This window comes from Salvelinus alpinus, chromosome 7 (genome assembly GCF_045679555.1).
Source record: "Salvelinus alpinus chromosome 7, SLU_Salpinus.1, whole genome shotgun sequence".
Taxonomy (NCBI): Eukaryota; Metazoa; Chordata; class Actinopteri; order Salmoniformes; family Salmonidae; genus Salvelinus; species Salvelinus alpinus.
In genome coordinates, this window is record NC_092092.1 from 64,577,129 (window position 1) to 64,649,217 (window position 72,089).

Below are 72,089 nucleotides of genomic sequence, written 5' to 3' on the forward strand. Positions count from 1 at the left end.
TGTGCATGGAGGCATTGTCATACTGAAACAGGAAAGGGCCTTCCCCAAACTGTTGCCCCAAAGTTGGAAGTACAGAATCATCTAGAATGCCATTGTATGCTGTAGCATTAAGATGTATCTTCACTGTAACTAAGGGGCCCAAACCATGAAAAACAGCACCAGACCATTATTCCTCCTCCACCAAACTTTACAATTGGCACTATGCATTGGGGCAGGTAGCATTCTCCTGGCATCCGCCAAACCCAGATTAGTCCGTTGGTCTGCCAGATGATGAAGCGTGATTCATTGCACATGGTGATCTTAGGCTTGTGTGTGTGGCTGCTCGGCCATGGAAATCCATTTCATGAAGCGCCTGACGAAAAGTTATTGTGGAGATGTTGTTTCCAGGCAGTTTGGAACTCGGTAGTGAGTGTTGCAACCGAGGACAGATGATTTTTTAAAAGCTACAGCACTTGGCAAATTTGACCAACTGACTTGTTGGAAAGGTGGTATCCTATGACGGTGCCACGTTGAAAGTCACTGAGATCTTCAGTGAGGCCATTCTACTGCCAATGTTTGTCTATGGAGATTGCATGGCGAGATTGCATGGCTGTCAGCAACGGGTGTTTCTGATTTTAAGGGGTGTCCACATAGTTTTGTACGTATAGTGTATGTGGCCCAGCCCTGACAAACAGAGAGAGTGAAAACAAGGCTTACTACTCACAGTGGGATTTTACAGCCACAAACAGACACAGGTTCATGTTTGATGAAGGAGACTAGCAGCCTAAATGTAGTCTGAAAGTACTACACCCCATGTAGCCTCCCTCCTGCTCCCCAACAGCACAAACACAGCCTGTGGCTCTCTCTACAAGATGGATGACACCACAGAGTTTATCAAGGGCCACCTTTATTATATAACATCATGAATATGCATTGCATTTATTTTCTATAGTGGGTTCTCATGGAAGGCCCCAAAAGTCTAACCCTTTACATACATTCTGGGTATGAATTGGACAAACTTGTAATAGTCTAGACAGTGCTATCACTATATTGCTATGGCCATGAGACGTTGGGAGGACATGGGCAGCTGAGGAAGAAGGAGGGTCAAACCCCCTGCAGCTAGTCGGCCTTGATTGCTTGCGATCATGATGTAATCAAATCAGGCTTAAGGCTCTTAATGGACGCTTTGTCGGGTGTGTGGGAGTCTCCTGCATTCCCTCTTCTGACTAACAGGAGACTGGGCAGCCTACCTGACTAACAGGCGACTGGGCAGCCTACCTGACTGACAGGAGACTGGGCAGCCTGCCTGACTGACAGGAGACTGGGCAGCCTGCCTGACTGACAGGAGACAGGACAGCCTACCTGACTGACAGGAGACTGGGCAGCCTACCTGACTGACAGGAGACTGGGCAGCCTACCTGACTGACAGGAGACTGGACAGCCTACCTGACTGACAGGAGACTGGGCAGCCTACCTGACTGACAGGAGACTGGGCAGCCTACCTGACTGACAGGAGACTGGGCAGCCTACCTGACTGACAGGAGACTGGGCAGCCTTCCTTCCTACCAGCCTACCTGACTGACAGGAGACTGGGCAGCCTACCTGACTGACAGGAGACTGGGCAGCCTACCTGACTGACAGGAGACTGGGCAGCCTACCTGACTGACAGGAGACAGGACAGCCTACCTACCTGACCGACAGGAATCAGGACAGCCTACCTACCTGACCGACAGGAAACAGGACAGTCTACCTACCTGACCGACAGGAGACAGGACAGCCTACCTACCTGACCGACAGGAGACAGGACAGCCTACCTACCTGACCGACAGGAAACAGGACAGTCTACCTACCTGACTGACAGGAGACAGGACAGCCTACCTACCTGACCGACAGGAGACAGGACAGCCTACCTACCTGACCGACAGGAAACAGGACATCCTACCTACCTGACTGACAGGAGACTGGGCAGCCTTCCTACCTGACTGACAGGAGACAGGACAGCCTTCCTTCCTACCAGCCTACCTGACTGACAGGAGACTGGGCAGCCTACCTGACTGACAGGAGACTGGACAGCCTACCTGACTGACAGGAGACTGGACAGCCTACCTGACTGACAGGAGACTGGACAGCCTACCTGACTGACAGGAGACAGGACAGCCTACCTGACTGACAGGAGACTGGGCAGCCTACCTGACTGACAGGAGACTGGGCAGCCTACCTGACTGACAGGAGACTGGACATTCTACCTGACTGACAGGAGACTGGGCAGCCTACCTGACTGACAGGAGACTGGGCAGCCTACCTGACTGACAGGAGACTGGGCAGCCTACCTGACTGACAGGAGACTGGGCAGCCTACCTGACTGACAGGAGACTGGGCAGCAAACTTGACTGACAGGAGAGCTTACCTGATTGACAGGAGACCGGGCAGGAGATAGGACAGCCTACCTACCTGACCGACAGGAAACAGGACAGCCTACCTACCTGACCGACAGGAAACAGGACAGTCTACCTACCTGACTGACAGGAGACAGGACAGCCTACCTACCTGACCGACAGGAGACAGGACAGCCTACCTACCTGACCGACAGGAAACAGGACATCCTACCTACCTGACTGACAGGAGACTGGGCAGCCTTCCTACCTGACTGACAGGAGACAGGACAGCCTTCCTTCCTACCAGCCTACCTGACTGACAGGAGACTGGGCAGCCTACCTGACTGACAGGAGACTGGACAGCCTACCTGACTGACAGGAGACTGGACAGCCTACCTGACTGACAGGAGACTGGGCAGCCTACCTGACTGACAGGAGACTGGGCAGTCTACCTGACTGACAGGAGACTGGGCAGCCTACCTGACTGACAGGAGACTGGGCAGCCTACCTGACTGACAGGAGACTGGGCAGCCTACCTGACTGACAGGAGACTGGGCAGCAAACTTGACTGACAGGAGAGCTTACCTGATTGACAGGAGACCGGGCAGGAGATAGGACAGCCTACCTACCTGACCGACAGGAAACAGGACAGCCTACCTACCTGACCGACAGGAAACAGGACAGTCTACCTACCTGACTGACAGGAGACAGGACAGCCTACCTACCTGACCGACAGGAGACAGGACAGCCTACCTACCTGACCGACAGGAAACAGGACATCCTACCTACCTGACTGACAGGAGACTGGGCAGCCTTCCTACCTGACTGACAGGAGACAGGACAGCCTTCCTTCCTACCAGCCTACCTGACTGACAGGAGACTGGGCAGCCTACCTGACTGACAGGAGACTGGACAGCCTACCTGACTGACAGGAGACTGGACAGCCTACCTGACTGACAGGAGACTGGGCAGCCTACCTGACTGACAGGAGACTGGGCAGTCTACCTGACTGACAGGAGACTGGGCAGCCTACCTGACTGACAGGAGACTGGGCAGCCTACCTGACTGACAGGAGACTGGGCAGCCTACCTGACTGACAGGAGACTGGGCAGCAAACTTGACTGACAGGAGAGCTTACCTGATTGACAGGAGACCGGGCAGGAGATAGGACAGCCTACCTACCTGACCGACAGGAATCAGGACAGCCTACCTACCTGACCGACAGGAAACAGGACAGTCTACCTACCTGACCGACAGGAGACAGGACAGCCTACCTACCTGACCGACAGGAGACAGGACAGCCTACCTACCTGACCGACAGGAGACAGGACAGTCTACCTACCTGACTGACAGGAGACAGGACAGCCTACCTACCTGACCGACAGGAGACAGGACAGCCTACCTACCTGACCGACAGGAAACAGGACATCCTACCTACCTGACTGACAGGAGACTGGGCAGCCTTCCTACCTGACTGACAGGAGACAGGACAGCCTTCCTTCCTACCAGCCTACCTGACTGACAGGAGACTGGGCAGCCTACCTGACTGACAGGAGACTGGACAGCCTACCTGACTGACAGGAGACTGGACAGCCTACCTGACTGACAGGAGACTGGACAGCCTACCTGACTGACAGGAGACTGGGCAGCCTACCTGACTGACAGGAGACTGGGCAGCCTACCTGACTGACAGGAGACTGGGCAGCCTACCTGACTGACAGGAGACTGGGCAGCCTACCTGACTGACAGGAGACTGGGCAGCAAACTTGACTGACAGGAGAGCTTACCTGATTGACAGGAGACCGGGCAGGAGATAGGACAGCCTACCTACCTGACCGACAGGAAACAGGACAGTCTACCTACCTGACCGACAGGAAACAGGACAGTCTACCTACCTGACCGACAGGAGACAGGACAGCCTACCTACCTGACCGACAGGAGACAGGACAGCCTACCTACCTGACAGACAGGAAACAGGACAGTCTACCTACCTGACTGACAGGAGACAGGACAGCCTACCTACCTGACCGACAGGAGACAGGACAGCCTACCTACCTGACCGACAGGAAACAGGACATCCTACCTACCTGACTGACAGGAGACTGGGCAGCCTTCCTACCTGACTGACAGGAGACAGGACAGCCTTCCTTCCTACCAGCCTACCTGACTGACAGGAGACTGGGCAGCCTACCTGACTGACAGGAGACTGGACAGCCTACCTGACTGACAGGAGACTGGACAGCCTACCTGACTGACAGGAGACTGGACAGTCTACCTGACTGACAGGAGACTAGCAAGCCTACCTGACTGACAGGAGACTGGGCAGCCTACCTGACTGACAGGAGACTGGGCAGCCTACCTGACTGACAGGAGACTGGGCAGCCTACCTGACTGACAAGATACTGGGCAGCCTACCTGACTGACAAGAGACTGGGCAGCCTACCTGACTGACAAGAGACTGGGCAGCCTACCTGACTGACAGGAGACTGGGCAGCCTACCTAACTGACAGGAGACAGGGCAGCCTACCTAACTGACAGGAGACAGGGCAGCCTACCTAACTGACAGGAGACAGGGCAGCCTACCTGACTGACAAGAGACTGGGCAGTCTACCTGACTGACAGGAGACTGGGCAGCCTACCTAACTGACAGGAGACAGGGCAGCCTACCTAACTGACAGGAGACAGGGCAGCCTACCTAACTGACAGGAGACAGGAGAGCCTTCCTGACTGACAGGAGACAGGAGAGCCTTCCTTTCTGACTAACAGGAGACAGGAGAGCCTACCTGACTGACAGGAAACAGGACAGCCTACCTACCTGACTGACAGGAGACAGGAAAGCCTACCTACCTGACTGACAGGAGACAGGAGAGCCTACCTACCTGACTGACAGGAGACTGGGCAGCCTACCTGACTGACAGGAGACAGGACAGCTTACCTGACTGACAGGAGACAGGACAGCCTACCTGACTGACAGGAGACCGGACAGGAGACAGGAGAGCCTACCTACCTGACTGACAGGAGACTACAACCTGGCCTGTGTGTAGGGAGGAGGGGGGAGGGGGGGGGGGTGACCAAAGTGCACACGCAAGGCGGTAATCCACACAAACCACCGGTCTCCAGAGCGGTCAGTTTGTCCACAGGGAAGACAGCCAGGTCAACTTTAAAATGTCATTGAGATTACACAGACAGCCCATAGTCCATCAGAATGGGATTGTGCTGCTGCTTCACATCTGCTTGATATCGTGTTTCTCTCCATCCTTTTGAAATGACAGAAGAAATAAAAGAGGTGAGATATGGGGGTGTCGTCTGTTGAAGAACAATCATAAATGGTATTCTGATACTCTGATACATGTGCAGTTGCAAACCGTAGTCTGGCTTTTTTAATGGCGGTTTGGAGCACTGGCTTCTTCCTTGCTGAGCGGCCTTTATGTTGATATAGGACTCATTTTGTACCGGTTTCCCCCAGCATCTTCACCAGGTGCTTTGCTGTTGTTCTGGGATTGATTTGCACTTTTCACACCAAAGTACTTTAATCTCTAGGAGACGCATCTCCTTCCTGAACGCATCTCCTTCCTGAGCGGTATGATGGCTGCATGGTCCCATGTTGTTTATACTTGCGTGCTATTGTTTGTACAGATGAATGTGGTACCTTCAGGCGTTTGGAAATTGCTCCCAAGGATGAACCAGACTGTGGAGGTCTACAATTTTCTTTCTGAGGTCTTGGCTGATTTCTTTTGATTTTTCCATGATGTCAAGAAAAGAGGCACTGAGTTTGAAGGTAGGCCTTGAAATACATCCACAGGTACACCTCCAATTGATTCAAATGATGTCAATTAGCCTATCAGAAGCTTCTAAAGCCATGACATTTTTTGGAATTTTCCATGCTGTTTAAAGGCACAGTCAACTTAGTGTATGTAAACTTCTGACCCACTGGAATTGTGGTACAGTGAGTTATAAGTGAAATAATCTGTCTGTAAACAATTTTGGGAAAAATTACTTGTCATGCACAAAGTAGATGTCCTAACTGACTTGCCAATGCTATAGTTTGTTAACAAGAAATGTGTGGAGTGGTTGAAAAACGAGTTTTAAAGACTCCAACCTAAGTGTATGTAAACTTCCGACTTCAACTGTATAAATATGTGGTCCTTAGGTTGTAACCGCGTGCTGTTACTATTATAGTAAGGCATCTATTGATGCAATCCTAAGGACCACAAATGTCCTTCCATATGAAGACTGATGGACTGCGTTACACAAAATAGTTTTTTGATGTTCCTCTCTCTCCAGGAGGGAATTGGAATCCAGTTTAAAGGTTGTCAGACAGTAACACTAACCTTAATTGACAGCAGGCTCCCGGGTCAGGGAGTGAACCAGCACTGTTGTGTCCTCAGTCAACTCTGTACATCGTCCTTGGTTGGCCACTAACTTTTGACTCGTCACATACGCTGCTGCTACTGTTTATTATCTATCCTGTTGCCTAGTCACTTTACCCCTACCTATATGTACATAGCTACCTCAATTACCTTGTACCCCTGCACATGGACTCGGTACTGGCACCCTGTGTATATAGACAAGTTAGTTACTCATTGTGGTTGTATTCCTTGTGTTTTACATTATTTCTATCTTCCTCTGTCTGCGTTGTAGCACGTGGCCCGTAAGTATGCATTTAAATGTTAGTTTACACCTGTTATTTACAAAGCATGTGACACATAACATTTTAATGTGAGAAGCATGAGCACACACACACACACTTTCCAACTAAGGCTGAGCTCACAAGCCAAGCAAGGAAATGTTTTCGGTTCCACCAAATCATGAAGAGGTATTTGGACTTGCTTGGTCTTGTTTACATGCTATTTCACAACAGTGATTGTTAAAAAAGTCTTGTTTACATGCTATTTCACAACAGTGATTGTTAAAAAAGTCTTGTTTACATGCTATTTCACAACGGTGATTGTTAAAAAGGTCTTGTTTACATACTATTTCACAACGGTGATTGTTAAAAAAGTATTGTTTACATGCTATTTCACAACGGTGATTGTTAAAAAAGTCTTGTTTACATACTATTTCACAACGGTGATTGTTAAAAAAGTCTTGTTTACATCAAATCAAATCAAATTTTATTAGTCACATACACATGGTTAGCAGATGTTAATGCGAGTGTAGCGAAATGCTTGTGCTTCTAGTTCCGACAATGCAGTAATAACCAACAGTAATCTAACCTAACAATTCCACACTACTACCTTACACACACACACAAGTGTAAAGGGATAAAGAATATGTACATAAAGATATATGAATGAGTGGTGGTACAGAACGGCATGGCAGATGCAGTAGATGGTATAGAGTACGGTATATACATATGAGATGAGTACTGTAGGGTGATTGTTAAAAAAGTATTGTTTACATGCTATTTCACAACGGTGATTGTTAAAAAAGTCTTGTTTACATGCTATTTCACAACGGTGATTGTTAAAAAAGTCTTGTTTACATGCTATTTCACAACGGTGATTGTTAAAAAAGTCTTGTTTACATGCTATTTCACAACGGTGATTGTTAAAAAAGTCTTGTTTACATGCTATTTCACAACAGTGATTGTTAAAAAGGTCTTGTTTACATGCTATTTCACAACGGTGATTGTTAAAACATGATGAGTGTAGGGTTTACAGCATACAGCTAATACTTGTGTAAATGCAGTCATGGTCATTATAAAAATCCTTACTTTATAGAAAAAATTCACAAGGCATCTGTTATCAGGATTGACAATCAGAACTGTGTTGTTTTGGGTGCTCATGAGCCACCATGTTGACTGTTTACAGTGACAACACTGTTTACACCAGGCAGGCAGCATGGTGCACTGAGGTTGGTGTTAACATGTAAAGCCAGGATTAGGGCCTGAAATTCCTTCATCTGCAAAGGGATTACAGTGCAAGTGGAACAGGTGTTTGTGACATATTCTGCAAGTCAATAAACATACATTCAAAAGAGAACACAGATTCCCCAAAGACCTCAATCGGTTTGAGATGAAGGTACTGAACTCTCCAACGTGTCACTTGTAGTGATAGCTGGGCTAGAGCTAGGACGAATGGGTGCTGGCTGGGACATGACTGGGACGTGGGTGGCTGCAAGAAAGGAAATCCTAAAAAGTCGGTCAGGGCCTTGTGCATTCCTGACCCTCTTGACCTCTGGTGTGACCCCCTCCCTTGGCTCCTGAGTGCTCTGGGTCCTGTCCTAGCTGCTCTGACTTATGATGGTTTTATCACAGTAGTATCACATATGTTTTATTGTTCTGTGGTAGTATTCCCTGGATGTCAGCGCTATTATGGACAACCTTGTACTCCAAGGTAACCTTGACTGAGTGGCTGGCTGGGAGGCAGAGAGGGGCAGCTACAGCTCTCAAATGATCTACAGCATGTTGTTTGTATTGTCTGTTTTCCTAATAGCCGTCGCCATAGCAGACTGAGGCAGCAAGGCAGACTTCGGTCTCCATGGTTCTGTTGTGTGTGTTGTCTGCTCTGCTCTCTGTTAATCTCAACCCACGGTCTCCAATCCACTCCAGTCTCTGCTCTGGGCTTCCTCACAGGCAGTTTCACAAACAAGACAGGGAGTCCATCAACACCAAGCAGCCAAATCACTCCGTTCCCTCTCCCATAGCTAACCACACATACTTACCCTTCTATGATTAAACCATGCCTATTCATGTAAGCCAGCAGACTTTCAGAACTACCTGGAGGGTCATATAACAGATTCTGGAGAGAGAGGAAGGGGGGTAGATGTGTGAAGGTGGATGAGGTGTTCACTGAATCGCAGGGAAGGATCTATGCAAAAGCTGGGTGGGTATATGAGGAAAGGGTCTCTGTGTCCGTGGTGGGGGGGGGGGGTGAATACATTACGTTGCAAGGTGAAGCAGCTTCTCCCTGGTCAGGCCTGAAGCAATTCCATTCCAGAGGGTGCTGGTCTCCATAATTCTGGAGAGAGAATCTTGATTATTGTCCAGTCGTATGGTCCAGTGCTGCAAGGAAAGACCTAGTTAAGATGCAGCTGACCCCGAACAGAGCGGCACGTTTTGCTCTTCGTGGTAATCAGAGGGCTGACATAAATACTATGCATGCCAGTCTCTCTTCGCTAAGAGTTGAGGAGAGACTGACTGCTTCACTTATTTTTTTAAGGACCATTAATGTGTTGGAAATCCCAAATTGTTTGCATAGTTAACTTACACACAGCTGACACACATACACTTATCCCACCAGACATGCCACCAGAGGTCTTTTCACAGTCCCCAAATCCAGAACAAATTCAAAAAAGCGTACAGTATTATATAGAGCCCTTATTGCATGGAACTTCCATCTCATATTGCCCAAATAAACAGCAAACCTGGTTTCAAAACATAGATAAAGCAACAACTCATATGTAGGCTAGATGTGACTTTAAAAAAGTGTCCTTGAGCTGTTCTTGTCTAATGATGTTCTGTATTATGTCATTCTGTATTATGTTTCATGTTTTGTGTGGACCCCAGGAAGAGTAGCTGCAGCTTTTGCAACAGCTAATGAGGATCCTAATAAAATACCAAATACCTCCATTCCAGAGAGGTATGGTCTTCATAACTGTGCCCTCTCCCCTAAGACAAATGACCAATTATTCATTTTACGGCCACAGAGTTGGGGAGAGGATCCATAAAAGATGGCAGCTTTAAGGAATTGGTGGATTGGGGTGAATTGAGCAGAGGAAGGTCAAAAGATTTAGCCGCCGTGTGAAGCGTCTTCTGTGGCATGAGCCAGCTTCACGTGGCATCGATCACAGGTGCGAAATACAGAGGGGTGTGGACATACAGGGTATTCAACTCTTAACCTACGAGGTAAGGAGCATACTGGTTCTATTCTGCCTCAATTAATTACACCCAAATTGGTGTCCGAGGTCTAAATCAGGCCCTGCTTATAGGGGAACAATGAATAAAATCAGTGGAACTGGCTTCGAAGCCCAGAGTGTAGTTGTAAGGCTTCCAGGCCCAGAGTGTAGTTTTAAGGCTTCCAGGCCCAGAGTGTAGTTGTAAGGCTTCCAGGCCCAGAGTGTAGTTGTAAGGCTTCCAGGCCCAGAGTGTAGTTGTAAGGCTTCCAGGCCCAGAGTGTAGTTGTAAGGCTTCCAGGCCCAGAGTGTAGTTTTAAGGCTTCCAGGCCCAGAGTGTAGTTGTAAGGCTTCCAGGCCCAGAGTGTAGTTTTACGGCTTCCAGGCCCAGAGTGTAGTTGTAAGGCTTCCAGGCCCAGAGTGTAGTTGTAAGGCTTCCAGGCCCAGAGTGTAGTTTTAAGGCTTCCAGGCCCAGAGTGTAGTTGTAAGGCTTCCAGGCCCAGAGTGTAGTTGTAAGGCTTCCAGGCCCAGAGTGTAGTTTTAAGGCTTCCAGGCCCAGAGTGTAGTTTTAAGGCTTCCAGGCCCAGAGTGTAGTTGTAAGGCTTCCAGGCCCAGAGTGTAGTTGTAAGGCTTCCAGGCCCAGAGTGTAGTTGTAAGGCTTCCAGGCCCAGAGTGTAGTTTTAAGGCTTCCAGGCCCAGAGTGTAGTTGTAAGGCTTCCAGGCCCAGAGTGTAGTTGTAAGGCACAGGATGTATCCTGAGAAGAGATAGCACATTTGTATTCAGGACACATCCTATTGGCTGAGACGAGGCTTGACTGCTGGTTGTGTCTCGAAGGATCCAATGTGTCATACAAGAAGATCCCTGTGTCTTATCTTCCCTGTATGTTCCCTTCAATACCCAGGTTTCTCATCATTGATCATTCCAACTTCATGAAAAATTAAACAGTACATGGGAAGAATAATATGAGAAACAGGACATAAGCACATACATCTCCCAGTGGTACTGTATATATGTTTAATGTAAACATGTACAACTGCAAAAACATTTCCTACCATAGCAATATAGCATTTCATTTGGCTGTAAGCTATAGTCCATACTGTACAATACAGCAACAAGAGAACATGAGATGATTGACAGTTTAAAGAGCGAGATTAAAATAGTACCAAATCTAATCAAAACAAATATTCGATAGCCCACGGCATCGGCTAAACTTTCACTGCAGCGATTACGAATTTGAACTCCAAGAGTTTGAATAAATGAAACCCTATAGAGCTTAGTGTCATGTAAGTGTTATAAAGTGCCTTATCGGGTTGCCAAAGGGGGACAAGCCATATAGTTTGTGCCAGGTTGGATGACTGGGATGGGCTCCTTTCTAACATCGAACATCGAACATAAACATCCCCCTCCTCCTTCCCCCCTCTGCGTGTCTCTGAGTGCCAAACTATCGCAAGCGCTAAGTCCTGCACCCTTGTGATGACTGTTTACATCCCTGACATTCTAGGCCAGTACTGTTTACAAGAGAGAGTAGGGAGAGGGGGAGAAGGGGAGAGCGCTCTAGAGAGGCGAAGAGAGCTCTAGAGATGGGAAGAGGAGGAGAGAGCACGGAGAGGATGAGAGAGCAGGGAGAGGAGGAGAGAGCTCTAGAGAGTAGGGAGAGGATTAGAGAGCTCTAGAGAGCAGGGAGAGAGCGGTGGAGCTCTAGGGAGTAGGGAGAGGGTTCTAGAGCTTACGTATGGACCGCCTGCCTGGCTGTTTCAAAACACAGTCAGGCTCTTCACATAATTGGAGAGGTAGTGCCGTGTCCTCCCTGTTGAAAAACAAGACAGACCTTGAGCAGCTGCCTGTCCACCATGCGGGTCAAATGCTGGCCAATAGCCATGACAGTCCATGCCTGCATATCGAAGGGTTTAAATAAAAAAAGAGTGGCATCTCAGTGCCACTTTTCGCAGATAGTGAGAGAGAAAGAGAGGAGGCCATGGAGTCAGAGTTAGCCATCATTTTAGAAAAAGTCAGGGGGGAGGGGGTGTTGCCCCTGAGACTGTAGGTTACAGCAGATTGTCTGAACTCTGGGTTAGAACACAGAGTCTATGATCAACATAGTCACCCTACAATTAGACTCCTCACTGAGGCCCAAAGGAAGCCTTCCCCTTTACCCACATATCCCCCTGGCCCTCAAATCTCCACTCTTGCCTGGGCCCCTCCTTCAGTCTGATTGGGCCCCAGACCATTCTGTCCCACTGTCACCACACACAGGGGTCAATGTGATTTCCACTAAGGGAAAGGGCACTGCCCTATACTGCACAGGGCAGATCAACATGTAAACAATCCTTGACTACTCTTTGGTTACAAAATATGTTTGGCCAATTGAAAGCATGGAGTTATAGCACATCAAAGCAATTCCTTTATAAATGTCACTTAAGTGGCCCTGTTGAAGACAGGCTCCTGCCCTATGGGCCGTTGTATCTCCTCTTTCTGCAGCGTGCAGCAGCTTGATGTACAAGTACACTCTCTGGACAGGACGCTAGTCTATTGCAGGCCAAATAACTTCCTTCAAATGCAAAAGGCATAACGAATTAAGTTTCAAGTCAATGTGTAGCAAAATTATGGATTAAATTATATCAAGTTTAAGGGAACCTGGTGAACTGCATCTCTTACAGAATGTCAGTGTGTGTGTCAGTGTTCCATCTCTATTCATGTCTTATTCAGAGGTTCTGGAAACTGAAGGAGAAAGCAATAAACTCTTGATGTTGTGGATTTTTGTGAATTTTTTGCCTAGTCAATCCCCCTGACTAGGAGATCTGCTCAGCTTGACTGCCGTGGCACACTCCCGCTCTGTCCCCCGACTGACTGACACACAGTTAGCCAGTGGACGGTGAGGTGATTGCACCATGTCAGTGGCTCTCTCCCCAGGTCCCAGAGGGGAACATCAGGAGAAAGGGGCTTCCTGGCTGCATGGGGGCAGTGTCATGTGCCTCCCTACCCTGTCTCACCACTACCTTCTAAACCCCAGCCAGATAGACATTGTTATTGTGCAGCCGCTGATCTACATTCTGACAGAAACAACATGGACGCCTTGACAGAAACAACATGGACGCCTTGACAGAAACAACATGGACGCCTTGATTCAGCCCTGCCTGCTAAAATCCCTGGATTACCCTCACAATCAGGAGCCCAATTATCTAAGACAGAGAGTAAAACCAATCTAATTGCTTTCTGTTTACTCCCTTATGGCATTACGCCAGGAGCAGCCCAGAAACACTGTAGAGGTAGGATTGCAGTAGCTGTTATGCGATGTACCACCCAGAAGAGGTAGCTGGAGTAAAACTGCTGTTCCAACAGTGACCAGCGGGGGGAGGCCAAGGGTCCAACAGAAGATCCTATACAGACAGTGGGCTATTTATAGAACCATTGAATGAGAGAACGTTTATTTTTAGAGCTGCGTAGGGTTCTGTCATGCTAGGGTTAGCGGTAGCTGCAGGGAGTCACTGCATCACATCCCTGGTGACAACCCGTCCTTAGCTGAGGCAGTGACGACCACAAACACAGAATACGCCACACGTTTAAATGTCATATGGAGGACGACACGTGTCACTCAGTAGCATCGTTTGGATAAGTACAACATTAAAAGCCCTGACATCCATTTACGTAGTGCTAACATAGTGAAAGCTCTGTTATCATAACTCTCATATAGACCACCACACAGGTATGTGGCCTTTGCATAAATTATATCTAAAATTCAGAAACTGCACCATCTTAGAGCCTAATACAAATCCTGTTCTGAGTCAACATGGTAAAATAGAGGTGACTATCTGAAGAGCTGCATACCCAGCTTGAGTGCTGTATTACCCAGGGCACAGTGACTACTCTGCACCAATCTGCATAACAATGACACTGCTGCACTGACAGAGCCGTGCTCCCTTTCAAACAGCGATTTCTTCCTTCATCTCATCAGAAATGATTATAAAAAGCCTGACGCCCGGTCCTGCTGTGTTAAATCAATGAAATAAATACAATTCAAAAAACATGACATCTATACCTTGACAGGGCTTACAGAGAGGACATTCTCTTTAGATCATATTATGTAGCAGATATTGACAGTAAAAGGAATGATATGACCACACCGGTAAGATATGAACATGTTTAGGTTGTGTGACATCCACCAGAAGATTAACGTCACTGTAACTGTCGACTGAGCTAATAATGAAGAGGCTAAATGTAAAGCCTACAGACATCTGCTGGGTGAGCGCTGGTGTGGTGTGCCCCCTTGTGGCCAGCTGAGAGAAGACAGTTATGTCTGTCTAGACCAGTCAGCCCAGATGCAGCACAGATGCAGCCCAGATGCAGCACCAGGTAATGGACCAATGAGAAGGCCCCGCTAGCTGCAGTACAACAACTGTCTTATTAAAGCCATATCAACCTAATGATGTCATTGCTTTAGTAACACACCGTTGCTGCCATTTCATGTCTGGAATCAAACTAGATCCGCTTCGTCCATTTGAACAAGTTCTCTTATCCACTTTCCTTATTTGATCATGCAATCTAGCATTAAGGTTTGCCGACCTCATTCTTCCTAGAAATCAGAAAACTATTTTGCCTGAGCATAAACTGCATTACTGTCAGCGTCAGTGGCCAAGTCACCTGTTAGTGGTACATCAAAATGGAGTTTATACTTATTTCCATCTGTTTAACTGCCAGCGCCCAGACTACGTAGCGTGTGTGTGTGTGTGTGTGTAAGAGTGAGTGAGTGAGTGAGTGAGTGAGTGAGTGAGTGAGTGAGTGAGTGAGTGAGTGAGTGAGTGAGTGAGTGAGTGAGTGAGTGAGTGAGTGAGTGAGAGAGAGAGGGAGGGAGGGAGGGAGGGAGAGAGAGAGAGAGTGAGAGAGTGAGAGAGTGAGAGTGAGAGTGAGAGAGTGAGAGAGAGAGAGAGAGAGAGAGAGAGAGTGAGTAAGAGAGTGAGAGAGTGATAACTCCAGACAGACAGATAAGCTTGATGGACTGCCTGCTCTCCTCTATCATCATGCTGTGCTGAGGCATTCCTACCTGCCTGTCAGTCAGTCAGTCTCTCCAGGGAAAAAGCAGCATTGCACCCCTGGTTCCTGGTGATGGAAGCGGCCTCCCACTTACATGCTTCTAATAAGAGCTGCAGTTGAGGGCTTGGAGCACTCTACCTGCAAATGCCAGCCTCGCCACTTCACACACAAATCTGTGATTCAATCAACAGCTCACAAACTCTCCTTCTCTCTCGCTCTCTCTCTCTCTCCTGTGGATGTAGGCTTCCCCTGCTAAGATGAGCTGTGTGGCAATGAAGGGTTGAGTGGCAGTGTCTAGCTCAGACCGGCTGGTGGCTGGTTACCCGGGGCAACCCTAGCGGTAGGGGGCGGTGGGCGTCGTGGATGTGGGCATCACTGTCAGGTAGTTGGAGGGCACGTACCCCCTCTGCCCCCGCACCTCCACCAGGCTCCAGTCACAGCTACCCTTCTTGTCGTGGGGTTCCAGGACTCTGATTGGTTCCCCCGCCCTCAGAGAGACCTCGTGACTGCTCCTCGCCATGAAGTCATAGCCTGCGAGCACCTGCAAAGACACCGCAGAGGTCAGAACAGACAGAACAAACAAGGTTTTATTAATGAGCATGATGCCCCAGAGATTGATTGTATTTAGCCTGGTGGCCATTGGAAAACACAGCTCACCTCAGGACAACATAACTAGAGAAACATCAGCAGGGCATGTAGGTGCAGGTTAATGGCTCCGCCATGTGGCCTGTGATGGTATTGGACTACTAATCACCATCAGTCTCCTCCAGGGTTGGGCTCAATTCAGAATTAGTCACACGACACAGGGTGTGGAATTTTTATTTAAACAGAGAGGAAGAGGTGAAGTGAGAGGTTTCACAAAAATAAGCAGAAATAAGCCCCTGAGGAATTTTTGTATGGAGGTGTTGAATGTTATTGCTAATTTGCTACATGTAAGGCTTACTTGATAAAAAATATGTTCAATAATGGTTAGGTTGTTACGAATGCACTTATATAAGTGGACGCACATGGCATTTTGGCAACAAATAGACTACATCAGAGTTGTGACTGTTGTCACAGAGACAGAGGACTCATCACGGCTATAACCTGTTTTAGCATGGACATTGCCGTTGAGGGCTTCCACCATTTTAAAGAAGTCAACTGGGTAGGGATTCATATTGTTGGGAGCAAATCAGCCAATGAAGAAGAATAAAATGTACTACTTTAAAATTGCCCATGCTTTCACATACGCCAAAATGACACCTATACAAAAGGTGAGTCATCCATCTCTATGGCCTGTTGTTCACCTGCCCATCTCCCCTTTATTGGCTAGAATGGTCTTGCCTGATCTTGCTTCTTCCCGCCTGCCTTTCATATTTGAAGACGTGTATTTCCATTGTTAGAGTGGTCACTTGACTATTTTGTCAATATAATAGACAATTGATTTGATTTGAGTTTCAGTGACATGAAATATAATTTAATTCATTGCAATTCAAAGAAATTCCGCTCAGTCATAGAACATGAGTTTCACTGAATCCGACATGTCACACTACCAGATATCAAAGAATATATAACTTTTTTGTCTGAAAAAATAAAGTAAAGGCTTTTTCCACTTGGTAGGTTTGCTCAACCTTATTCATATGAGTAGAAAAGGGCATTAAAAAAAAGGTAATTACGTTACATTTACGCACGCTTAACTCAGGTCAGAATTCCCCCCTTACTCTTTTAACCTTAGTGCTTAGAATAGCTAATTATATTTCTCAACAAACAATGCAATTATATTAGACCCTACCTTATACACTGACTATACCAAACATTAGGAACAACTTACTAATATTGAATTGCACTCCCTTCATAACAGCCTCCATTTGTCGGGGAATGGACTCTACAAGGTGTCGAAAGCATTCCACAGGGATGCTGGCCTATGTGGACTCCAATGCTTCCCACAGTTGTGTCAAGTTGGCTGGATGTCCTTTGGTTGTTGGACCATTCTTGATACACATGGGAAACTGTTGAGCGTGAAAAACCCAGCAGCGTTGCAGTTCTTGACACACAAACCGGTGCACCTGGCATCTACTACCATACCCTGTTCAAAAGGTACTTAAATCATTTGTCTTGCCTATTCCCCCTCTGAATGGCATACATACCCAATCCATGTCTCAATTGTCTCAAGGCTTAAAAATCCTTCGTCTCCTCCCCTTCAGCTAGGCCGTCATTGTAAATAAGAATTTGTTCTTAACTGACTTGCCTAGTTAAATAAAGGTTAAATAAAAAAATAAACATAAAATCTACACTGATTGAAGTGGATTTATCAAGTGACATCAATAAGGGATCATAGCTTCAACTGGATTCCCCTGGTCAGCCTGGCGTGGAAGAGCAGGTTTCCTAATGTTTTGTACACCTAGTGTATATTTGTATAGACTACACCTGTTATAGAATAGAGGCATCTGAATTTCATAGACTTTTACTGAATTCAATTCTGTTCCTTTAATTCAAATTGTAATTCTGTATCTTGTTTACTACTTAAATTCAAATTCAGTAAAAATGTAAAGCATTCAATTGGAATTCTGAATTGAGCTCAACCACGGTCTCCTCTGCTCTGACAGACACATACTTAGCCATGGCAAGGATGTTGGACAGAAAGAACGGACCACCCAAGTTGAAGAATCAAAGCCTTAGCAGGACCTCATGTCACCTGCCTATGATTAGTGATCATACTGTTAGCGGTGCATGAAGAGGGCTGGCTATAAGAGTATGATAGATGCCTCCCAAAGGTCACGAGGAGAATCACTCACTTTAGCAACCAGGAGAGCTGCATTTCAACAGCTCAGCCACACAGACAAACCGAACCCAGATACAATGATGTGCCTTGACACTTCTTCTACGTGTGTGTGTGTGTGTGTGTGTGTGTGTGTGTGTGTGTGTGTGTGTGTGTGTGTGTGTGTGTGTGTGTGTGTGTGTGTGTGTGTGTGTGTGTGTGTGTGTGTGTGTGTGTGTGTGTGTGTGTGTGTGTGTGTGTGTGTGTGTGTGTGTGTGTGTGTGTGTGTGTGTGTGTGTGTGTGTGTGTGTGTGTGTGTGTGTGTGTGTGTGTGAGAGAGAGAGACACTCCAACAATGTATGATGATGTTTGAATAACTAAAACAAATAAATGAATAAAGCACTCAGGAGAAGGTTTGGGGCACTCTGCAGTTCAACCCGGCTGACAAGGGCAAGCAGCTCAGTGTCACTGACCTGGAGGCAGGGAACTGTCATCGACATAGTCCTCACGAGTCGGGGCTGGGGTGTATCAGGGGTGCAGGAGGGTCGCCTGACGTCAGGCGTGCAGGAGTGTCGTCTGACCCCCCCAGCGTGATCCATGGTAGTGATCAGATGAGGGGATGGGGGAGGGTCCATGGTTACCTGGTGGTAACGTACCAGCTTGGAGGAGGGGACGTATCCTCTTGGACCTGGACACAGGGAGATTGATGTGGATGATTGGAAGATGTGAATTCATAAGTAATTATAATCTGATGAGATGTACGGTATATAAACCACGTTGTCCTATAATTAATCAAATCTATTTGGCTTGATAGATCTCACTGGCACAGATCAAAATGGTACCCGTGCAGCAGTAACAGTAAACAACCATTAGATGTCTCCACCTTAACTGGTGGTGAATGAAGCAGCATTATACGCATTATGGTTTGGTATTCACTGCTACATTGACAGAATTAAGGACTGACTTTCCTTTTAGAATGTAAAGCTGTTTGTATTTTAAAGATCAGCCCTTCTAGTGAAAAGGCTAAATGTCTTGGTGGTCTTACCCCCAGCGTCGACCAGCCAGCGTCGTTTGTCCCCCCGTGTGTCCATCTCACTGATGATGGCCACCAGCTCTCCTCTGTTCAGGCTCAGGTCCAGGTCTCTGGTCCCCACCACATGACCCGTCAGCTGGTAGATCTTCCCTGAGCCGTGCTTGTCTGTCAGGACCTTCAGACGCTTCTGAGAGCCAGGGCTGAGAGGCTGGGAGGACAGCGTTGTGGTCATTGCACACCAAATGGAAGAGAAGACAAATAGGGAGGGAGGACCTGAATTCGTTCAATAAGAAATGTCAATTCTTTATTTCCATTGCAAAAATGTGTTAAACATTTTGCTAAGGTGTGCCCTAATGAACACGACTCTGGTAGAGCTATTGGAACTGATAAGGAACCATCAGGAACATAGTAAAGCAATGGCTTTGACAGCTAGTCATTCACCATGTTCATTATCACTGGTGTTCACCTGTTCAGCTTCCAGCCAGGGTGACTTCTAGAGTTTAAATGGCTTCACTATGTCACCTAAGAGTAGCTAATGAAGCGATCCTGTTTCTTTCCAGTACTGTAGAACTGGTACCTGTAAGTAGGAGTCATCTCTAGCCACAGTAGAACTGGTACCTGTAAGTAGGAGTCATCTCTAGCCACAGTAGAACTGGTACCTGTAAGTAGGAGTCATCTCTAGCCACTGTAGAACTGGTACCTGTAAGTAGGAGTCATCTCTAGCCACAGTAGAACTGGTACCTGTAAGTAGGAGTCATCTCTAGCCACAGTAGAACTGGTACCTGTAAGTAGGAGTCATCTCTAGCCACAGTAGAACTGGTACCTGTAAGTAGGAGTCATCTCTAGCCACAGTAGAACTGGTACCTGTAAGTAGGAGTCATCTCTAGCCACAGTAGAACTGGTACCTGTAAGTAGGAGTCATCTCTAGCCACAGTAGAACTGGTACCTGTAAGTAGGAGTAATCTCTAGCCACAGTAGAACTGGTACCTGTAAGTAGGAGTCATCTCTAGCCACAGTAGAACTGGTACCTGTAAGTAGGAGTCATCTCTAGCCACAGTAGAACTGGTACCTGTAAGTAGGAGTCATCTCTAGCCACAGTAGAACTGGTACCTGTAAGTAGGAGTCATCTCTAGCCACAGTAGAACTGGTACCTGTAAGTAGGAGTCATCTCTAGCCACAGTAGAACTGGTACCTGTAAGTAGGAGTCATCTCTAGCCACAGTAGAACTGGTACCTGTAAGTAGGAGTCATCTCTAGCCACAGTAGAACTGGTACCTGTAAGTAGGAGTCATCTCTAGCCACAGATGAGCAGCCCATCCTCCCTAGTGCTGCCATGTATTCCTGTAGACCTGACAGGCTGAGTCTCATTACTATCATATAGCTACATTCTCTGGTAATGTCCCAAATCGCACCCTATTCCCTATATAGTGCACTACCTTTGAGCAGGGCTGGTGAACTATATAGGGAATAGGTTGCTGTGGTTCTGTGAGGCCTACAGCCAGGAGAGCTGCTCCTTAACACCGCAGACAAAGTCCAGCTTATAACATGGGCTGTGAGATGTCTAGATTAGTCTGGAAGATTAAACTACACCATTCCTCTCTCCCCTCCTCCTCCCTCCCCACTCGGCAGCTTCACATTCTCATCAGTTAAAGTAATGAGCAGTGGTGTGGTGATGATAGGAGCCATGAGCTAGCCAGAGTAAAGTTATTGCTGTATTATGACCAAGCAAAATGAATGGTGGTTTCTGTTTCCGACTGGGGGAAAAATGTAATGGAATTTCCAGTATGCCATTTTTGACGAGGGGTTTATTACAGGAAATATAGGTTAATGTTGTGAGTTGTGACATGACGTGTTCTAGTGTGTTGGTTTTCACAAATGGGCTTGTGTTTAGTACCAATATTGTCCCTTCAGGTGACTCAACTTCCTCAGAACCCTCAACAGTTAACACCACAACCCCAAGGCTAGTAGAAATAGCAATCATGATCCAATTCAGGTTATTCCAAACACATAATGCGGCATCAGAACATTGACAGTGAATAAAGTAGGTGTAGTATGAATCATCCTGCTGCTATTTGACAAGTCCTGTGGGGCTGTGGATGTGTACACACACTGTCCCTGGCAATGTTACTCAACAACAAGTCCCATCGCCACCAAACAGATTATAGTGGTGCTCCTGTTGAGACTGACCTGGACAATGGGAGCATTGAGTTGGTCCTTCACATTCCAACACAGGCTCTCCAGCCTCCTCGCACCCTCCAGCACCGAACACTCCGCCCACTCCCAGAATGCATTCGGCTCCAGGGAGCTGCATTCGGCTCCAGGGAGCTGTAAAGAGACATGTTAAACAAAGTAAGATGAGACAAATAGTCAAGTTTAACCTCAGCGACATCTCTGCTTTTTGCTCCCACTAAAATCTGATTCTAAAAGTAGTAACAAATACATAAGCAATCTGCTACTTAACTAATGTAGCCTTTAGGATCATAGAGAAAAATAGGCATTTGTCTGTACCTCCACAATAAACATGCTAGTCATCCCCTCTACTCCAGTACTGTATTATTGTGTACCTGTTGGGTGAAACCCTGGAAGAGCTGCTCCATGTCTGCAGCCAGGTCCTTGTGCAGGCAGCTGAAAGCCCCCAGCATGCCCCAGAGCAGGGTGAGGGCCAGGCCGTTGAACCGGGGCAGCTCGTTGAGGAGCAGGGTGTTGATGGTCTTATAGGTGTTAGCCACCGCCTGCTCATCGTAGCTCAGACTGGGCTTCTCTTCGATCAGCTCGTAGTCCAGCAGCTTGTCCAGACGCTTACTGATCAGGTTACGAGGCCCCGCCAGGAGCTCTCTCAGGGCACAGAGGGGCTTGTGGACCAAAGTCCTCATCCTCTTCTCCTGGAGAGGGAGAGGGGGATGGGGATAGAGGGATGAGTGGGGGAGGGGAGATACAAGTGTGAGGTCCAGACAGCGTAATCTGAAGCCTGAAGGACAGGGCTGACAAGAAGGAAAGTGAATAGGCATAAGTATTTTTCTGATGCCTATTTTTGTAACATAACAACATGGTACTGTAGTTTAACTTACAAATGTAGGAAGTATCCATTGTCTCAGTGCTGTTATGATTTCTTTGTAGCATATAGCAGGCTTCTCACCATCCATGTCAAGATCAAACTCCTCCGGTCGACAGCTAAGAAACCTCTGGAATATAACGATGGAAGGAAAGTTACAACATGAACTAGAATTAGACATGGGGGGAAACGTAAACACAAATCTGTGTGGCAGTGTCAGTAATGCATGGTCTATGAGCGGCAGTGGTGGCTGTGGTTGTTGGCAGTAGGGAGGGACTGCATTCACATATTAGGTGGGGCAGTGAGTAGCAGGCGGAATACTTTAAACTGATTTTCTTACAGTTACATTGCCTCTAAATTGTCAACTGCTCACCGCTGAAGAATAAAAAAAAGTATTTCAGATCAGAGCTGTAGCCATTCTTTAGTGGAAGAGGATGCCAAGCCAGAAGTGAATGCTAAGGGATTGTGCACTAATTATACGTTGAGCGGAAAGCCACACATAAACAAAGTGATTCCAGTGTTGTCATGGTGATCTTACTCTGGTCTGCATGACAAAGGGCTAGGGTCAACAAAAGCTCACCTGTAGATGGTCTAGATATGTCTCCACATTTTCATGTAGCACGGTGATACCATTTTCAAGGAGATAGAAAAATCCCTCCAAGGCATCAAACTCCTCATCTACCAGCTGGAATTGAACAGAGGGAAGTTATTAAAGGGACACTTCGGGATTTTAGCAATGAGTTTTTTTTATTTACTTCCCCAGAGTCAGATGAACTCATGGATATTTTTACATCTCTGTGTCCAGTAGGAAGGAAGTTTGAGGTAGTTTCGGGAACCAATGTTAACTAGCGTTAGCGCGATGACTCAAAGTCTATTGGTATCTGCTAGCATGCTAGTTAGCATTGGCTCTAGAAACTACCTCTAACTTCCTTCATACTGGACACTGAGACGTAAATAGTATCTACATGTGCATCTGACTCTGAGGAAGTAGATCAAGGGCCTCATTGCCAAACTCCCAAAGAAACCCTTTAACAGTAAACTCTATAAATCTGAACAGATATTAAAAGAGGAACGTTCTGGTAGTTCTACCATCCATAGCTAAAAATGACCCAGAGCTTCAGTTTGTGACTTGATGAATAATATGTATAAAAATGTCCGCAAAGGAATACTCATAACCATGTGAGAATCCTCCAGCATAACATGAGTCATTGTGTTCAATGACTCTCTACATACTTTATGTAACAAATGCCCCTCAATGGCATCAATGTTTGAATACAGCAGGTAAACACTAGTCATATCATTTGTTTCCCTTACTTGTAGAAAGTGTAGCTTTATTTTATGGCTGAGTGATCTTAACAAGGACCGGCACAGACAGTACCTTACCTTTGGTGCAATCCCCGTCTCATGTTTGATGAACTGACTCAGTCTGGCCGTCTTCTTTGCGATGCTGTGGCTGTTCAGACGATTCATCTTATCCCTTATCGTCAGGGTTTCCGTCTTCTTGTATTTGTCGGCTGTGATGACAAGACACCAAATTCTAATATGGGTGTTCAAGAATAAGTGAAGGCAAGGGCCACAATCTATCAATTCCTCATCCTTGTCTGAATAGTAGAACCAATCACAGGGAATGATTACTAGATGGTGATCGCTAGCTCATGTTCTCACCTACTTCCCTGAAGCGTTTGTACTCATTGATCCTGCAGTTGAGGGCTATGGCGGTGCGGGCAGTTTGCTCCAGAAGAGAGTAGGCCGGGTGCCCAGGCTCTGTGTGTTTCATGACGGTCTGGAGGAGAAGAGGGTAGCGGGCGATCCTCTGGACTGGCATCACCAGGAAGAAGCTCAGAGAGGTGGCATTCACCTCTGGCCTGTACACAACAGTCTCACTTAATCATACTTCCTGGACTTATATTGAGAAAACATGGAGGTTCATAACACAATAGAGATGGGGCCAGTTTCAGTAGTGGATTTTAATGGGACTTTAGAGACAAAGAATGGTAGGAACAGGAACGCAGAGGGAGATATGAACATACGCTGAGGACTTGATGACTTTCACTATCTCAGTCCACAGGGCATCTTTCTGCTTGTAGCTGTTCTCTAACGCTGTGACGGTGTTGTAGTTGGCCAGGTACTCCTTGTATGCCGACTCCATGTCTGTTGATAGACTGAGGAAGGCATCACCTGAAGGGGATATGAATCAAGTATTCATGAAGTGATATAAATGTACATGTATGCCTCCCATGTAGTCCTTTATCCATCCCATGGAACGTTGCTAAGGTGATACAAATGAATATATAAAGGCGTTTCATTTTGTTGCTGTTGTGTAGTCATTCTTGCAGGTTTGATCTCTGCAGAAAAGATCAACGTTTGAACACCTAGCAGTCTAGGTGCTGAGCAAGGTAAACAAATAATGGATAAAAGGAACTTGGCACTGTTGTTTGCTCCACATTGAAATATAACCGAGGCTAACAATATAACCGCCGCCACAGAGAGAGACTTCTTGTTTTTCGCTATCTAGCTGACCCATCCAAGCAGCTTGACTGCAAGGGGGACTGTATGTGTAAGTGTTGTCTAACACCATGGTGGAAAATGTACTAATAGGACTTTAATACACACAGCCATGTAGAACACATCATGACAAGCAGCTGGTATCAACAGAGGGGGTGGAAATGAGCCTGTTCATGATAGCACCATAGGATTAGTAGGTGTGGTAGTGCAGGTGCAAATATATTATTAACTACCCGGGAGTTAGAATCACTAGGTGTAGTCCAGCCAAGGAAACTGTACTGATACAGCGCTGCAATATTCTTACTACTTACATAGAGTCTCCAGGAAGAGAGGATCATGGGGTGTCAACTGCTTCTGGTCCAGGAGGCTAATGAGGCGCCCTGACACGTCGATCACCTCCTCTATGTACAGGAACATGCTGTCCAGGTTAGGCAGCTGTGGCTGTGGTAGGGGAGAAGGTACAGACTGACTTTACTGCTCACCCACCACTACATTATCCCCTCCTCCTCTCCATCTCTCTATCCTCCTCTCTCCATCCTCTCTCCCATGTACAATTACATTATCCCCTCCTCCTCATCTCTCCATCCTCTCTCCCATATACAATTACATTATCCCCTTCTCCTCTCCATCCTCCTCCCTCCATCCTCTCTCCCATGTACAATTACATTATCCCCTCCTCCTCTCCATCTCTCCATCCTCCTCTCTCCATCCTCTCTCCCATGTACAATTACATTATCCCCTCCTCCTCTCTCCATCCTCTCTCCCATGTACAATTACATTATCCCCTCCTCCTCTCCATCCTCCTCTCTCCATCCTCTCTCCCATGTACAATTACATTGTCCCCTCCTCCTCTCCTCCTCTCCTCCTCTCCATCCTCCTCTCTCCATCCTCTCTCCCATGTACAATTACATTGTCCCCTCCTCTCCTCCTCTCCATCCTCCTCCCTCCATCCTCTCTCCCATATACAATTACATTATCCCCTTCTCCTCTCCATCTCTCCATCCTCCTCCCTCCATCCTCTCTCCCATATACAATTACATTATCCCCTCCTCCTCTCCATCCTCCTCTCTCCACCCTCCTCCCATATACAATTACATTGTCCCCTCCTCTCCTCTCCATCCTCCTCCCTCCATCCTCTATCCCATATACAATTACATTATCCCCTTCTCCTCTCCATCTCTCCATCCTCCTCCCTCCATCCTCTCTCCCATATACAATTACATTATCCCCTCCTCTCCTCTCCATCCTCCTCCCTCCATCCTCTATCCCATATACAATTACATTATCCCACTCTCCTCTCCATCTCTCCATCCTCCTCCCTCCATCCTCTCTCCCATGTACAATTACATTATCCCCTCCTCCTCTCCATCCGCCTCCCTCCATCCTCTCTCCCATGTACAATTACATTATCCCCTCCTCCTCTCCATCTCTCTATCCTCCTCCCGCCATCCTCTATCCCACATATAATTACATTATTCCCTTCATCATTACAACTGGCTGATGCATAGACAGGCCCGTCTTCCACCCCATAAAATGGGATACCATCCTGTTTTTACGAGACTCCCGTTTTAAGCGTGGCCTTGTAATCAAAGACATTCGATTATATGGTAATTGAAAAACTTTCCGAGACGTGAAAGGAAATAAAGCATGGTGCTTCAAGATAACCATACCTTAGAGAGCGGTCAATTGACTGTAGTCCCAGTAGGGCCAGAGTTTTCACTGGTCAGGTTACATGTTCAGAAAACCCCTCTTAGCCCTATGCAGCACAATACCTGGAGTTTCTGCAGGTTGCTCCTGATGGTGCAGGTGCAGACCTGGAGGAGTCTCAGGTAGTTTCTCTCTGTGTAGACCAGCTCCTCTGTGGCCAGGAGCTGCCTCTGAGCCTCTCTCTCAGCCCTCTCCTCAGCCTTCTCTGATGCATCCTCTGCTGGCTCCTCCACAAGCACTGACACCTCTGATAACAGAGACAGATATATAGGGTCCTCCTCTGTGTCCGCTGTTCTCTCTTTCTCCTCCATTCTCAACTCTTGGGCCTCAGCTCTGGGACTTGGAGAAGGAGTATGGTTTCTGGGAGCTGGGGTTGGGGGAGCTGATTCTGCACTCAAGGGGCTCTCCATGCTGGGGCTGTCTGTCGGAGAAAAGGACGTTAGCTCCATGTGAGCCTGAGGTCTATATCCCACCCAGCAGTAGCAGCCCGTGGCAGTGTTATTATAGTGGGGCTGAATGGCTTATAGGACACATGAGGAGACTACTTTGCATTGTTGCCTGTCTTCTGAGCTGGAATACGATGTGTTCAAACGAGATGGTCCTGCTCTTAAAAAGCTGTTGCCGCTGAAGCAATTTCACTTGTTAGCAGATTTCATTCAATGTAATGCTGTTTAGCTGTTTAAAAGGCAGCCCCTGTGTTTGACTGATTGTGTCAAAGGAATAGTGAGTAAAACCATGTGGAGGGACAGTCACCGGCAGTGACTTCAACATTAATTGTACTTTTCAGTGTGGTTTGGCTGTGATTTACAACCGAACAAAAGTTACCATGTTGTATCTGTATCTAATGAGTCATAATTAACATGTAAATGAAAACAAAGACAGAACCATAACAGCCCAGGTCTCTGGATTTCTACTTTAAACATCCAATAAAAAGAATAGTCGCACTGAGCAACAACCTCACCTCAGGCTGAAAATAGACGTTTCTCAGTGAGTGACAGCAGAAAACAGCCATTAAAGCGCATCAATACCTTGAGTAGAGGACTGGGATCAGACGCAGCTCAGCTTGTGGGACAGTGGCGTGTGCTGCTGCTGCTGCGTTCGATTGCCTGGCCAACACACAGAAAGACTGGTGTAACTTGTTCCACTCACTCACTAAGAGCTGGGCTTCATGTGGCATGGGTGTGTGAGTGGAGGCTTGTGGGGGGATGGGAGGGTCAGCTGGGCTGTTTGTTAGGGGGAAAGGGTGGAGGCAGGGAGGAGGTGATAGGCTATAGCAGTGTGGAGGCCAGAGAAGACACAGCACACAGCCTCTCTCTGTGCTGAATCAGCTGATTGAATGCAGCGGCCTGTAAAAAGGAAGTGACGCCTGCTCAGGCAAAAGCTCTGGCTGGCCCCCATTTAAGAAGACAGGCTGGCCCCCATTTAAGAAGACAGGCTGGCCCCCATTTAAGAAGACAGGCTGGCCCCCATTTAAGAAGACAGGCTGGCCCACCAAGTGGAGACACAGCGCCACGCCGACTGATGTTTTCTCACAGGAAGTAAAAGCTCCAAGGGAATTCAATGGCAATTGCCGCTCAAGTAATTGTCAAGTAATTGTAATTGATTTTCCGTCTGTAAGAATTTAGACGTGTCCGTTGTGTGGATGTCTCAGCACAAGACAATACAATCATTTGGAGTTTACAGTAAGTATTTATCATGAAGGTAATGCCATTTTCTCAGATATTTACAGAGGAACAATTCAACTAACTAACACAAATATTTCAGAGGCAACAAGGAACACACAAGTATTGAGGAAACTACATTTTTAACTGGTTGATTCCATAGGAATGTGAAACATTCAGGCATGTCTGAGTTGATAACATTGGAACTGGGCCAAGGAATGCTGCAGAGCTGGATTAATTACCTGCGGAGTCATCATTATGATGACTTGTAGTTTTAAATAAACTAATGACAAACTCATTTTTCATTTGAGTATTTCATTTCACAAAATTGTCTACTGTTCACAAAATATTTTACAACATGCAACATAAATAACTTACTCTTACCATACACAGGGGTGGACACTTGGATTCCAGGGATAGCAGGAAACTGCATGGCCGATGGGTGGGTCCTAATGACTGGGGGATAAAAATATCTTTCAGACTAGTAAACATCCTCCACTCTTCACATCATAATTATCTTCCTTTCTTACTGCAGGTCATGGCCCAGTTCAATGTACAGTAGCAGATTGTAGTAGTACATTAGGCCTACTACCTCTACAGATTGTACTAGATGTAGTACAGTACTAGACTGTAGAAGGATTACAGCAGTAGATTGGCTCTAATAAATTCACATTTCCTTTTACAAGATTGCATATAGATCAGTGATAGATCGGAAACATGGTATGAAGTTATATTACAACACAGTGCAATAAGATATAGCCTAGTCACATACTTAGTTAGTCACATGAAATATAGATAACAGAAAGAGAAACAGACCTTTGGCTTTAAAGCAACAGCAGCTTCTCCTCGCATAAGATGTGGTGCTCCAACTACAAGGTCAGTGCGCACACAGAGAACTCTTATCCAAGGGGATAACATTATAATATTTAATAGAGAGAACATACCTTTAGAAATTGTAGCTGTTAGTCTATGGAGGCAGCACTGTCACTTAACACACGCGCCTTGACGTCTTGTTGTGTGTCTTCCAACCCTCAATCACATGTCCCTTTTCTAAGAACAGGTTCGCCAGGCAAGGCTGACGTCACGTCAGTGCAATGCATTGTAGCCTATTGTTTTTTTTGTGTGTGTGTGTGTGTCTCAGCACAAAACAATAACATCATATGGAGTTCACAGTAAATGTTTATCATTAGGCTAATGGAATTTGTCAGATATGTACAGAGGAACAATTCAACTAACTGACACAACTATTTCAGGGGCAACAAGGAACACACAAGTATGAGGAAACTACATATCTGCTTGATTCCGTAGGAATGTTAAACATTCAGGCATGCCGTCTGAGTTTATAACATTGGAATTAGGCCAAAGAATTCTGCAGAACTGAATTAATTACATTATATATATCTGTGACGATGACTATTTTTAATTTGAGTATTTAAATACAGTAAGTAGTCTACTGCTGACAAAAGATTGTACAACAGTCTCTCGGGCCCAGTCTCTCGGGCCCAGTCTCTCGGGCCCAGTCTCTCGGTCCACAGGGGTGGACACTTGGATTCCAGAAATAGCAGGAAACTGCATGGCCGTTGTGTGGGTCCTAATGACTGGGGGATAAAAATATCTTTCAGACTAGTAAACATCCTCCACTCTTCACATCATAATTATCTTCTTGCTGAACGTCTTTGAACCCTCAATCACGTCCCTTTTCTAAGAACAGCTTGGCCAGTCCAGGCTGACATCACCTCAGTGTTTATTTTTTCTTGAGATGTCGGGTCACTAACCTTTCCATTGTATTGATTACGCCTGGTAAAAAAGTTGAATTTGACCTAACCTATATGTGCCCCAATTTCAGTAGGTTGATGGCAGTAGCCTGTACTATGGGGACATCTAGTGGCACTTGTTTCCCTGCCATAAAAATGTAATTGGCCTAAAAAACAAGATTACAAAATGATCTGAACCCTAAGGGTGGAGCCTCTTTACTAACCTATGACCTGTATAATAGGAAGTGGCATCGCTTGGTAAAACATCGGGAGCCATTGTGTGTGTTCGATATCACAGCCAAAGGTGCAGGCGACTTCCAACTGACTGATCTACAAAAAACATGCATCATAAACAACTACTCATTAGTTGTAGATCAGTCGGTCACAATTTACCCATTACAGTTTTGATCATCACGAACACAGCCATACACTATGAGCCAGATAGCTGCCAGAAGGTTGAACGTACATATTGTATAATGACTCTATGGCTGCATGCCTCCAGAAGGGCATCTTCTGAGACAGAGGGGGGCTTTTCCAAAGGCGCACGGTGCTATGGTGCTGAATGGCGATCACAGCAGTGTAACGATGGAGTGAATAGCCTAATCGGAGACTACCTAAGACCACTGCAGAAGATTTATTGTAAAGTATGGGATAAACTCTCCCTTGTTCATTTCAATGTTCATGACGCTATTCATATAAATCATGTCAAATGACTTTAAATTCATATTAACCTCTCCGACAGACTATGCTTTTGGAAAGATTCTATACAAAAATATTTTGAGTGGCAAAATCTCCAGCTGTCATCAGTACTTAAGTAATACTACTTAAGTCGGTTTTTTTTAGGTATCTGTACTTTAATTTACTATTTATATTTTTGACTACTTTTACTTCACTACATTCCGAAAGAAAATAATGTACTTTTTCCCTAACACCCAAAAAGTTACAATGTTTAGCAGGACAGGAAAGTGGTCCAATTCACTCTTATTAAGAGAACATCCCTGGTCATCCCTACAGCCTCTGATCTGGAGGAGTCATTAAACACAAATGCTTTGGTTGTGTATGATGTCTACGTGTTGTAGTGTGCCCCTGGCTATCCGTAAATAAAATTACAAAAATTAAATGGTGCTGTCTTATTTTCATATTATAAGCAATTTGAAATGATTTCTACTTTTACTTTTGAAATGATTTCTACTTCTACTTTTACTTAAGTATATTTAAAAACAAATACTTTTAGACTTTTACTCAATTAGTATTTTTTGGGGTGACTTTTAGTTGAGCCATTTTCTAGTATGACAATTGGATACTTTTTACACCGTGGTGGTCGTACATACACTGTTCAAATGTTTTTGAACACCTACTTATTCAAGGGTTATTCTTTATTTTGACAATTTTCTACAAAGCTGTCATCAATGCAAAGGGTGGCTATTTGAAGAATCTTAAATAATACATATATTTTGATTTGTTTAACACTTTTTTGGTTACTACATGATTCCATATGTGTTATTTCATAGTTTTGATGTCTTCACTATTATTCTACAATGTAGAAAATAGTAAAAATAAAGAAAAACCCTTGAATGTGTAGGTGTTCTAAAACTTTTGACCGGTAGTGTAATTCATAGATTCGCCAAACATCTATTATTCTGTGTCACAACCTGATCTGTTTCCCCTGTCTTTGTGCTTGTCTCCACCACACTCCAGGTGTCGCCAATGTTCCCCATTATCCGCAGTGTATTTATGCCTGTGTTCTGTGAGGAGTGCTACATGAACGAGTGCCATTTGTAAAGTATAATCAAAGACAGACAGTACAGTATGAATATAGGCAGAGACTGCTTCTCCAATAGAAATTCCCGATCACAGTTGTAGGCGATGTCATGGCTATGTTGGCTAGCTAAGCACATGTGCAGCAACACGTCATTGGGTCTAAAGGTCATCTCGCACCGAACTGCACATGTGCAGGCCATTAAATCAAAGGCATTCCTTCAATATAAAGTTGTTTTTTACTAAAAATGTTAACATGTCAATTTGTCTCTTTCACAATGTTGGAGTAATAACATGTTCGACTACTTACGAGATTGGCTAGAGTCTAGGTTGTGCATTTTAGATTTTGAGAACATTAACTACTAAGGAAAAATTGTTCACTTCTCTCATTGACTTCTCAAAACCGGAACCCCGGCCTGGTCTGCTTGGTCTGTTTTGCAAGCGTTCACGGAAATGCTGTGCCTCTGGGTTGATAAACTCTGTGGTATAATCCTCTGTAACGATTGAGTGAAAACCAAAAGCATCCGGAAGAAACTGATTTTCAGGCTTTACCTAATTTCTACTTTTCCCCTGAAAATTCCACCCCACTGAGGGTGCCCCTTTACTAATGGGTATTTGCTCTCAGGGATCCTTGGGACATTCCTACCCAGTTAAATGTAAAATGGTTAAGATATGGGTTAAGGTTAGGTAAGGGTTACGGTAGGGGTTAAGGTTTATTGTAAGAATGTCCCAAAGATCCCGGATAGCACAAACATTTACTAATGTTCTTAGAATCATAAAGATTTTATTACATTTATATTCAAATTTCTTCTAATTCCTAATGTATTCTAATTCTATTATCTAATTATATGCTTAGAATTACCCAACTCAGGTTCGCCACTTCCTGTTTAGAGTGATGAAGACAATAAGATGGCGCCGACAGAGATGGTCGCCTCGTTTTTTTAATGTATTATTTCTTACATTGTTTGCCCAGAAAATCTTAAGTGTTATTACATACAGGCGGTAAGAACTATTGGATATAAGAGCAACGTCAACTTACCAACATTACAACCGTCATTTAAAGAATGAACACTGAACAAACTAACAAAATAACAAAACGAACCGTGAATCTATACAAACGAGTGCTGACAGGCAACTAGACAAGATCCCACAAACACCAAAGGGAAATGGCTACCTAAATATGATCCCCAATCAGAGACAACGATAAACAGCTGCCTCTGATTGGGAACCATATCAGGCCACCATAGACATACAAATCACCTAGACCTACAAAAACACTAGACATACAAAAAACCCTAGACAATACAAAAACTAGTGTACCCACCCTAGTCACGCCCTGACCTAACCAAAATATAAAGAAAACAGAGATATCTAAGGTCAGCGCGTGACAGGGGGTGTATACTTCATGATTAACGACTCATGGTGTAATCATAACAACATACAGGAACTCAAGTACTATGGTTCACCTGACCTAGAATTCCATACAATCAAATGCCGACCATATTATCTCCCAAGACAATTCTCATCGGTTATTGTCACAGCCGTGTATATCCCCCATAAAGCAGATACCATGATGGCCCTCAAGGAAGTTCACTAGACTCCATGTAAACAGGAAACCATATATCCCGAGGCTGCATTTATTGTAGCTGGGGATTTTCACAAAGCACATTTGAGAACAAGGCTACCTAAATTCTATCAGCACATTGATTGTAGCACTTGTGCGGGCAATACACTGAATCGCTGCTACTCTAACTTCCATGATGCATACAAGGCCCTCCCCTGCCATCCCTTCGGCAAATCCGACCACAGCTCCATTTTGCTTCTACCGTCCTATAGGCAGAAACTCAAACAGGATGTACCCGTGACAAGAACCATTCAATGCTGGTCTGACCAGTCGGAATCCATACTTCAAGATTGTTTTGATCACGCGGACTGGGAAATTTTACGGGCAGCCTCAGAGAATAACATCGATTTATAAACTGATTCGGTGAGTGAGTTTATAAGGAAATGTATTGGAGATGTTGTACCCAGTGTGACTATTTAAATCTACCCTAACCAGAAACCATGGATAGATGCCGGCATTTGCGCAAAACTGAAAGCACGAACCACCGCATTTAACCATGGAAAAATGACTGGGAATATGGCCGAATATAAACAGTGTAGTTATTCGCTCCGCAAGTCAATCAAGCAAGTGAAATGAATAGGGACAAAGTGGAGTCGCAATTTAACAGCAGTGGAGAAACCAGTGGAGAAAGACAAGGTCGTGAAGAAGGCGCAACAGCGCCTCTTCAACCTCAGGAGGCTGAAGAAATTTGGCTTGTAACCTAAAACCCTCACAAACTTTTACAGATGCACACAATTGAGAGCATCCTATCGGTCTGTATCACCGCCTGGTACGGCAACTGCACCGCCCTCAACCGCAAGGCTCTCCAGAGGCATCACCGGGGGTAAACTACCTAAACCACAGCTGTAGCCACTCTAAACCACAGCTGTAGCCACTCTTTCAGGCCATCGACACCACAGCTGTAGCCCCTCTTTCAGGCCATTGACACCACAGCTGTAGCCACTCGTTTAGGCCATTGACCTCACAGCTGTATCCACTCTAAACCACAGCTGTAGCCACTCTTTCAGGCCATCGACACCACAGCTGTAGCCCCTCTTTCAGGCCATTGACACCACAGCTGTAGCCACTCGTTTAGGCCATTGACCTCACAGCTGTATCCACTCTAAACCACAGCTGTAGCCACTCTTTCAGGCCATTGACACCACAGCTGTAGCCACTCTTTCAGGCCATTGACACCACAGCTGTAGCCACTCTTTCAGGCCATTGACACCACAGCTGTAGCCTCTCTTTCAGGCCATTGACACCACAGCTGTAGCCATTCTTTCAGGCCATTGACACCACAGCTGTAGCCTCTCTTTCAGGACATTGACACCACAGCTGTAGCCTCTCTTTCAGGCCATTGACACCACAGCTGTAGCCTCTCTTTCAGGCCATTGACACCACAGCTGTAGCCTCTCTTTCAGGCCATTGACACCACAGCTGTAGCCATCCCAAACGAGGCTGGATTATTTTACTGTAGTTATTTCAAAATCGACATGGGTTTTTCATCTTGAATAAAAAATTTAACAATATTCAAATATACTATGGTATATAATCATAATAATCCATTCCAGATCAGGTAATAGTCCTAGTGGAGGTCTTTGAAATAAACATATGGTTATAATTTATCCATATCTAGTTTTTTTCTTCTACCTAATAATTTCTTTAATGTTTGCAGGAGTGAAAACAGATGTTGTCTGTCTCTGACCATGCATGGCTCATATTCATGGAACATTTTAAGACAAATAGGCCAACCATTTCTGAGTGTTTCCTCATGGAGCATCACTCTGTTCCATTGCAGGGGAGTTCAGCATGTGGTCAAGAGAGAGCGACAGGGGAACGGTGTACTTTGTGTATCAACCCCCCTTCCCTACCACTAAACTCCATCCATCTGCTAGAGGCTAAAGACAGCACGCTTTTTGACAAACTGTACTCCTCGCAAGTCAGGACTTAGGGGAAATTAAGTTCAAATGTAATACGTGAATACTGACATACATAACAGTACATGGAACTGCTTTATTCTTCCTATAGGATAGTATTACTTCAGTACTGTACAATGCTCAGCGAAGACCCCCAATGTATTTACACCCAATGCATTGCAATACAATTAGGCCTACACATGAATTTCTATGAGTTATATATATACTCATACTCATTAGCTTTGAAGGCAATAAGCAACAGCATGGAAATATACACTTGTCCATGTCTTTGGTCCATATCAGGTGAAATCCTTGTCCAGAAAATGTATATTACCAAATCGTAGAGTATTTTCCAGTGTCTCCTTCAGTGCATATTCAATAATATTCCAGAAGGGGGCAGTAGAGGTTTGCAACAGAGCCATCCGTCTTGATTTGTGGCTCATAGATTTAACTGGAGTGACTTTAGACGCTGTTTCTTTCATAAACTAGTGGCAGTTTATAAGGGATTATAGGAATATGGTTAACAACGCTCCATTGATTTTCATATTCTGTGAAAGGTAATAGACTGGAACATATTCTTCTCGTTGTGGAGGAATATTACGTCCGGGCACCAGTCAGTCAGTGTGAGAACATGCCAAGTTGTGCAAGGCTGAGGACCCTGTTGAAGTAGTATGGCTAAGCACCAGAGGGACCAGAAGGTCTAATGTGTTCTAGCCAGGGCCCAGTCCATCACCTACATATGTTCAAACACGCTCACACATGCAAATGCCCTTCAATTCAACACAGAGCCTGTGTGATCTCTGTGAATAAAACTGTCCCAGATTAAGAAACAGGAGGACAACTTGTGTGATCTCTGTGAATAAAACTGTCCCAGATTAAGAAACAGGAGGACAACTTGTGTGATCTCTGTGGATAAATCTGTCCCAGATTAAGAAACAGGAGGACAATTTGTGTGATCTCTGTGGATAAAACTGTCCCAGATTAAGAAACAGGAGGACAACTTGTGTGATCTCTGTGGATAAAACTGTCCCAGAATAACAAACACTAGGGTAGTATAGTGTGATATCAGAGAGATTGGGATCGTATTGATGGCCAGTAACCTGGGGCTCTATTGTAGTACCCTGTGGCTGTATTTTAGTAACCTGGGGCTGTATTTTAGTACCCTGGGGCTGTATTTTAGTACCCTGGGGCTGTATTTTAGCAAGTGTTGGTCAATTTCTTCAACAAATGATCAGGTCTATATAATTATCAAACATACATTAGTAATGGAAAGGAAACACAGACTCTTTGTTTAAGTATTAAAATTATCTTTTAGTAATACAATTGTAGGCAGAAGTTGGTACCGAGTACAGTATATGATAGCTCTCCCCAGGTTCTGCAAAATATCTAAGAGTTCCTGTAACTCATGTAGCCTCTCCCAGTCCTCCTTGCGTGAGTTTCCCTGGCAACAACATTTTAATAAATCTAACTTCCCCCTGACAGCAGCAACCATCTTATCAGCAATTAAAAGCTCAGAAGTGTGTTTGAGCGAAACTTGACCTTTCATCACAAGTATGGGGTCATAACAAGGTGAACGAGTCCAAGCATCCTCTGACAGGTGGCTGTTTTCATCAGACCTGCGGCAGCCTTGTGTTCTCAGAAAACCAGTCGTATTCTCAGATCCTCAGATAGCCAGGTGGGGCCCAGACAGGAGGAGTATGTATGAATGTAGGCAGTTTCCGCCTTCTGATAGTGTCTGAAGGGCACAACACTCAAAACAGGTGTTAATACACACATAGAGTTGTCTTAGAAGAGGAGACCTTACAGTTTATCATAACACAATTTATTAACCCTTTAAAAGGTATGAGGCCTTGGTTTAACCCTCTTCACAACTTGGGGTTGTATTTTAGTAACCAGGGGCAGTATTTTAGTACCCTGGGGCTGTATTATAGTACCCTGGAGCTGTATGTTAGTAACCAGGGGCTGTATTTTAGTACCCTGGTGCTGTATTTTAGTACCCTGGGGCTGTATTATAGTACCCTGGAGATGTATGTTAGTAACCAGGGGCTGTATTTTAGTACCCTGGAGCTGTATGTTAGTAACCAGGGGCGGTATTTTAGTACCTTGGTGCTATATTTTAGCACCCTGTGGCTGTATTATAGTACCCTGGAGCTGTATTTTAGTAACCAGGGGCTGTATTATAGTACCCTGGAGCTGTATTTTAGTAACCAGGGGCTGTATTATAGTACCCTGGAGCTGTATGTTAGTAACCAGGGGCTGCATTATAGTACCCTGGAGCTGTATTCTAGTAACCAGGGGCAGTATTTTAGTACCCTGGGGCTGTATGTTAGTAACCAGGGGCTGCATTATAGTACCCTGGAGCTGTATTCTAGTAACCAGGGGCAGTATTTTAGTACCCTGGAGCTGTATTATAGTACCCTGGAGCTGTATTATAGTACCCTGGAGCTGTATTTTAGTAACCAGGGGCAGTATTGTAGTTCCCTGGAGCTGTATTTTAGTAACCAGGGGCTGTATTATAGTACCCTGGAGCTGTATTTTAGTAACCAGGGGCAGTATTTTAGTACCCTGGGGCTGTATTATAGTACCCTGGAGCTGTATTTTAGATCCCTGGGGTTGTATTTTAGTACCCGGGGGCTGTATTTTAGTTCCCTGGGGTTGTATTTTAGTTCCCTGGGGTTGTATTATAGTACCCGGGGGCTGTATTTTAGTAACCTGGGGCTGTATTTTAGTACCCGGGGGCTGTATTTTAGTTCCCTGGGGTTGTATTTTAGTACCCGGGGGCTGTATTTTAGTAACCTGGGGCTGTATTTTAGTACCCGGGTGCTGTATTTTAGTACCCTGGGGCTGTATTATAGTACCCGGGTGCTGTATTTTAGTACCCGGGTGCTGTATTTTAGTACCCTGGGGCTGTATTATAGTACCCGGGTGCTGTATTTTAGTACCCGGGTGCTGTACTAAAAGTTACTGTTACAGTAACTCTGTTACTCTGTTACACTATTGACTTCTAGAAGCATTTTTACTGGGTCTGTACCACTCAGGATTGGTTTAAAATTACCTCCCGGAAATCTCATCTTGAATTAACATAGTTACTAATTAGTAGTTTTGAAACAATTATGGGTGAATTGCGGTAACTTCTGCTTTGGCTAGATAAAATGCAATTGTGGTCTGTTTGCAGGGAAATGGAATCAAGTTCATATAAAATATTTAGTGCCTCCGGCCAACGGTTTGTAGTTATGTAAGTCACACATTTACTGTCTTAGATAAGTGTATGAAAGAGATTCCAAGATACATATAAAGTAGCGTTTACTTTTATCACACCAGACCAGAAAGGACATAGAAGTTGGTCATGCAGTGTTCCATTGACAGGAGTGTTAACAAGGCTTTGTATTAAAATTAAAATAAGTAAATTAGAATAACAAAACAAAACATAATGGCTCTTTATGACTCCATGAAAGACTGTCTGAAAGCAAAAGAGAGAGAAAACAAAATGACTCAATAATAAGTATTCCAGCCAAGTCCTTACATGAATTTATTTCTCTATCATAAACAGTTCAAATGAGCTATTATGTTGGTGTTTTTAAGCAAATCCCGCCAGTTGCTAAGCAGTATATTCATTTGGCTGAGGAAATGGATCTGGTCTGATGTTGGGAAGGAAGGGGAGAGGGAAATGTGGCCAAGTAACTTTTACTAGGGGCTTACCTCAGAATAGTCGCAACGTTGGGGGTCAGAGGTTGGGCATTTCTGAAAGAATTTTGTAATTTAAACTGTGGTTTGACTTTCACTCATTTCTTGGGCACGAATAACTGAAAGCAGCTGCAGAGTTGCGAGCCAAGAAGTTGTGAACATTTCAGATATTTTGCAGCTTTAGAGTTTGACCCCAGTCACTCTGACAACTTTGTTCAGAAAGTATACTGTTCTGTTCTAACAGGCTGAGCTTGTGGGGCAATGCTTCCTCTAATGTAGTGCAGTGTGGGTCCTGACTGTGCTGAGCTGTGCTGTGACTGGTTGGTCCACATCTGGAGCAAAGCCCACCAGGCCAGGTACGAGGTGTGCTCTTAGGCCCTGCAACTCTGGACCACGGGGCCTCGTTAAGGTAACGGGAGAAATTTAGCACGGCCTTGGGAAATAAACCTGCATCCAAATGTAATGGGTCTGGCAGTAAACTGATTAAATTGTACACAACTTAGCTGTAGGGGGACCTTGGCCAACCAGGAAGGACTATATGTAAACATGCAGAGATATGTATCTACATGAGGAGTCATGCACACCATAATCAAAGCTGTGTGGGTGTATGAGTCAGTCAGTGTTGAAACACCATGCCTCTGTCTGTCTGTCTGTCTGTCTGTCTGTCTGTCTGTCTGTCTGTCTGTCTGTCTGTCTGTCTGTCTGTCTGTCTGTCTGTCTGTCTGTCTGTCTGTCTGTCTGTCTGTCTGTCTGTCTGTCTGTCTGTCTGTCTGTCTGTCTGTCTGTCTGTCTGTCTGTCTCTGTTTCTGTGACCATGTTATTGACATCAAGAGAAAGACTACAATATGTCTGCGTCCTCTATGGCCCCCTATTCCCTCTATGGCCCCCTATATTTTGACCAGAGCCCTATGGGCGAAACATTTGAGATATTGAAGTACACTTGTCTAATTGCTTTGAGTTTAGAATCAACATGAACCTTTCCCCCAAACATTTTATGCTCTATATTAGTATAACTACAAATTCAAAGCTTTCACATTCTTATGACGACCCAAACTGACCAAAGATCTGAAGTCTCCTGCAGAGAGAGCAGTGATAATTATTGACCGGGCTCTGTGAGTGTCGATAGAGTCGTGAAGTCATTTAAGTCCTGCAATTGTTTGCTTCACTTGACATTATTAGTGACACGTACATCAAATATCATAACTTAGCCATATCATAACTGGGAGAGTTATGTGTACACAAGAAGTTCCATCAGTGCTTGTGTGTCTTTTTTCAGTCACACTCTTGACCCTTTCACAACAAAACCATTAAATAAAGCTGTCTGTCCCTCACCTCTGAGGTAATTCAGACCAGAAAAGCCACTTAATGTTAATGTAACACTAGCATCGTAGTCATGAGATCATGTTCTTCTTCCTACTTTCTCCTCTCCGTGCCCTCTGACCAGCGTAGTGTGATGTAGGGCCTGCCAGAACATTTGGCCAAATTGTCTGTTTCTCACACTGGTTACCAAAGTAATTAGAACAGTAAAAATAAATGTTTTGTCATACCCGTGGTATACAGTCTGATATACCACGGCTGTCAGCCAATCAGCATTCAGGGCTCGAACCAACCAGTGTATAATTAAGCAATAAGGGATGAGGGGGTGTGGTATATGGCCAATATACCACAAACCCCAGAGGTGCCTTATTGCTAATATAAACTGGTTAACAACCTAATTAGAACAGTAAAAAGTAACTTAATGTCATACCTGTGGTATACGGTCTGATATACCACGATTTTCAGCCAATCAGCATTCAGGGTTCAAACCACTCGGTTTATAAAGAAATATACAGCACATCCACATCAGGATTCCCATAAATTGAGTAAACTTAGATTTTTTTCACTTGCAGTGTTATGCCAATGCCTTATGTAGGACAATCAGAGAATACTAAATGAGTGTATACGTTGCATCGAAGATTTACGGCAATACCACAATACAGCAACTTAGTCACACTCATTTTTAGGCAAGTGCGTGTTGTTAGCAGATGTAAAATACAATATTCAAAGACATAGAAGAACAATTATACTTTTCATAATCGCTCCTTGACGGACATCATCTTAATAAAATGGTCTATAAAGTTTTTTTATACAGTATTTTCTGAGGTCATACATCATGCATTATCATAATAGTATCCCGTACTGATGAAAATGTCAGGAGTTGAATTCTGTTTGCCTACCTGTAAATCATTTGTCATAACCTATACTTTATGGCAACGGTGTCAAGCATGCAATATTTATTGGCTATACGCACATTCCGAAGTGACGCTGTAGCCCATATCCAGCATGAGTTAAAACCTATTACTGTGAACGTTGTTTATTATTGTATATTGCCTAATCAGTTGATTTAGAGCACTTTCATTTTGCATGGATAACTGAATTTATTTAATGTGAGATTGGTTCCCTTTCGTTTCAGCCTCTTTATGGGGCTATTTAGGCAAAGAGTTCTGGAGTATCTCATCCACTTTCTTACCTGGAATCCAAACTAATAAACCTCTGGCAACTAAACCTAAGCTTTTTCCACTCTGAGTTTGCGCCAATTGCTTCTTAATTTGCATTTAAATGCTAAACTCACCTTAGGCATCTCTGCTTTATGTACAATATACAGAACTAAACTCACCAAGACAGTGGAGTCTATACTCATCATTGAGGGGTTAGACAGTGGAGACCCTACCCCTCATTGAGAGGAAGACAGTGGAGACCCTACCACTCATTGAGGGGTTAGACAGTGGAGACCCTACCCCTCATTGAGGGGAAGACAGTGGAGACCCTACCACTCATTGAGGGGAAGACAGTGGAGACCCTACCACTCATTGAGGGGAAGACAGTGGAGATCCTACCCCTCATTGAGGGGTTAGACAGTGGAGACCCTACCCCTCATTGAGGGGAAAACAGTGGAGACCCTACCACTCATTGAGGGGAAGACAGTGGAGACCCTATCACTCATTGAGGGGAAGACAGTGGAGACCCTACCACTCATTGAGGGGAAGACAGTGGAGACCCTACCACTCATTGGGGCGCCTGCATGTGCTGATCTGTGTGATTTCCAGGTCCTCTATCAGGCTGGATAATCAGACAGCTGCCTATCATCTCCACGGTACACAGGGCTTTCTTAATTTCCTTTCCCTCTCAGGATGTAAGGGAGGTTCCCCTTGGCTAGAGCTCCACAGGGCCCAGCACAGCAGAGATCCCAGGGCACGATAACATACTCTCAGGCCTTACTTGGTTTGTGGTCAGATCATATCCCCACGGTTGATAGGTCTCTACTCTAGAAACGACAGTTTCTTAACAGGACACCTCAGACAAAAGGCCCTTTCCTCTTCAGATGATAGTTGCTAAGTGACGGGCAGGGAAAACATCCTCCCCTGGCTGACCTGATCTGATGATGCTGCTGCTGGGAAACAAGGTTATGACTGAATGTCTCTAGTCTATCTCACTGTACATTACCTGCTGATGGGGGATATTAACAGCTGAGAGTAGATAAGGACCAGGGAGAGCCCCTCGGCTCTGTGATAAGGCTCCAGTGCAGGGCTCTGTTTGGGGCTGTTGCCATGTTACACCCCTTTAATCCTCTCCCACAGCTTGTCTCTCCCAGGCCATTCATCTGCCCTGTCACTAAGTCACCGCTGTTTAGCCTGTTGCTATTGTTGTTGTTGTTGTGCCACTGCATTTTAATCGCTTTATAATGAGAAAGGGGTGGATATTTTATACCATTTTTGTTTACCAAGTCAAGGCTTGCATAATAAAAGTGTTGAGACATGGGATGACGAGCTCCCTATGCATTTCACATTACAGAAGGAGGGAGAGAGGGGGGCGGGATGATTTTATTTCTATGGTGTCACTATGGCAGTGTACCTGAAGAGATGGGCATTGCACTTTAAACCATTCTCGTCCTTGTACTATATTTAGTACAATATCAAAATGTTCCACAAAACAAAATCTGTTTGGTGTAAATGGATGTGTCATCATAGTTAGTACAAGTGTCTAGACAGGCCATATTGACATTTAACACTGTCATTATCTATCATACTTCCAGTATCAATAAAATTTGGGATTCTGAGAAAATGTGAAAAAATCATTAAAATGACTTCAGCATATGTATGTTTGAAACACATTTCAGAATTAAATAGCTTAAAAGAATATAGTTTTGTTATGTGACCTGTTCTACGCCCAACTATGCAAAATATATGATTCAATTCATTGTCGTTTGTGACGTACTACATTACTCATTTTCATGACCAATTTTACATACCCCACCCATCCATAAGACATCAATCAATCAATCAATTTTATTTTATATAGCCCTTCGTACATCAGCTAATATCTCGAAGTGCTGTACAGACACCCAGCCTAAAACCCCAAACAGCTAGTAATGCAGGTGTAGAAGCACGGTGGCTAGGAAAAACTCCCTAGAAAGGCCAAAACCTAGGAAGAAACCTAGAGAGGAACCAGGCTATGAGGGGTGGCCAGTCCTCTTCTGGCTGTGCCGGGTGGAGATTATAACAGAACTATGCCAAGATGTTCAAAAATGTTCATAAGTGACAAGCATGGTCAAATAATAATCATGAATAATTTTCAGTTGGCTTTTCATAGCCGATCATCAAGAGTTGAAAAACAACAGGTCTGGGACAGGTGGCGGTTCCATAACCGCAGGCAGAACAGCTGAAACTGGAATAGCAGCAAGGCCAGGCGGACTGGGGACAGCAAGGAGTCACCACGGGCGGCAGTCCCGACGCATGGTCCTAGGGCCCAGGTCCTCCGAGAGAAAGAAAGAGAGAAGGAGAAAATTAGAGAGAGCCAAGATTTTCAAAATTTCCATAAATGACAAGCATGGTCAAATAATAATCAGGAATAAATCTCAGTTGGCTTTTCATAGCCGATCATTAAGAGTTGAAAACAGCAGGTCTGGGACAGGTAGGGGTTCCATAACCGCAGGCAGAACAGTTGAAACTGGAATAGCAGCAAGGCCAGGCGGACTGGGGACAGCAAGGAGTCACCACGGCCGGTAGTCCCGACGTATGGTCCTAGGGCTCAGGTCCTCCGAGAGAAAGAAAGAGAGAAGGAGAAAATTAGAGAGAGCCAAGATTTTCAAAATGTTCATAAATGACAAGCATGGTCAAATAATAATCAGGAATAAATCTCAGTTGGCTTTTCATAGCCGATCATTAAGAGTTGAAAACAGCAGGTCTGGGACAGGTAGGGGTTCCGTAACCACAGGCAGAACAGTTGAAACTGGAATAGCAGCAAGGCCAGGCGGACTGGGGACAGCAAGGTGTCATCATGCCCGGTAGTCCTGACGTATGGTCCTAGGGCTCAGGTTCACAGAGAGAAAGAGAGAACGAGAGAATTAGAGAGAGCATACTTAAATTCACACAGGACACTGGATAAGACAGGAGAAGTACTCCAGGTAACCAACTGACCCTAGCCCCCCGACACAAACTACTGCAGCATAAATACTGGAGGCTGAGACAGGAGCGGTCAGGAGACACTGTGGCCCCATCCGAAGAAACCCCCGGACAGGGCCAAATAGGAAGGATATAACCCCACCCACTTTGCCAAAGCACAGCCCCCGCACCACTAGAGGGAAATCCTCAACCACCAACTTACAATCCTGAGACAAGGCCGAGTATAGCCCACAAAGGTCTCCACCACAGCACAAACCAAGGGGGGGCGCCAACCCAGACAGGAAGATCACGTCAGTAACTCAACCCACTCAAGTGACGCACCCCTCCTAGGGACGGCATGAAAGAGCACCAGCAAGCCAGTGACTCAGCCCCTGTAACAGGGTTAGAGGCAGAGAATCCCAGTGGAGAGAGGGGAACCGGCCTGGCAGAGACAGCAAGGGCGGTTCGTTGCTCCAGAGCCTTTCCGTTCACCTTCACACTCCTGGGCCAGGCTACACTCAATCATATGACCTACTGAAGAGATAAGTCTTCAGTAAAGACTTAAAGGTTGAGACCGAGTCTGCGTCTCTCACATGGGTAGGCAGACTGTTCCATAAAAATGGAGATCTATAGGAGAAAGCCCTGCCTCCCGCTGTTTGCTTAGAAATTCTAGGGACAATTAGGAGGCCTGCGTCTTGTGACCGTAGCGTACGTATTGGTATGTACGGCAGGACCAACTCGGAAAGATAGGTAGGAGCAAGCCCATGTAACGCTTTATAGGTTAACAGTAAAACCTTGAAATCAGCCCTTGCCTTAACAGGAAGCCAGTGTAGGGAAGCTAGCACTGGAGTAATATGATCAAATTTCTTGGTTCTAGTCAGGATTCTAGCAGCCGTATTTAGCACTAACTGAAGTTTATTTAGTGCTTTATCCGGGTAGCCGGAAAGTAGAGCATTGCAGTAGTCTAACCTAGAAGTAACAAATGCATGGATTAATTTTTCTGCATCATTTTTGGACAGAAAATTTCTGATTTTTGCAATGTTACGTAGATGGAAAAAAGCTGTCCTTGAAACAGTCTTGATATGTTCGTCAAAAGAGAGATCAGGGTCAAGAGTAACGCCGAGGTCCTTCACAGTTTTATTTGAGACGACTTTACAACCATCAAGATGAATTGTCAGATTTAACAGAAGATCTCTTTGTTTCTTGGGACCTAGAACAAGCATCTCTGTTTTGTCCGAGTTTAAAAGTAGAAAGTTTTCAGCCATCCACTTCCTTATGTCTGAAACACAGGCTTCTAGCGAGGGCAATTTTGGGGCTTCACCATGTTTCATTGAAATGTACAGCTGTGTGTCATCCGCATAGCAGTGAAAGTTAACATTATGTTTTCGAATAACATCCCCAAGAGGTAAAATATATAGTGAAAACAATAGTGGTCCTAAAACGGAACCTTGAGGAACACCGAAATGTACAGTTGATTTGTCAGAGGACAGACCATTCACAGAGACAAACTGATATCTTTCCGACAGGTAAGATCTAAACCAGGCCAGAACTTGTCCGTGTAGACCAATTTGGGTTTCCAGTCTCTCCAAAAGAATGTGGTGATCGATGGTGTCAAAGGCAGCACTAAGGTCTAGTAGCACGAGGACAGATGCAGAGCCTCGGTCTGACGCCATTAAAAGGTCATTTACCACCTTCACAAGTGCAGTCTCAGTGCTATGATGGGGTCTAAAACCAGACTGAAGCATTTCGTATACATTATTTGTCTTCAGAAAGGCAGTGAGTTGCTGCGCAACAGCTTTTTCTAAAATCTTTGAGAGGAATGGAAGATTCGATATAGGCCGATAGTTTTTTATATTTTCCGGGTCAAGGTTTGGCTTTTTCAAGAGAGGCTTTATCACTGCCACTTTTAGTGAGTTTGGTACACATCCGGTGGATAGAGAGCTGTTTATTATGTTCAACATAGGAGGGCCAAGCACAGGAAGCAGCTCCTTCAGCAGTTTAGTAGGAATAGGATCCAGTATGCAGCTTGAAGGTTTAGAGGCCATGATTATTTTCATCATTGTGTCAAGAGATATAGTACTAAAACACTTAAGTGTCTCTCCCGATCCCAGGCCCTCGCAGAGCTGTGCAGATCCAGGACAGCTAAGCCCTGGAGGAATACGCAGATTCAAAGAGGAGTCCGTAATTTGCTTTCTAATGGTCATGATCTTTTCCTCAAAGAAGTTCATGAATTTATTACTGCTGAAGTGAAAGCCATCCTCTCTTGGGGAATGCTGCTTTTTAGTTAGTTTCGCAACAGTATCAAAAAGAAATTTTGGATTGTTCTTATTTTCCTCGATTAAGTTGGAAAAGTAGGATGAGCGAGCAGCAGTGAGGGCTCTTCGGTACTGCACGGTACTGTCTTTCCAAGCTAGTCGGAAGACTTCCAGTTTGGTGTGGCGCCATTTCCGTTCCAATTTCCTGGAAGCTTGCTTCAAAGCTCGGGTATTTTCTGTATACCAGGGAGCTAGTTTCTTATGACAAATGTTTTTCGTTTTTAGGGGTGCAACTGCATCTAGGGTATTGCGCAAGGTTAAATTGAGTTCCTCAGTTAGGTGGTTAACTGATTTTTGTCCTCTGACGTCCTTGGGTAGGCAGAAGGAGTCTGGAAGGGCATCAAGGAATTTTTGTGTTGTCTGAGAATTTATAGCACGACTTTCGACTTTTGACATCCATGCACACTCACATGTGTGTATTTCTGTGGTATGTATGTGCACTGCATTTGCTTCTACTGATTTCTTTAGATATGATAGAAATATGCAATGGTATAAATATATACTACTCCATTCTGATTGGCTTGAAGGGCATTCTAAAGCATGCATTATTTCCCTATAACGCACAGTAGAGTGCTTTCGGAAAGTATTCAGACCCCTTGACTTACCTGTGGTAAATTCAATTGATTGAACATTATTTGGAAAGGCACACACCTGTCTATATAAGGTCCCACAGTTGACAGAGCATGTCAGAGCAAAAACCAAGCCATGAGGTTGAAGGAATCTTCCGTAGAGCTCCGAGACAGGATTGTGTCGAGGCACAAATCTGGGGAAGGGTACCAAAAAATGTCTGCAGCATTGAAGGTCCCCAAGAACACAGTGGCCTCCATCATTCTTAAATGGAAGATGTTTGGAACCACCAAGACTCTTCCTAACGCTTGCCGCCTGGCCAAACTGAGCAAAACGGTGGAGAAGGGCCTTGGTCAGGGAGGTGACCACGAACTCGATGGTCACTCTGACAGAGCTCCAGAGTACCTCTGTGGAGATGAGAGAACCTTCTAGAAGGACAACCATCTCTGCAGCACTCCACCAATCAGGCCTTTATGGTAGAGTGGCCAGACGGAAGCCACTCCTCAGTAAAAGGGACATGACAGCCCGCTTGGAGTTTACCTATAGGCACCGAAAGGACTCTAACCATGAGAAACAAGATTCTCTAGTCTGATGAAACCAAGATTGAACTCTTTGGCCTGAATGCCAAGTGTCACATCTGGCGGAATCCTGGCAACATCCCTACGGTGAAGCATGGTGGTGGCAGCATCCAAGATCGAGGGAAAGATGAGCGGAGCAAAGTAGAGAGAGATCCTTGATTAAAACCTGCTCCAGAGCGCTCAGGACCTCAGGCTGGGGTGAAGTTTCACCTTCCAACAGGACAACGACCCTAAGCACACAGCCAAGACAATGCAGGAGTGGCTTCGGGATAAGTCTCTGATTGTCCTTGAGTGGCCCAGACAGAGCCCGGACTTGAACTCAAACATCTCTGTGGAGACCTGAAAATAGCTGTGCAGCAACGCTTCCCATCCAACCTGACAGAGCTTGAGAGGATCTGCAGGGAAGAATGAGAGAAACTCCCTAAATACAGGTGTGCCAAGCTTGTAGCGTCATACCCAAGAAGACTCGAGACTGTAATCGCTGCCAAAGGTGCTTCAACAAAGTACTGAGTAAAGGGTCTGAATACTTATGTAACTGTGATATTTCAGTTTTTTATTTTTTATACATTTGCAAAATGTCGAAACACCTGTTTTTGCTTTGTCATTATGGGTTATTGTGTGTAGATTGATGAGGGAAAAAAACTATTTAATCCATTTTAGAATAAGGCTGTAACATAACAAAATGTGGAAAAAGTCAAGGGGTCTGAATCCTTTCCGAATGCACTGTATATTCAGTGGCTATAGTTCATTCTGACATGTTCCATGTTTGAGCTGCTTTAGACAAAGGGTGAATTGAAAACATTATTGGCATTGTTGAATTAAATTTTCATAATAGCATGGTAAGACTGATGGTTTAGTTAGCTAAACTAGCAAGTCTATGTTTGGTTACCAAGGCAACTACTGTCGCTATCTAGTAAACTTGCTAGCTACTTCTTTCCATGACATAGACTGACTAGGTGAATCCAGGTGAAAGGTATGATCGCTTATTAATATCACCTGTTAAATCCACTTCCATACGTGTAGATGAAGTGGAGGAGACAGGTTAAAGAAGGATTGTTAAGCCTTGAGACAATTGGGACATGGATTGTGTATGTGTGCCATTCAGAGGGTGAATGGGAAAGACAAAAGATTGAAGTGCCGTATGGTAGTAGGTGCCAGGCGCATCGCTTTGAGTGTGTCAAGAACTGCAACGCTGCTGAGTTTTTCATGCTCAACCGTTTCCTGTGTGTATCAAGAATGGTCCACCACCGAAAGGACATCCAGCCAACTTGACACAACTGTGGGAGTCAACATGGGCCAGCATCCCTGTGGAACACTTTCGACACCTTGTAGAGTCCATACCCCGACAAATTGAGTCTGTTCTGACTGGCAAAATGGGGTGCAACTCAGTATTAGGAAGGTGTTCCTAATGTTTTTTACTCAGTGCTGCTCTTTTCTCCTAAGTGAGACTGGAGAAACTTTACAGCTCTGCAACACTCATTTCATCTTTATTTAATAGAATGTTTTTAAAGTGTCCTGGTTTGATGATGCGGAAGACGCCTCTGATGACTTCATCTTCATTGTGTTTTTCTTTTAACCCCTCTGCCATTTGTCTACACATGCTGTTATAACTAATGTCAGATGTGTTGTCCCCTATTTGACCCCCGTGTGTTTTAAACTCCCTGCGCTGCAGATATGGTAGGTCTCTGATGGCAGATTAAAAAACAGATTAAAAAACATGAGCTGGCGCAAACCCATAATAATAGTTTGTGTGGAGGTGCTGACTAACGGCGAATAAACTATAAACTATCAAAATAAAGAAAGTCGCACACTCCATGTATAAACTCCCAGCAATTTAATGGGTATTTACCAATGTTTCGGCATCACTGTGCCTTCTTCAGGGTGATGTCATGAATACTTGAACCAGGTTATGTAGACAAACAGTGCAATTAGTGTAACCAATGACAACAGTGAGGGGTGGGTCATAATGATTAAGTTATTTAAAATTAATTAGTGAAACTGTTAAAAAATAGTATATGGCATAGTAAATATATTACGCTATTGTTATCATATAGAAACATAATGGAATATTGTACATCATATTAGCATCAACAGACATTATTGTTTCATTCAATTTCACATAATAATTTCGTATTTCATTTCATTTTTGTTACATGTAATCTTTTGGTCCAACCTTAATATATAATGAGCATCATCAACAGGGGGAACATATTAGGTGTACGCTAATAAGCTGTAAAAAATTAATTTTCAATTTATAAGACTTGTTCATAAAGGAAACATTTGTTCATAAGAAGGGCCTGAGATCAAAGTCAATATTCCGACCACTAGGGGTCAATGTTTTTAGACATATCCAGTAAGCCTCCCTTTGTAGGCTTTTCCACATGAACAGGTGATGAGATAGATTACATCCCTTGGTCTTGCATGAGATGATACCCCTAACAGGGATATCGACCTGTATGTGTGTGTCTGAAGAAGGATGTTTTTATAGTGCTATTACACTGTGCGCATGAGACACATTTGTAGTTCCCATTTGGGATAGGTGTCAAGAGTGTCTGAGTGGGCTCAGGGGGCAGGTCAGATCTCACCAAACTATCTCCAATATTGTGACCATGCTTATAGACCACCAATGGGGGTTCCTTGAAGAGGTGTGTGATTTTTTTTTGTCTGATTGCAGAATATGCTAGTGCTTTTTCAGGATTGCTTTCATTTTCTCTGAACCCTTGGTGTACTTAGTGGAAAAGACTGTTTCTCTGTGTGTCTCTGATGGCGACCATGCTATCAGCTGTGAGGTGTGCTACATGGTCAATGCTCAAGTTTTTAGACAAGATGCTACATCCTTTACAGGAGGTGATTTGTCTGGTGTGCCGGGTGTTACTTTACACTGAAGGAGTTTTCTGCCTAGCTCCTCATAACTGGTCACAATACTCAGGCTTTCGGTAAACAGGAAAACTTCATCAGATGTCAGTGTAGGCAACTTCTTCTTAATCGAGCAGACCAGTCCCTTTCTATCATTGTCGGATATGATACACACTTCCAAACACTTCAGGTACGTAGTGCTGCACTCTCTCAGCCAGAATCTGTTACCCGCCTCAGACTGAGACGTGGTCATCAGATAACAAACCTGAATTAACAGGGTGAAATGATGGAGAAACATTAGTAGTGTTCAGTAGTAGGCATTCACCAAGATTGAAGAAGAAACCTCCAAGATCTCAAAATCCCACTAACGCTCCCCATTGACGTCGCAGCTCCCACTAGCGTCAGTAATCATATACATTACTTTCAATGCAAATACCTGGGAGGCCTAAAACAGTACACAAGGTTTGGCTCCATAAAATAACAAACAAAAGTAAACATAACAAATATTACTATACATATTTGTGTGCGTCACACATAAATACCAACAATTATTACGTTCTAATCATTTGAACATGTACACACATTACTTGATTCATATTCAAAGACAAAATGTAGTACAATATCAAAAACTCACATTGTAGAAAAAACAAATGCTTCGGACGATTAAAAAAAACTATATATACAGTGGGGAGAACAAGTATTTGATACACTGCCGATTTTGCCGATTTTCCTACTTACAAAGCATGTAGAGGTCTGTAATTTTTATCATAGGTACACTTCAACTGTGAGAGACGGAATCTAAAACAAAAATCCCAAAAATCACATTGTATGATTTTTAAGTAATTAATTAGCATTTTATTGCATGACATAAGTATTTGATACATCAGAAAAGCAGAACTTAATATTTGGTACAGAAACCTTTGTTTGCAATTACAGAGATCATACGTTTCCTGTAGTTCTTGACTAGGTTTGCACACACTGCAGCAGGGATTTTGGCCCACTCCTCCATACAGACCTTCTCCAGATCCTTCAGGTTTCGGGGCTGTCGCTGGGCAATACGGACTTTCAGCTCCCTCCAAAGATTTTCTATTGGGTTCAGGTCTGGAGACTGGCTAGGCCACTCCAGGACCTTGAGATGCTTCTTACGGAGCCACTCCTTAGTTGCCATGGCTTTGTGCTTCGTGTCGTTGTCATGCTGGAAGACCCAGCCACGACCCATCATCAATGCTCTTACTGAGGGAAGGAGGTTGTTGGCTAAGATCTCGCAATACATGGCCCCATCCATCCTCCCCTCAATACGGTGCAGTCGTCCTGTCCCCTTTGCAGAAAAGCATCCCCAAAGAATGATGTTTCCACCTCCATGCTTCACGGTTGGGATGGTGTTCTTGGGGTTGTACTCATCCTTCTTCTTCCTCCAAACACGGCGAGTGGAGTTAGACCAAAAAGCTCTATTTTTGTCTCATCAGACCACATGACCTTCTCCCATTCCTCCTCTGGATCATCCAGATGGTCATTGGCAAACTTCAGACGGGCCTGGACATGCACTGGCTTAAGCAGGGGGACCTTGCGTGCGCTGCAGGATTTTAATCCATGACGGCGTAGTGTGTTACTAATGGTTTTCTTTGAGACTGTGGTCCCAGCTCTCTTCAGGTCATTGACCAGGTCCTGCCGTGTAGTTCTGGGCTGATCCCTCACCTTCCTCATGATCATTGATGCCCCACGAGGTGAAATCTTGCATGGAGCCCCAGACCGAGGGTGATTGACCGTCATCTTGAACTTCTTCCATTTTCTAATAATTGCGCCAACAGTTGTTTCCTTCTCACCAAGCTGCTTGCCTATTGTCCTGTAGCCCATCCCAGCCTTGTGCAGGTCTACAATTTTATCCCTGATGTCCTTACACAGCTCTCTGGTCTTGGCCATTGTGGAGAGGTTGGAATCTGTTTGATTGAGTGTGTGGACAGGTGTCTTTTATACAGGTAACGAGTTCAAACAGGTGCAGTTAATACAGGTAATGAGTGGAGAACAGGAGGGCTTCTTAAAGAAAAACTAACAGGTCTGTGAGAGCCGGAATTCTTACTGGTTGGTAGGTGATCAAATACTTATGTCATGCAATAAAATGCAAATTAATTATTTAAAAATCATACAATGTGATTTTCTGGATTTTTGTTTTAGATTCCGTCTCTCACAGTTGAAGTGTACCTATGATAAAAATGACAGACCTCTACATGCTTTGTAAGTAGGAAAACCTGCAAAATCGGCAGTGTATCAAATACTTGTTCTCCCCACTGTAAGTCTTCAGTAAAGACTTAAAGGTTGAGACCGAGTCTGCGTCTCTCACATGGGTAGGCAGACTATTCCATAAAAATGGAGATCTATAGGAGAAAGCCCTGCCTCCCGCTGTTTGCTTAGAAATTCTAGGGACAATTAGGAGGCCTGCGTCTTGTGACCGTAGCGTACGTGTAGGTATGTACGGCAGGACCAACTCGGAAAGATAGGTAGGAGCAAGCCCATGTAACGCTTTATAGGTTAACAGTAAAACCTTGAAATCAGCCCTTGCCTTAACAGGAAGTTCTTAGTACATATTGCATACTGTGGAGGCAGGAATATTTTATATTATGAAGCTAACATTTTCAAACATGTAATATGTTCTCCTAAACCCACTTGGGGTGGACTTCCAGGAGAGATTCCCAATAGTGCCCCAAACCCAGCTCAGTATGACCAGAAAACCCATTTGATGCTTAGCAGGCCTAGAAATCCCCTCTGAATGTATTTGACTGAGATCACTACCATGATGGGTGAAACACTAGCCTCTGTGACGTCCCTAAACACTTTACGAGGAAATTACAGCCACACTCCAGGTCATTTACACTAATTAAATGTTTTAGCAACAAACCACTTATGTAAGTATTGGTGTATTTTAATCAGACAAGTCATCAGCTCATATTACCATTAGACATATGAGATTGTGTTATTAACATACTTTCAGACATTCACATTCAACTTCACTGACTGGAGCCAAATGGACTCCAACACATGCGGGCTAGAGAATCTCCATTGAAAATGTTTTTTACTCCAGCATTGGGCTTAATATGTGACCGGGAAACTGCCACATGATGTCCAAGTTCGGAGGTCAATATAGGATGACTGACTCATAATCAATATTAAGTTATATCTTTATATAAGGCTTGAGTTACATCAAAACCAGTCTCTCCATTGAGATGTGGTGTGTTCCAAAACAACTTTAGCCTCAATAAAAACAGACTCCATTCCAGTGTAGACTAGACTTTAGATAGATTGATGAGCACAGCTCCAGATTAGCTGGAGGAGTATAAACTTGCTGGGAGTGTCCTGCTGGGAGTGTCCTGCTGGGAGTGTCCTGCTGGGAGTGTCCTGCTGGGAGGGTACTGTGGAAGGGTCCTGCTGGGAAGGTGCCAGGGAAACAGATAGTATCATGATGCCAGCCTACAGCCATTAACATAGCTGACTAGGTCACATATTTCCAGGTGTGCCCGACAGGCAGATTGTGTCTGGGGGAGAGAGCTGACATCCAGGGGCCTCATTAATTAATAAACCGTGCCTGAGTACAAAAAAATTATAATAATTGTGAGTTCGCCAGTTTGTTGTTTATAAAAAGTGAACTTGAAGTGAGAATGTACTTTCTTCCACGTAAACTTTAGACCATGCGTACACACATCTTCTAGTGGTTTAAGTATTGTAGCCTATTGCAAGCAGGCAAGTAGGCCTAGAAGTATTTTGTGCGAGTGGGTGATATGATGACACACATTCATAAAAACATAATAACAAGATGCAGCCATTTACCGTTAGTGAGAAGAGTATTTTATTTTTTTCATCTAAAATAATGAGGCATAGGAATATATTTCCTATTTGTTATATTTTCATAACCATTGCAGAATAAATTCCTCACCTTTTCTGGCTGTGATGGGTTCATATTCCTGAAACAGCCATACAACAAATTACCGTGTGCAATTCTCATTTAATTGGGTCTATGTAAATAGATAGGCTATGTATTTAAAGTTTTGCTGTAGGTGAACCTATAGGCAGTGTGGTTTAATATATAGTAGCATACAGTCGATTTTAATAACAGGTGAACGTCGAGACAGTTGATCTTTTACTCTGAAGTATGTATGCTACTTTGTAGCCTACTATAATTTATTTTTTAGCTTAGACCAGGGGTTCCCAGACTTTTTCACTCGGGCACCCTTCCAGCATTGAGGAATATCCCGTGCCCCTCCTGCACGGGCGCGCGTGCATCACGTCTATTTCTATGGGCTCAAGCACTGTTCATGACATAAACTGTTCACATCCTTCTTTTTGGAAAGAGAGAACATTTTGCAGGTTTAAAGCTTATTTCCTGCAATTCTACACATTTTGTCATAGGGTGTAAACAACATTTTGCAGTTTTAAAGCACATTTTCTTGCAATTGTATACATTTTGCCATGACTAATGTGTATTCATGTGATATTTGAGTGACTAAAAAATTACAACAATATCTATGGACTAAAAAACCTAGATAAAAAAATGTTAGCTCACATGGGCTAGTTGATCTGGACATTTCTGACAAGTTATAAATAGCTCCCTATGTCACACCCTGATCTGTTTCACCAGTCTTTGTGATTGTCTCCACCCTCCAGGTGTCACCCATCTTCCCCATTATCCCCTGTGTATTTTTACCTGTGTTTTCTGTTAGTCTGTTACCAGTTTGTTTTGTTCATCAAACCTACCAGCGGTTTTCCCCTTGCTCCTGTCTTGTCTATAGTTCCTGTTTTCTAGTTTTCCAGGTTTTGACCTTTCTGCCTGCCCCGAGCCTGTCTGCCATCCAGTACCTTTGTCCCACTACCCTGGATTACCGACCTCTGCCTGTCTTGACCCTGAGCCTGTCTGCCGTCCTGTACTTTTGCCCCACTACTCTGGATTACCGACCTCTGCCTGCCCTGACCCTGAGCCTGTCTGCCGTCCGGTACCTTTGCCCCACTACTCTGGATTACCGACCTCTGCCTGCCCGGACCCTGAGCCTGCCTGCCATCTAGGTACCTTTGCCCCACTACTCTGGATTACCGACCTCTGCCTGACGTGACCCTGAGCCTGCCTGCTGTCCTGTACCTTTGCCTGCCCGTGTTCGATTTAATAAACTTTTGTTACTTCGACACTGTCTGTACCTGGGTCTTACCTTCGAACCTGATACCCTAAGGCACTGATTATCAATCCTGGTCCTGGGGACCCAAAGAGGTGCAAATTTTTTTGGCCCCAGCACTACACAGCTGATTCAAATGATCAACTCATCAAAATGCTTTGATGATTTGAAATCAGCTGTGTAGTGCTGGGGCCCAAAACAATGTGCACCTCTTTGGGTCTCCAGGACCAGGATTGAGAATCACTGCCCTAAGGTATGCAATGACTGACATGACGAGAGGAAATCGGATATGCTATTGCAACTTTGAAGAGTTTAAAGCCGGGAACCACTGGCCTAGACAATGTTTGTATGATGTCACACCAATGAAGTGATGTGATTTTGGTCATGTGGAGATTAGACTATTTAATCTCAGACCCTAGATCAAGGCAGGAGACACTAATAAACTAAATATTGATCAACAATTCGTCCTTTGCATAGAAGTGTAGCCTACTTTTAAATTGTTTCCAAAATACAATCAGTCTTGCAGAATGGGCGGGCAGGGCAGGCACTTGCTCTAAGCAACATTCATGTTTAGTTTGAAAAACTCACCGCAAACTATCAAAACCTTCTGCCCACACCTCCACAGAAATGTGATCAAATATTCTATTGCTATTTTATTTTACAAACTGCATTGGCCTAATTCCAACAGTGCCAAATTATACAGCATATACGAGGGCACTATAAAAAGTGAATGGAGTGCGTTTCCGTGCAGAGTTTTAATGCTCGTTCACGAACGCACATTTTTACGACAGGATTTATAACAGTAAACATGTGTATGTATGGCATGCACCAAGTTTATAAATCTCAATATTTTAAGACATACGTATTTTCAAAAATGTTGCATGCAGATATTTAGTGTAAAATTTACACAATGGTCATAAATATGGCCCCAGGTCCCTCACTGTCCCCTGAGGCATTCCCAGTGCCCTACAGGCAGACTGTGTCTTTGGTAGAGGTGACATCCAGCGGCCTCCCTGTCCCCAGAGGAATTTTCAGTGCCCTAGAGGCAGACAGGCAATCCATAACCACTACTTTTACTACATACAGTAACCACATACCTACTAAATATGGGCAATGATCTGAAAAGACATGGTACCTGAGATGTCTACTGGTAGTCTAACCCTTTAACTCCACAAGGTGGCAGTATGATTTACTAATGACAGCATCAGGAGGAACCTGTCTTTATATCCACCATGAACTATCAGAGTAGAGGTCATAGATGAAGTTATGACATAGCCATGTTCAGCATAAACTTTTATGAACAATTGAATAATCCTGTCAAGCAGTGAGCTGAAATTCGCTATGCTATCTACTTCTCTCTCAAACTCTTTAAACATTCTTAATCTTTTCTTGCCAGGCCTACAGTGCTTGATCTGGAAGAGTTTAACTCACCCTTACTCTCACAGCATTTCCTCTCATCATGGTGAAACAATGGGAAGAAAATACATAGAGATATTTCCTTTCTTTGAGCTGGTTTGGCTGGTGGCTCTGGTTGCAATGGGTCATGTAATCTCAGTTTCATGGGCTGGAAATGGAAGGGGTTTACAGTCTTATCCAGGGGCTTTGGAACGGTTAGGGGCTGTTAGGGCCGTTCTACACAGATGTACTCCAGCTTATCATGTGTATTTATCCTGACGGGATCCACTGTGCATCAGACTGCAACATGTAACGCCTAGAAGAATTCAACATAGTGACATGGTTTACGTTGGCCCGCTTCTTGTGAAACTGGACGCGATAGGGTCAAATAAATCATCAGGAGGGTCGCACACTAAGACAAATAAACACTGTTTACAAATAAAGTTTTGATCCAAAGACATTTGTAGGGGATCCAAAAATGACAAAATCATGTCAGCTACTCTTTAAGTGAATTTATAGCGATGGCTTTTAGTGTGAATCATGCTGTGTCATTATGTGGTTGGTGGTTAAGTTTATGCCCTCGAGGTGCTGCGCCAGCTCCATTCTGTTTAGACAAAGCCTGATTTTCTCAAACTTCAACGGGATCCAGAGATCCTTTGACATTTGACCATTATAGAAGGGACAGAGGCTGTCCCAACTGGCACCCTATTCCATTTATAGTGCACTCGTTTTGACCAAAGCCCATGGTCAAAACTAGTGAACTATAAAGAGAAAAGGGTACCATTTGGGAGGCAGGCACAGAGAGGGGTATCAATGGAGACACTTTAAACAATACAATAGTCTCATTACAAAAGGTTAATCTCAGCAAATAGTCCACTTTGTCAATTTAGCCCAGACATGAACATTTCAACTCAACTGGCAGGCAAGCAGTCACTAGGTGAGGATTTACTTCTGACTGAAGTTCATTCAAAGACTAACATATAATAGGGAAAACAGTCTATTGGGAGGTCTGCTCTGCTATAAGACTATAAACAAGCCTTCATTGTCCCCGGCGATTTTAATTCCACGCCATTAAGACACGTGATGCCAACTTCCATCAACACGTCTCCTTCGTCACTTGGGGGGATAGAGTCCTAGACCACTGTTACTCTACCCCACAAGCAAGCATACAAGGCCTTCCTTCGTCTGCCATTCGGCAAATTAGATCATGACTCCGTACTCCTGCTTCCTGTTTACAAGCAGAACCTCAAACAGGAAGTACCCGTGACTAGCCCCGTTGGTCATCAGAATCAGAGATTATGCTACCATTTGCTAGTGTTGATTGGAAAATGTTCCGAGACTCCGCCGGTAACACCTCCGTCACCGGCTTCATAAGGAAATGCATCGGCGACATTGTCCACACAATGAAGTTCGCTGCTTGACCAATCAAAATCCCTGGATTAACTAAAGGACAGGGCTATGCCACACAGGGCTATCGCAGTCAACCCTGAGGCTATGCCTGATGACACAAAGAAGAAGTCCCGCTATGACCTCCGAAGAGTCATCAAATTAACCAAAGGAATGTACAGTTGAAGTCTGAAGTTTACATACACCTTAGCCAAATACATTTAAACTCAGTTTTTCACAATTCCTGACATTTAATCCTAGTAAAAATTCCCTGTCTTAGGTCAGATAAGATCACCACTTTATTTTAAGAATGTGAAATGTCAGAATAACAGTAGAGAGAATGATTTATTACAGCTTTTATTTCTTTTATCACATTCCCAGTGGGTCAGAAGTTTACATACACTCAATTAGTATTTGGATGCATTGCCTTTATATTGTTTAACTTGGGTCAAACGTTTCGGGTAGCCTTCCACAAGCTTCCCACAATAAGTTGGGTGAATTTTGCCCCATTCCTCCTGACAGAGGTGGTGTAACTGAGTCAGGTTTGTAGGCATCCTTGCTCGCACACGCTTTTTCAGTTCTGCCCACAAATGTTCTATAGGATTGAGGTCAGGGCTTTGATGGCCACTCCAATACCTTGACTTTGTTGTCCTTAAGCCATTTTGCCATAATTTTGGAAGTATGCTTGGGGTGATTGTCCATTTGGAACCAAACTTTAAATTGCTGACTGATCTCTTGAGATGTTGCTTCAATATATCCACATCATTTTCCTGTCTCATGATGCCAACTATTTTGTGAAGTGCAGCAGTCCCTCCTGCAGCAAAGCACCCCTACGACATGATACTGCCACCCCCGTGTTTCACGGTTGAGATGGTGTTCTTCGGCTTGCAAGCCTCTCCCTTTTTCCTCCAAACATAACGATGATCAATCTTTGTCCTCATGTGCAGTTGCAAACCGTAGTCTGGCTTTTTTATGGCGGTTTTGGAGCAGTGGCTTCCTCCTTGCTGAGCGGCCTTTCAGGTTATGTCAATATAGGACTTGTTTTATTGTGTGTGTGTGTCGTGTATGTGCACCTGTGTGCATTTGAATGAGAATGTGTGTATATGCATGTGTACAAACACCTGCACGGCAAACAGGCAATAGCTGTTATTTTTTACTTTATTTTTTTACTTTTATCTTTGACCGTCATTCTATCCCCTGCCCGGCAACTCCCACTTGTCTCCAATTCCACATCCCAACCCTCAGCTTCCCTCAGCCCATCCCACCTATCTCTGCTGGCAACCCTCTTTGTACTACTACACACCATATATCTTTCAAATATGATGTGATGTTCAAAATACATTTTGAATCTATCTAATCGAATAGAATCCACAGATTACGAGTTGAAGATAAATACTTTTACTAAGAGTATTAGTATATTAGTTATTGACTGACCCGGTCTCTCCTGATCACCCAACAATACTATTTCTAGGGTCAATTTTAGATCAATGTTATGCATTTTCAGCCATTCCTGAACCAGACCAGAAACAGGCTAACTGAGGGCAATACCAAAACAATTCTGATAACTCCATGAAATACATCTCTACCATTCAAATTTACAATATAATTTAAAAACAAAATACCCTTTTCAAACATCTATTCCATAAATAGAGGCATTTTATCAACCAGCACATTTGAGTTCAGCCATAATATTTGTTGTAATACTTGTTTTATCTTTTCAGGGGGATGAAATTGAAATTGCAGCCAGCTCTGCAATGCTTGTTTAAAAAAGAGAGATATTTCATTTTCAATTAATCGGAATTGAGACATAGCAATCTGCGCAAAGGCAAAAAGGCCATTTTTAAACAATGGATGAGCTTTTCTTAGTAATCTACTTGAGAAACATTTAGGGTTCAAGTACAACTTTTGGATAAGTGAAGCTGTTAGAGAGAGGTTTAGTGCGTTCACATTTAATAATCTCAACCCACCCAGTTCATATTCATTATATATATAGGCACACTTTATCTTGTTCAGCATCCCAGATCATGTGAAATATTTTTTGCTCATATGATTTGAAAAACGAATCATCAGGAGTAGGCAGCGCCATAAGTAAGTGAGTAAACTGAGATATGTGTTAATCAGGGGAATTTTTCCATAAATAGATAGGTATTTACCTCTCCATAGTTTTTACAAGTTTTCTATTGAAATTCATTGTGGAGAGCTCATTTATATATGTCACGGCCGTCGTCTAGGTGGAAATGACCGGACCAAGGTGCAGCGCGGTGAGCGTACATTTTATTTTATTTAGAATGTCGCCAACAAAACAAGAAACAAAGAAACGACCGTGAAGCTTACTAGGGCTATAGTGCCACTAACAAAGTCAATTACCCACAAACACAAAGGAAAAAAGGCTGCCTAAGTATGATTCCCAATCAGAGACAACAATAGACAGCTGTCCCTGATTGAGAACCATACCCGGCCAAAACATAGAAATACAAAACATAGAAATAAAGAAATTAGAATGCCCACCCTAACCAAAATAGAGAATGAAAGCCTCTCTATGGCCAGGGCGTGACAGTACCCCACCCAAAGGTGCGGACTCCGGCCGCAAAACCTGACTCTATAGGGGAGGGTCTGGGTGGGCATCTATTCACTGCGGCGGCTCCTCTGGCTCCCCCCACTTTGGTGGCGCCTCTGGTGCAGGGACCCTCGTCGCCGACCCCGGACTGAGGACCCTCGCCGCAGGCCCCGGACTGGGAACCCTCGCCGCAGGCCCCGGACTGGGGACCCTCGCCGTAGGCCCCGGACTGTGGACCCTTGCCGCAGGCCCCGGACTGGGGACCCTCGCCGCAGGCCCCGGACTGGGGACCCTCGCCGCAGGCCCCGGACTGGGGACCCTCGCCGCAGGCCCCGGACTGGGGACCCTCGCCGCAGGCCCCGGACTGGGGACACTCTCTGCAGGCCCCGGACTGGGGACCCTCGTTGCAAGCCCCGGACTGTGGACCGTCGCTGGAGGCTCCGGACTGGGGACCCTCGCCGCAGGACCCGGACTGGGAACCCTCGCAGCAGGCCCCGGACTGGGTACCCTCTCCGCAGGCCCCGGACTGGGGACCCTCGTTGCAAGCCCCGGACTGGGGACCGTCGCTGGAGGCTCCGGACTGGAGACCGTCGTTGGAGACTCTGGACTGGAGACCGTCGTTGGAGGCTCCGGACTGGAAGCCATCACTGGAGGCTCCAGACTGGAGACCGTCGTTGGAGGCTCCGGACTTGAGGCCGTCGCTGGAGGCTCCGGACTGGGGACCGTCGCTGGAGGCTCCGGACTGAAGACCGTCGTTGGAGGCTCCGGACTGGAGGCTGTCATTGGAGGCTCCGGACTGGAGACCGTCGCTGGAGGCTCCGGACTGGGGACCGTCGTTGGAGGCTCCGGACTAGCCCGTGGAGCAGGCACAGGATGAACCGGGCTGTGGGGGAGCACTGGAGATCTGGTGCTTCTCCTTGGCACCACTCTTCCAGGGTGAATGCCTACTTTGGCCCGGCATCTCCAGAGCGCAGGCACAGGTCGAACCGGACTGTGGGGGAGACTGGAGATCTGGTGCTTAGACCTTGCACCGCTCCTCTTGGCTGAATGCCCACTTTAGCCCGGCACGTACGGAGCGCAGGCATAGGACGAACCGAGCTGTCACAACGCACCGGAGACACAGTGCGCAGAGCCGGCGCAGGACTCACCGGGCTGTGGAGGCGCCCTGGAGGTCTGGAGCGTAGAGCTGGCACAAGACATGCAGGGCTGGGAAGGCGCACAGGAGGCCTGGTGCGTGGGGCTGGCACAGTCTTCACCAGACGGCTAGCACGCACCTGAGGACGAGTATGGAGAGCTCACTCAGGTGACATTAACCTGAGGACACGATCCGTAGGGCGAATGTCGTGTCTCTTGCACCAACACAGCAGCTCTCTCCTAACTCTTTCCTCCAATCTCCCCATCAACTCCTTAGCTGTCTCTGCTTCACTCCCCTCCAAGTTCACCTTCTTCTCCCCGACTGGCTCTGGTTCCAACCTCGGCTCCGCCGACCGTCCCGTGGGCCCCTCCCAAATTTTTGGGGGGGCTGCCTCTCCTGGCCACGCTGCTTGGTCCTTTGGTGGTGGGTAGTTTTGTCACGAACGTTGTCAAGGAAATGACCGGACCAAGGTGCAGCGTGGTGGGCATACATTTTATTTGATTTAGAATGTCGCCAACAAAACAAGAAACAAAGAAACGACCGTGAGGCTTACTAGGGCTATAGTGCCACTAACAAAGTCAACTACCCACAAACACCAAAGGAAAAAAGGCTGCCTAAGTATGATTCCCAATCAGAGACAACGATAGACAGCTGTCCCTGATTGAGAACCATACCTGGCCAAAACATAGAAATACAAAACATAGAAATAAAGAAACTAGTATGCCCACCCTAGTCACCCTAAATATATTGTCACGCCCTGGCCATAGAGAGGCTTTAATTCTCTATTTTGGTTAGGCCAGCGCGTGACAATATATTTTGTGATATAAATACCAAGTATCTCTACTTCACTGTCAGAACATTTTATAGGTAAACTGCTGAGTAATGTTGAAATTGTATCTTTTAAGAATCAAATATGTAATATTGTACACTTATTATAATTAGATTTTAGTCCAGAGAGTCTAGAAAAGTTATTTAGATCTTCAATGAGATATTGTAGGATCTAGTTTGCCTACTTAATATAAAACTTGAGTCATCGGCATACATGGACACCTTTGTTTGTAAGCCTTGGATTTCTAATCCTTTAATATTGTTATTTGATCTGATTTTAATAGCTAGCATTTCGATGGCCATAACGAATAGATATGGTGACAGCAGACACCCTTGTATAACTCCTCTTAACAATTCAAAACTCTCTGAGAAGTAGCCGCTATTTACTATTTCACACCTTGGGTTGCTATACATTACTTTTACCCATTTTATAAGAGAATCACCGAAATTGAAAAAATCCAGGCATTTATAAATAAAATCCAGTCTTACTTTATCAAAGGCCTTTTCAAAATCCGCTATAAATACCAGGCCTGGCTTCTTAGTTGTTTCATGTTGTTCTATTATTTCTAGTAGTTGTCATATATTATCTCCAATGTATCGTCCATGTTAAAACCTGTCTGATCAGGATGAACAATACCTGGTAAAACCTTTTTAATTCTCAGTGCTATGCATTTCACTAGTATTTTTTCATCACAACATTGAAGTGTAAGAGGCCTCCAGATTTCTAGATAGACTGGATCTTTATATTTATCATCTGGGTATTGTTTTAATAATAGTTAAATCAGACCTTCCTGCTGAGTACCTGGCAGACTACCATTTCTATAGGAGTAGTTAAACAAGATAACAATGGAGCTTTGAGTATATCAAAGAAGGCTTGATATACCTACACCGGTATGCCATGAAGCCCTGGGGTTTTTCCAGACTGAAAGGATTAAATAGCTTCAAAAGTTATTCCTCTGTAATTTGGCCTTCTCACTGATCTTTTTGTACATTTGTTAACTTCTTGCCGCACGGATCCCTTCATTTTCGTAAACAACCGCTGAATTGCAGAGCGCCAAATAAAAAATAAAAAATAAAAATATTTATAATCATGAAATCACAAGTGAAATATACCAAAACACAGCTTAGCTTGTTGTTAATCCACCTATCGTGTCAGATTTTGAAAATATGATTTACAGTGAAAGCAATCCAAGCGTTTGTGAGTTCATCAATCACTAGACAAAACAGTAAGAACAGCTAGCCTCAAATTAGCTTGGTCACAAAAGTCAGAAAAGCAATAAAATGAATCGCTTACCTTTGATAATCTTCGGATGTTTGCACTCACGAGACTCCCAGTTACACAATAAATGTTATTTTTGTTCAATAAAGATTAGTTTTATAACCAAAAACCGCCATTTGGTTTGCGCGTTATGTTCAGAAAACCACAGGCTCGTTCCGGTCCTGAAAGGCAGACGAAAATTCCAAAAGTATCCGTAATGTTCGTAGAAACATGTCAAACGTTTTTATAATCAATCCTCAGGTTGTTTTTATTACATAATCGATAATATTTCAACCGGACGGTAACCTATTCAATACTACAGAGAAAGAAAATGTCGAGCTACATCTCTCGCGCGCAGGAACTCATCAAAGGACACCTGACGCGTTTTGAAAAATCTCGCTCATTTTTCAAAATAAAAGCTTGAAACTATGTCTAAAGCCTGGTCACAGCCTGATGACGCCATTGGAAAAGGAATCTGATTGATACCCCTTTAAATGGGGGAGGGGCAGGCAACGGAACAGGGATTTTTCCAAATAAAAGGCACTTCCGGGTTGGATTTCCTCAGGTTTTCGCCTGCAAAATCAGTTCTGTTATACTCACAGACAATATTTTGACAGTTTTGGAAACTTTAGACTGTTTCCTATCCTAATCGGTCAATTATATGCATATTCTAGCATCTGGACCTGAGAAATAGTCCGTTTACCTTGGGAATATTATTTTTTCAAACGTAAAAATTCTGCCCCCTAGCTGAAAGAAGTTAATTTTCAATATTTGGAAATAATTCCTTATAGTAATCGTCATTCAGAGGCTGAGGATGAGACGGAAAAGAGAACATCTGCTTAAACATACAACATTTACATAGGTTCCTCTTTTAAAATATAATTTGGAGAATCATAGAGGACTCCGTCCTTAGTAACGAGTTTCTACAAATTCTTTTTGGTAGCGTTCCTGTGTTGGAGATTCAGGAAGATATTCCATCCAGTTTGCTTTATTTTTGTAATAGATTATATTAGATCGTTCTTGAATAAGGTCCTCCAGTTCTTTTTTTTCTTCCTCTAACTTATTTTGTATCTCTGTAGTATTGTTTTTATTGCAATCTACCTGTACTATTAGTTCATGTTATTCCCTTGTTAGTCTTTAGTTATTTCAGTCTTATTTGTGAATTAAAGTAATTCTGCCAGAATAACAGAATAACCAGCTGTCTCTGATTGAGAACCAAACCAGGCAACCATAGACTTTCCTAGACCTCTCTCCTGAACACAACCCATACACTATACAAAACCACCTAAACAATACACACACCCTAAACTAGACAAAACACACAAACTTCCCATGTCACACCCTGACCTAACTAAAATAATAAAGAAAACAAAGAATACTAAGGCCAGGGCGTGACAGTACCCCCCCCCCAAAGGTGCGGACTCCGACCGCACAACCTGACATTGAAGGGGAGGGTCCGGGGTGGGCCTTATTATGGCGGCGGCTCGGGTGCGGGACGTGGCCCCCACTCCACCATTGTCAATACCCGCTTTGGAGGCTCTGGCTGCTCATGGCTGGCGGGCGACTCTGGCTGCTCATGGCTGGCGGGCGACTCTGGCTGCTCATGGCTGGCGGGCGACTCTGGCTGCTCATGGCTGGCGTGCGACTCTGGCTGCTCATGGCTGGCGGGCGACTCTGGCTGCTCATGGCTGGCGGGCGACTCTGGCTGCTCATGGCTGGCGGGCGACTCTGGCTGCTCATGGCTGGCGGGCGACTCTGGCTGCTCATGGCTGGCGGGCGACTCTTCCTGCTCATGGCTGGCGGGCGACTCTGGCTGCTCATGGCTGGCGGGCGGCTCGGGCTGCTCATGGCTGGCGGGCGGCTCGGGCTGATCCTGTCTGGCGGACGGCTCGGGCTGATCCTGTCTGGCGGACGGCTCGGGCTGATCCTGTCTGGCGGACGGCTCGGGCTGATCCTGTCTGGCGGACGGCTCTGGCTGATCCTGTCTGGCGGACGGCTCTGGCTGATCCTGTCTGGCGGACGGCTCGGGCTGATCCTGTCTGGCGGACGGCTCTGGCTGATCCTGTCTGGCGGACGGCTCTGGCTGATCCTGTCTGGCGGACGGCTCTGGCTGATCCTGTCTGGCGGGCGGCTCTGACGGCTCGGTACAGACGGGCGGCTCTGACGGCTCGGGACAGGGGCGGCTCTGACGGCTCGGGACAGACGGGCGGCTCTGACGGCTCGGGACAGACGGGCGGCTCTGACGGCTCGGGACAGACGGGCGGCTCTGACAGCTCGGGACAGACGGGCGGATCTGACGGCTCGGGACAGACGGGCGGCTCTGACGGCTCGGGACAGACGGGCAGCTCTGACTGCTCGGGACAGACAGGCAGCTCAGACGGTGCTTGGCAGACGGGCAGCTCAGACGGTGCTTGGCAGACGGGCAGCTCAGACGGTGCTTGGCAGACGGGCAGCTCAGACGGTGCTTGGCAGACGGCCAGCTCAGACGGTGCTTGGCAGACGGGCAGCTCAGACGGTGCTTGGCAGACGGGCAGCTCAGACGGTGCTTGGCAGACGGGCAGCTCAGACGGTGCTTGGCAGACGGGCAGCTCTGACAGTGCTTGGCAGACGGGCAGCTCTGACGGTGCTTGGCAGACGGGCAGCTCTGACGGTGCTTGGCAGACGAGCAGCTCTGACGGTGCTTGGCAGACGGGCAGCTCTGGCCGGCTGAGGCGCACTGTATGCCTGGTGCGTGGTGCCGGAACTGGTGGTACCGGGCTGGGGACACGCATCTCAGGGCTAGTGCGGGGAGAAGGAACAGGGCATACTGGACCCTGGAGACGCACATTAGGCCTAGTGCGTGGTGCCGGAACTGGTGGTACCGGGCTGGGGACACGCATCTCAGGGCTAGTGCGGGAAGCAGGAACAGGGCACACTGGACTCTCGAGGTGCACTATAGGCCTGGTGCGTGGTACCGGCACTGGTGGTACCGGGCTGAGTGCACGCACCTCAGGGCGAGTGCGGGGAGAAGGAACAGTGTGTACAGGACTCTGAAGACGCACAGGAGGCTTGGTGCGTGGTGCCGAAACTGGTGGTACCAGACTGGAGACACGCACCTCAAGGCTAGTGCGGGGAGGAGGAACAGGGCGTACTGGACTCTGGAGACGCACAGGAAGCTTGGTGCGTGGTGTTGGCACTGGTGGTACTGGGCCGAGGACACGCACCTCAGGGCGAGTGCGGGGAAGAGGAACATGGCGTATTGGACTGTCGAGGTGCACTATAGGCCTGGTGCGTGGTACCGGTACTGGTAGTACCGGACTGAGAACACGCACCTCAGGATGAGTGCAAGAAGCAGGAACAGGACACACCGGGTTGTGAAGGTTTACTGGAGACCTGGTGTGTATAGCCGGCATCAAATCTTCCGGAACTTTAACACAAGTTTCAGGCTGAGTACGAGGAACTGACACAGGTGGCGTCGGACAGCTAACACGCTCCTCAGGGCGAATGCCGTGCATACTCTGCCAAACCAACAGCTCTCTCTCTTCACTCTCCTCCAATTTCGTCAACAACTCCTCGAATGTCTCATAATCTCCCCTCCGTTCACTCTCCTCCAATCTGTCCAATAACTCCTCGACAATCTCAGACTCACCCCTCAACTTCGCCGACTGCTCCAAGTGCCCCCACCCAAGAAATTTCTGGGGCTGCCTCTCGGGCTTCCAGCCGCGCTGCCGTGCTGCCTCCTCATACCGGCGCCTCTCTGCTCTCGCTGCCTCCAGCTCAGCTTTGGGGCGGCGATATTCTCCCGGTTGTGCCCAGGGTCCTCCGCTGTCCAGAAATTCTTCCCAATTCCTGTAATCCTGCGATCGCTGTTGCTTGACACGCTGCTTGGTCCTTGTTTGGTGGGTAATTCTGTCACGATCGTCTTGACGTGGAAGAGAGGACCAAAACGCAGCGTGTGAAAAATACATCTTCTTTTAATGAAGGGAAAAAACAAACACTTACAAAATGAACAAAACAAACGATCGTGAAGCTAAACCGAACTAAGTGCACACATGCAACATAGAACATAGACAATTACCCACAATCACCTAAAGCCTATGGCTGCCTTAAATATGGCTCCCAATCAGAGACAACAATAACCAGCTGTCTCTGATTGAGAACCAAACCAGGCAACCATAGACTTTCCTAGACCTCTCTCCTGAACACAACCCCATACACTATACAAAACCACCTAAACAATACACACACCCTAAACTAGACAAAACACACACACTTCCCATGTCACACCCTGACCTAACTAAAATAATAAAGAAAACAAAGAATACTAAGGCCAGGGCGTGACAGTAACAAAGTTCTGAGAAAGTCTGCTGGAACATAACTCTTCCTGAGGAATCTCCCAAGCTCTCCGTCTCCTGTTTGCACTGGTCGACTTTCTTCCTCCTCCGGAGTTCAGAGGTCATGAGGATGGCCATCGTTTTTTAACACGAGACCAGCACTCAATTATTTTACCTGGCTGGTGACGGGAAAACAGAATCAAACACGGTTCACCCCTTTAACCCCATGGACTCATATTGAAGGGAGAGGGTCAAATAACAACATAAACCCTAGGTCCTTATGTCTCTGTTCTGTATACTGTATAACCCTAATCTTAACCCTAGGTCCTTATATTGTATAACCCTAACCCTAGATCCTTACGTCTCTGCTCTGTATACTGTGTAACCCTAACACTAGGTCCTTATACTGTGTAACACTAACCCTAACCCTAGATCCTTATACTATATAATCCTAACCCTAGATCCTTATGTTTCTGCTCTGTATACTGTATAACCCTAACCCTAGATCCTTATACTGTATAACCCTAACCCTAGATCCTTATACTGTGTAACCCTAACCCTAGGTCCTTATACTGTGTAACCCTAACCCTAACCCTAGATCCTTATACTGTGTAACCCTAACCATAGGTCCTTATACTGTGTAACCCTAACCCTAGAGCTGTATGTCTCTGTTCTGTATACTGTACAACCCTAACCCTAGATCCTTATGTCTCTGGTCTGTATACTGTATAACCCTAACCCTAGAGCTGTATGTCTCTGTTCTGTATACTGTACAACCCTAACCCTAGATCCTTATGTCTCTGATCTGTATACCGTATAACTCTAACCCTAGATCCTTATGTCTCTGCTCTGTATACTGTATAACCCTAACCCTAGATCCTTATACTGTATAACCCTAACCCTAGATCCTTATGTCTCTGTTTTGTATACTGTGTAACCCTAACCCTAGATCATTATACTGTGTAACCCTAACCCTAGGTCCTTATACTGTATAACCCTAACCCTAGATCCTTATGTCTCTGTTTTGTATACTGTATAACCCTAACCCTAGATCCATATCTCTCTGCTCTGTATACTGTATAACCATAAACCTAGATCCTTATACTGTATAACCCTAACCCTAGATCCTTATGTCTCTGTTCTGTATACTGTATAATCCTAACACTAGGTCCTTATACTGTATAATCCTAACCCTAGGTCCTTATGTCTCTGGTCTGTATACTGTATAACCATAACCCTAGGTCCTTATACTGTATAATCCTAACCCTAGGTCCTTATGTCTCTGCTCTGTATACTGTATAACCATAACCCTAGGTCTGTATACTGTATAACCCTAACCCTAGGTCCTTATACTGTATAATCCTAACCCTAGGTCCTTATACTGTATAATCCTAACCCTAGGTCCTTATACTGTATAATCCTAACCCTAGGTCCTTATACTGTATAATCCTAACACTAGGTCCTTATACTGTATAACCCTAACCCTAGATCCTTATGTCTCTGGTCTGTATACTGGATAACCCTAACCCTAGGTCCTTATGTCTCTGGTCTGTATACTGTATAACCCCAACCCTAGGTCCTTAAACTGTATAATCCTAACCCTAGGTCCTTATGTCTCTGGTCCATATACTGTATAACCCTAACCCTAACCCTAGGTCCTTAAACTGTATAATCCTAACCCTAGGTCCTTAAACTGTATAACCCTAACCCTAGGTCCTTATGTCTCTGGTCTGTATACTATATAACCCTAACCCTAAGTCCTTATGTCTCTGGTCTGTATACTGTATAACCATAACCCTAGGTCCTTAAACTGTATAATCCTAACCCTAGGTCCTTATACTGTATAACCCTAACCCTAGGTCCTTATACTATATAACCCTAACCCTAGGTCCTTATACTATATAACCCTAACCCTAGGTCCTTATACTATATAACCCTAACCCTAGGTCCTTATACTATATAACCCTAACCCTAAGTCCTTATGTCTCTGGTCTGTATACTGTATAACCATAACCCTAGGTCCTTAAACTGTATAATCCTAACCCTAGGTCCTTATACTGTATAACCCTAACCCTAGGTCCTTATACTGTATAACCCTAACCCTAGGTCCTTATACTGTATAATCCTAACCCTAGGTCCTTATACTGTATAACCCTAACCCTAGATCCTTATACTGTATAACCCTAACCCTAGGTCCTTATACTGTATAACCCTAACCCTAGATCCTTATACTGTATAATCCTAACCCTAGGTCCTTATACTGTATAACCCTAACCCTAGGTCCTTATACTGTATAACCCTAACCCTAGATCCTTATACTGTATAACCCTAACCCTAGGTCCTTATACTGTATAACCCTAACCCTAGGTCCTTATGTCTCTGCTCTGTATACTGTATAACCATAACCCTAAGTCCTTATACTGTATAACCCTAACCCTAGGTCCTTATACTGTATAATCCTAACCCTAGGTCCTTATACTGTATAATCCTAACCCTAGGTCCTTATACTGTATAATCCTAACCCTAAGTCCTTATACTGTATAACCCTAACCCTAGGTCCTTATACTGTATAATCCTAACCCTAGGTCCTTATACTGTATAATCCTAACCCTAGGTCCTTATACTGTATAATCCTAACCCTAAATCCTTATACTGTATAATCCTAACCCTAGGTCCTTATGTCTCTGTTCTGTATACTGTATAACCCTAACCCTAGGTCCTTATACTGTATAATCCTAACCCTAGGTCCTTATACTGTATAATCCTAACCCTAGGTCCTTATACTGTATAACCCTAACCCTAGATCCTTATACTGTATAATCCTAACCCTAGGTCCTTATGTCTCTGTTCTGCATACTGTATAACCCTAACCCTAGGTCCTTATACTGTATAACCCTAACCCTAGATCCTTATACTGTATAATCCTAACCCTAGGTCCTTATGTCTCTGTTCTGTATACTGTATAACCCTAACCCTAGATCCTTATACTGTATAATCCTAACCCTAGGTCCTTATGTCTCTGTTCTGTATACTGTATAACCCTAACCCTAACCCTAGGTCCTTATACTGTATAACCCTAACCCTAGATCCTTATACTGTATAACCCTAACCCTAGGTCCTTATACTGTATAATCCTAACCCTAGATCCTTATACTGTATAACCCTAACCCCAGGTCCTTATACTGTATAACCCTAACCCTAGATCCTTATACTGTATAATCCTAACCCTAGGTCCTTATGTCTCTGTTCTGTATACTGTATAACCCTAACCCTAGGTCCTTATACTGTATAACCCTAACCCCAGGGTCCTTATGTCTCTGCTTTGTATACTGGATAACCCTAACCCTAACCCTAGGTCCTTATACTGTATAACCCTAACCCTAGGTCCTTATACTGTATAACCCTAACACTAGGTCCTTAAACTGTATAATCCTAACCCTAGGTCCTTATACTGTATAACCCTAACCCTAGGTCCTTATACTGTATAACCCTAACCCTAGGTCCTTATACTGTATAACCCTAACACTAGGTCCTTAAACTGTATAATCCTAACCCTAGGTCCTTATGTCTCTGTTCTGTATACTGTATAACCCTTACCCTAGGTCCTTATACTGTATAATCCTAACCCTAGGTCCTTATACTGTATAACCCTAACACTAGGTCCTTAAACTGTATAATCCTAACCCTAGGTCCTTAT

General features: G+C 44.9%; 1 protein-coding gene across 3 annotated transcripts; it reads right to left on the bottom strand.

Annotated features, from left to right (window-relative positions):
* Positions 1–15,044: 15,044 nt before the first annotated feature.
* LOC139581472 (rho guanine nucleotide exchange factor 37-like) lies at positions 15,045–29,006 on the bottom strand. 3 transcript variants are annotated; one of them, XM_071411263.1, is made up of 15 exons: positions 28,858–29,006; positions 28,298–28,369; positions 27,281–27,358; positions 26,318–26,673; positions 24,857–24,986; positions 24,071–24,218; positions 23,706–23,905; positions 23,424–23,554; positions 22,621–22,725; positions 22,057–22,170; positions 21,553–21,870; positions 21,176–21,313; positions 19,002–19,197; positions 18,430–18,644; positions 15,045–15,760 (listed from the first exon to the last, which is right to left on the bottom strand). In XM_071411263.1, exons 4-15 carry the CDS (start codon positions 26,660–26,662, stop codon positions 15,554–15,556), a joined length of 2,247 nt encoding a protein of 748 aa, XP_071267364.1. In that variant the 5' UTR covers positions 26,663–26,673; positions 27,281–27,358; positions 28,298–28,369; positions 28,858–29,006; the 3' UTR covers positions 15,045–15,553. The 3 variants fall into 3 exon arrangements, with proteins under 3 accessions (XP_071267364.1, XP_071267363.1, XP_071267365.1); XM_071411262.1 differs by lacking the exons at positions 28,298–28,369; positions 28,858–29,006 and having other exon boundaries at positions 26,318–26,669; positions 27,281–27,463; XM_071411264.1 differs by lacking the exons at positions 28,298–28,369; positions 28,858–29,006 and having other exon boundaries at positions 27,281–27,393.
* Between the last annotated feature and the right edge of the window lie 43,083 nt (positions 29,007–72,089).

Coding starts and splice junctions, on each gene's coding strand:
- LOC139581472 (XM_071411262.1), bottom strand. CDS start 27,429: ATGCCACATGAAGCCCAGCTCTTAGTGAGTGAGTGGAACAAGTTACAC. Junction 21,871..22,056: donor AATGGATACTTCCTACATTT/GTAAGTTAAACT, acceptor CTCCCTCTCCAG/GAGAAGAGGATGAGGACTTT. Junction 19,198..21,175: donor TCAATGCTCCCATTGTCCAG/GTCAGTCTCAAC, acceptor CTGTCCTCCCAG/CCTCTCAGCCCTGGCTCTCA.